The sequence below is a fragment of the Microchirus variegatus genome (assembly GCF_963457635.1).
Source record: "Microchirus variegatus genome assembly, chromosome: 13".
Lineage (NCBI taxonomy): Eukaryota > Metazoa > Chordata > Actinopteri > Pleuronectiformes > Soleidae > Microchirus > Microchirus variegatus.
In genome coordinates, this window is record NC_139814.1 from 20,800,884 (window position 1) to 20,859,405 (window position 58,522).

General features: G+C 41.5%; 2 protein-coding genes across 2 annotated transcripts; both read left to right on the forward strand.

Moving 5' to 3' along the window:
• Positions 1 to 1,674: 1,674 nt before the first annotated feature.
• On the forward strand, positions 1,675 to 43,426 carry pkhd1l1.1 (PKHD1 like 1, tandem duplicate 1; the record flags this gene model as incomplete). The annotated part of the gene is made up of 76 exons (XM_083899562.1): positions 1,675 to 1,729; positions 1,830 to 1,907; positions 2,537 to 2,681; positions 2,763 to 2,871; positions 3,770 to 3,827; positions 3,917 to 4,010; positions 4,293 to 4,346; positions 4,485 to 4,558; positions 4,822 to 4,864; positions 4,954 to 5,024; positions 5,183 to 5,293; positions 6,704 to 6,809; positions 7,292 to 7,550; positions 8,000 to 8,091; positions 8,193 to 8,352; positions 9,109 to 9,244; positions 9,395 to 9,538; positions 9,844 to 9,998; positions 10,270 to 10,384; positions 10,485 to 10,621; positions 10,797 to 10,921; positions 10,996 to 11,159; positions 11,291 to 11,451; positions 12,192 to 12,312; positions 13,377 to 13,531; positions 13,830 to 13,952; positions 14,254 to 14,359; positions 15,345 to 15,452; positions 15,545 to 15,709; positions 15,812 to 15,933; positions 16,898 to 17,030; positions 17,756 to 17,948; positions 18,498 to 18,640; positions 19,365 to 19,469; positions 19,910 to 20,095; positions 20,218 to 20,391; positions 20,657 to 20,853; positions 20,936 to 21,908; positions 22,066 to 22,317; positions 22,850 to 22,999; positions 23,595 to 23,769; positions 24,757 to 24,913; positions 25,015 to 25,171; positions 25,477 to 25,686; positions 26,819 to 26,948; positions 27,819 to 28,060; positions 28,357 to 28,493; positions 29,030 to 30,056; positions 31,131 to 31,322; positions 31,750 to 31,901; positions 31,982 to 32,141; positions 32,472 to 32,643; positions 32,981 to 33,069; positions 33,202 to 33,362; positions 33,975 to 34,104; positions 34,288 to 34,406; positions 34,918 to 35,047; positions 35,158 to 35,331; positions 35,788 to 35,891; positions 36,071 to 36,197; positions 36,704 to 36,825; positions 36,913 to 37,003; positions 37,109 to 37,257; positions 37,836 to 37,958; positions 38,061 to 38,172; positions 39,095 to 39,211; positions 39,313 to 39,478; positions 40,126 to 40,358; positions 40,442 to 40,606; positions 40,707 to 40,864; positions 41,386 to 41,521; positions 41,678 to 42,022; positions 42,103 to 42,254; positions 42,338 to 42,484; positions 42,756 to 42,909; positions 43,173 to 43,426. 76 exons carry the CDS (start codon positions 1,675 to 1,677, stop codon positions 43,424 to 43,426), a joined length of 12,621 nt encoding a protein of 4,206 aa, XP_083755688.1.
• Positions 43,427 to 45,134: 1,708 nt separating this feature from the next.
• On the forward strand, positions 45,135 to 47,658 carry gdf6b (growth differentiation factor 6b; the record flags this gene model as incomplete). Its single annotated transcript, XM_083899769.1, has 2 exons — positions 45,135 to 45,537; positions 46,763 to 47,658. 2 exons carry the CDS (start codon positions 45,135 to 45,137, stop codon positions 47,656 to 47,658), a joined length of 1,299 nt encoding a protein of 432 aa, XP_083755895.1.
• Positions 47,659 to 58,522: the final 10,864 nt, after the last annotated feature.

Genomic DNA, 58,522 nt, shown 5'->3' on the forward strand with positions numbered 1-58,522 from the left:
TGCTCTCCTGTCAGCGCACGCAATATCTGAGTGAATGTTACAAGTGACAGGCTGCAGTTAGAGACAATTACATTTCAGGGCAGAATGAGCGACCATCTTCCAAACAAAGGAAGTGGAATTCTGCCTTTTTTCTTCTTTTTCTTTCAAGGAAAAACAGCCAGAAGACACGTGTTACACAACACGTATGTACAAAAAGGGTGTGGGCAAACTGTGAATATATTACACAACACTGTTAACATGTATGTTGGCTGCATTTGAAAAATAGAGCCAGTGATGACGATTCATCTTCATGCAAGATGCTGCGTCAGGTATTCACAGCCAAAATCGCAAGAACAAGATTTTTTTTTTACTTTAATTGTTGTATTTTGATGCAACCAGTGCATTTAAAGTGAAAAAAAACCAACCAACTACTTAACAAGGGGCGTATTGTGTGTTCCTATTATTTTTGATCACCTTCGTTTTGTGCTGCGTGTGTTCTACACCCTGTAATTGTGTCACAGACTGCACACAATTTCCAGTATATTGTGAAATTACTCGTCGTTGTTGTTCATTACTCGGCAATAATTGTGTAATAGGAACGTAAGATTTGGGTAATATTGCAATTAAAAATAAATAAAAATTATTAACTGTATATAAAAACTTGTCCCTTAACTTTAAACATAACAAGTTAAGCCTAAACCCTAAACTTCCCCAGTAGACTAGTGGTGAGGAGAGTAGACACAATATACAAGACACCAGTTTAATACCATATTTATACTTATATTTATGTTTAACAAACACACCTTTTTAAACCCAGTTTTTCTTTTCAGGAATACAAGTAAATGACTATAATTTGACATTTTAATCAAGAAATAACTTCCCCATTTTTTTTCTTTTTATATAACATGGGATAATGAATCTACTGTAAGCTCTGCGTCAGAGGTCACGCTGTTTCATATCGACTCATCACTTGAGTTAAAAATGTATTTTTCCTTAAACGACACTTCCTCCTCTTTGTCCACGAGGCTGTTTCATTACAGTTGTTGTTTTTGTGTCTCTTATCTGTGTGTTTTGATCTGATTTCACACTTTGCTGGTGGTGATTTGGTCCCTGCTGACTCCTCCCACTCGCAGGTGAGGGGTGGAGCAATGAGTGGCACTATAAAGATGAGTCAGTGCACTTTACTGCCAGTGTGTGTCTCTCTCTCCCTGAGTGTGTGTGAGTGTCTCAGTCTCACTGCATACCTGAAACCCCTGACCACTAAACAACACTTTTTAAACTGACAGGAGGTAGGTTTTTATTCTATATTCTCGATAGTTTTCATGTTGTTCTGCACCTGTGCGTAAGGTCAAATGTACCAAACACATTTGATTTGATTGATATTCTGAAGAAGTTGTCATTATTTTAAATATTTCTTGTGATTGCAGCAACATAAACATCTAACCTACCTAATAATGAGTTATTTTTTACATTTTTAATTGCATTTTTTGGACAATCATATTGTAGGGTGTTGGAGTGTGTCATTAATTTATTCCAACTACAGTAAGCACATTTTAGGTTGCATAAAGTAGATTCTTTTAAAGGGATAACTTAATGTAGTCATCTCTTCTTTTAACTTTACAAACCATTTTCTTTTCCAGCGTACAAATCCTGGAAATCGAATAAAAAAAACGTTGCATGCTGGGAGTCTCCAGCATGGAGTCCACATTGAAATCAGCAGCTTTGCTGCTCGCACTTGGTTGCTGCTGCAGTGAGTAACTCCACCGTTGTAGTTTTAACTTTCTTTCATTCATATATTAATTTTTGCAGGTTTTAAAACAATACCCAATGTATATTTATTTTTTTCTCAGATGCTCAGTCCATACAATCGATTTCACCAAAATATGCAAGCAAAGCTGGAGCAACAAGACTCACCATTAAAGGAAATGGTAAGAGATTGAATCCACAGTTTCAATGGTTTTAATGGTCCAACATTGTACTTTTATTATGTGTTAGTTTCTAGTTTTTAGAGGTGGATCATGGTCAATATGCAGTATACTTTACATTTAATATTAAAATGAAAGCCTCAATCAGAAGATTTATAGGCAATATTCTGGCATATAGGTATCAGATACTCTTCCAATTATGAGACATCAATAAAAAATATATTGTCTTAAAATGGTCTAAAAGTCTCTTGGTGGAAACCCAAATTAAGTTAAATCCAGATCCAAGTTTCATAGAAAATGACAGCCTATTTCAACATTCTGGCATCTTATTTGTACATTTGCTGTGAATTAAATATGATTTATTTAACTACTACAATATTTTTTGGGACAATCTTTATATAGAAATGTACATTTGCTGTGTGCATCTGAAGCTCAAGTGCATCTTTTGCTTGGTGGAAAACACTGTCAAATTTACTGATACTTGTAAGGGCATTTTCTGGATCCAGATCTGGACCATGATCCACCTTTTAGTGACCCCTGCTTTAGGTTATCATTCACAAACTGCAATATAACTTTTTTTAATAGTAATTACCTACTATAAGGAGAATAATAATTATTATTATTATTTTCAGATTTTGCACAGGAACGACAGTTCCAGCTGAATCCACAGGACGGCGCATTTGGAAACACTGTGACCCTGGTGTCGGACACCCTGTCTGTGCCCTGTGACGTGGAGAAAGACTCGACACACAGCGAACAGATCATGTGCTACACCAGGTGAGAACAGCGCTACACCCATTTGTACAGAACACGCCGCGCGTTCACGGCTGCGTATAACCGAGTCTTCTACTTTTGCAGGCCGATGCCGTATGGTCGATACTATGCCTATGTCAGTGTGGACGGAGTTCCCATTCCTAACAGCAGGAGGTGTCCTGGCAGATGGTACTCACACCACTGCAGCCTCAGAGTACGTTTGGAGCAACACAGACACGGATGGATGATGGATGGATGATCAGTTTATCAATCAGTGGGTGGATAGGTAGCTATGTAGGTAAATAGATAGCTTATCGGTTAGTTTAGTAGGTAGGTGGATAGGTCGGTAGACAGGTAGGTATATACATGCATAGATAGATCGGTAGGTAAATTGATCAATTGGTACATTGATGGGTAGATAAATACATCAATAAGTAGGTACGCTCTTAGAAATAAAAGTGCTAAGTAGAACCATATAAGGTTCTTCGGCTTGTCCTCATAGGAGAACCCTTTTTGGCTCCAGAGAGAACCGTTTTATAAAGATTCAACCTGGAACCCTTCTGGAGGGTTCCACCAAGAACCCTTTTAAATTCTCTGGATCAAAATAGTTCTTACTGGAACCATTAGTGTTACTAAGAACCCTTGAAAAACTCTTTCTTCGGGAAAGGGTTTTTCAGATGCAAATGGTTCCAGGTAGAACCTCAGCCCTTGTAGAAGAACCCTTTTGGAACCCTTATTTCTAAGAGTGTAGGTAGGTACATACATACATACATCGATGGGTAGATAAGTAGATAGATTAATAAGTAGGTAGGTAGGTGATTTGGTAGGCAAATAGTTTGATAGGTAGGTATATCGATGGATAGATGGGTAAACCAATGGGTATATAGGTATGTAGGTAAGTATATTGTTGGATTGATATGCTAATCAATGGGTAGGTAGATAGGTAAGTGGATGAGTTGTAGGTAGGTAGGTAGATTAATGGGTAGAGAAGTTAGATTGGTAGATGGATTGGTGAAAACAAATCAAATAATCATTACTAACAAAAATTCATTAATACATACTGTACATTTGGATTTCCCTCACCCGTTTTCTTTCTTATTTTTTACCCTCAGACTGCATGGTTTCGCACCCCAACTATCAGATCAATGACACCAAAAACTGGTTTCCCAGGTACGGTGCTTAGTCCGATAGCATGTTGTACTGAAATCTGCTTGAATTTAAAATGAATGCCTCTAAATAAAAAAACAACAACACTGCAGGCTCACTGATCAGCATGGGGGGACTGACCTACACGGACGTGTATGGAAACAACGAAGAGGCGAGCACAAATGGCCTTCTAGTCAGATTTGTCAGGTATGAAATGTGAATAAAACTTAAAGAGTTCAGATTAGTACAAGCACTTTATTTTGAGGTCCTCGTAATAAGCTGCAATTATGCATTATTAAAGATTAGATGCTCTTAGTAGACACTTCATATAATGGGGTAAACATTAACAAGGAGGATTAACTGTACATTAATATATAATAAAATATTCAAGTAAAATAATTCAGATGTTTAAAATGAAAAGAAAGCTGTAAAAGGAAAGGTGTGTTTTAATATAGACATTTAACTCCAGTCACATTCTCCATCTTGCAGAGCCTACATGGGCAGTATGCTCTGTGACCTGCTTAAACCTGACTCAGATGAACGGTAAGTGAAATGAAATCACATGACAACACATTATGGAAAATTAAATTTAAATACATATATATATACATATGTGTGTATGTGTGTATGTGTGTGTGGTCATTGTGTCCAGCAGTAAAAGTCTTTCAAATGTTTCTAAAGATATAACCTCCGCCTGGATGCAGAAAACTCATGGTGGGGAAAGATGAGCTGCAAAATGACGGGAACATATATTGGTGAGGTTTTCTTTTTCCACACTTGAAGATGCTTAAATATACATTATATATGTGCACATACCACTGTATGGACAAAATAGCTGCAACTCCATATTAAAGCATCTGCATATGTATTTGAGTATGTCACTACAGTCCCTGTTGGTGTAATGGTCAGGCGTCCCTGTACTTTTGTCCGTAGACTGTATGTTTACATCCATATGTCTTGTTTTGTAGAAAAGAAAAATTGAGACTAATGGCTGTAAATTCTGTTTTGTTTCCACCAGGGCATCACAACCTGTCTTACATTCTGGATGCGGACTATGGAAGGTACAAGCTTCACATTTTAACTGCACTTCCACAAATGACCACTGGGCTGTATTAATGTTGTGTTATTTTTTTTTATTCACAATACACAGGTCTGCTACTGAAAAGCATCTGTACAGGGTTTCATCACTGAACAAGCTTTCCATGTTCGAGACTTATGCAGGTAACTCAGACTGCAAGATTTTTAAACACATTAACACATCCTAGAGAAGAAGAAGACAAAAGATAAATTCATTTTCCACAAGAAACTTCTCTGCATGGTGTTTCTTCTTCTTACTGTGGAAAAAAAAACTTCTTGCTTTTTGTTTGTTTTTAAATCAGAGGTGAAAGGAGTCTCTCCATCCTGGGGCAGCGTCCTGGGCGGAACCCTGCTGTCCATCCCAGGCCGATATTTCGACGAAACTGACCTCCCAGCACGTGTTCTCGTCGGAGGTAATCGCCGCCTTCAGAGTGGAAACAACAACAACAAAAACTCCAGCTTTAGCCAGTTACGAATCTAAATGCCCTGATACTGTTCTCCCACCGTGCAGATTGTTCAGCAAGAACAAATGAATGTGGCGTGTCTCCAGCAAACAAAACCCAACACACTGTCCGGGCTTAAAGTCACGCATTGATAACAATCCCTTTCAACACAACAGGATGTGCACATACTTCACAACAAAAGAAAACTGTGAAGAGTGAGAAACTTCAGAGAGCATAGAGCAGCCAGCAGACCATGACAGCGTCTTTCATAATATTTTCACTTGTCATTTTAACAGCCTGTTGACTCTGAACTACAGTTCAGTTTTGACGCTTTTGTTTTGGAAGCCATTGTTCCTCATTCAGCGCCCTTTGATGAGCGCGCTACAATCTGACATGCGAGCACGGAAATGTACGGATGATGAACACCGTTCAAAAACCGAGCATTCGAAATTCCTTCGTTATCACCGTTTTCAGATAACAAATTAAACTGATCAAAGTTAAACAGCCATTACTGTATATGTGGCCCTGGCTACTGTATTACCTGAGCTTTAGCGCAGCCCATGGTCAAGGGGAAGGGAATTGGGCTTGTGACCGAAGGGTTACTGGTTTGAATCCCCGCCAAGTTGAGGGCTGGGTTACTCCTGAGAGTCCTTAATTGCTCGTTTTTGATTGAACACACAAACATGACCCCATCCATTGGGTTGGCCACCTCCAGTGGGAGTGTTGTGTCAGGAAAAATGCACACCTTTTGCCTGCATGCATCATATTAGATAAGTAGATCTATAAGATGGTACGTAGGTATCCATAGATCGATCTGTAGGTACAACGATCAACTGGTAGATTGATGGGTAAATGGGCAGATCAATAATTAGGTGGATGGGTAGATGGGTAAATTGATGGGTAGATAAGTAGATAGATTAATGAGGAGGTAGGTAGGTGGTTTGGTAGGCAAATTGTTTGGTAGGTCGGTAGGTAGGTAGGTATATTGATGGATAGATGGGTAAATCAATGGGTAGATAGGTAGGTAAGTAGATGAGTGGTAAGCAGGTAGGTATATTGCACAACTTTTGCCTGCATGCATCATATTGCATTTTACATTTTACTAAGTGCTTCTAATACCATCCCAAAATGTACATGATGATTGTAAATGTATGATAATTACATCTAAAACTATCAAATAGCTGTTATATCACTCTGATGAAGTTCAAATATTGATATATCCCATGTATTTCTCTCCTCTTGTCAATATAAAGTAGCATTAAATGTCAATTCAGTGCCTCAATTATCATATTTTAGGGTTAAGGTTATATTATTGTTTTGTGAGGTTGTGGAACGTTATCGTGAACCTCCGTTCACTCTGTTTTTTTTTTTCTTCTCCAGGCCTGCCGTGTGAAATCGAGAGTTTGTCTGACGACTTGATTACGTGCAGGACTGCCGAGAATCACATGAACAACAACACGAGCATCTACCCAGGTGAGAGCATGCCGTCTCCAGACGACAATTGTCTCGGACAGTCGCTGCCGCGTGAATTTTGTTGCTGTGTCATTCTCTGAACAATGCGTGAATATCACCTGTCAACGTGATTAGGGGAAGAATGCGAAGTATCTGTCAACAAAACCTTTTTCCACACATCGCAGTTCACCGACTCTCAGGCGACTTTGATGTGCCTTCTTCTGTAACCAGATAATCTGTTATCACACTGCGACAAAGGAAGGTCTTTTAACACACATTATATCAAATGTCAACGTACCTGATGTCATCAGATAGAGCCATTTCGTCTTTGAAATGAATAGATTTAGATCAGCACATTTTAATACCGTTTTCCTGGACCAAAAGAACAAAACCATGGTGATGATTAAACTGAATTTTACAATAGAGAAAACCCTACGGTTCACAGAATGAGCAAACACAAGGCATCAGTGGCTATTTTTGGTTCACCATGTCACTCACTGTGTTTCCAGGTAGCAGAGGTTTGAAGATGGATGTGTGGAATAACACAAGACCCCGTTACTTGACCGACCTCTGGAACTACAATGAGAACTCAACAGGATATTGGTCGCAGTGGATTGATTCCATGCGCCACACGTTTCCTTTAGAACTCGACACTTTCGGCACCCGAACCAGAGGCTTCTTGGTCCCACCGTCCACTGGCAACTTCAGGATCTACCTCCACTGCGATGATCGATGTGAACTCTACCTCAGCAACTCCACTCAGCCAGAGCACAAAGTATGAAAGGAGACTTATTAATATAATGCTGTTAAAGGTGCATTATGTAATAAATCTAAAGCAGCTGGCCGTAAAATCCTCCTAATATGTCACAGAGACTCAGGAATAATGTTCATATAACAAACTGAACTCACCAACAACAACAGTACAGACAAAATATTCGCATTAAAATTTTTTTTTTGCAGACTGCAAATCATGTTTATGTTTTGAAATCATGTTTTGGCATGTGGCGCCACCTACCGCCGTCTACCAATCACTGCAGTTAGTAGAGTCTCAGCTGCCGAGCAACCACAGGCTGCCAGTTACATCAGAAAACGAACTTAAAAGACCTCGGTATTTTGAATTTGAATGTAGTAACCATTTTTGGCCACATTCTTACATATGGCACCTTTAAATATTTTTTTTTTTTTCCATATCACATTTGTTTTTTTTTATGTCCCCTTCTTCAGGTTAAAATAGCATACCAGCCGTATTATGTCCGGGATTACAACCATATGAGTTCACAGAAATCTGAAGTCCTGGCTCTAGAGAAAGGAAAACCGTGAGTATGGTTCACCACACCAAAGATCATTAGACCATATTGCATCTTTTTATTCACCATTACTTAAAAAAAAAAATAATAATAATAATGTATTTCTTAAGGTACTACATCGAAATTCTACATCTAGAGGGTGGCGGGGCTGCAAGTATCAACATTGGCTTGTTCAGCGAAGTCGGTACTTTCACAGAAGACCAGACGGATGATGCTGTGAACGAGGTTCAGAATATCGAGGCTGACTATGACGTGTTTGATGAGGAGCAGGTATGTGGTGGTTGACTTGATGCTAACCTGTTTATTTCCTCCAGCAAGGACGTTAAGTGTTTAGCTGCGTTTGTATGTGAGCAGCATAACTTAAAATGAAATGCATTCATTTGGCTATACTGGCCTGAGAATAAAGGGAACTTGGCTTGTAACCAGAGGGTTGCTGGTTCGAATCCCAAAAGGTCAAGGGCTGGGGAACTCTGAGTGAGGTATTGGACACCTTAAACGAGACCTCAGCTACTGGGGGCCACATCCGGGGTAACAAAAATCTCTACAAAATCAAATAATGAGTGACAAAAAAGGGGGTTTATTGGCCTGATTAAAAAAACAAACAAACCTGTTTTAATTGATTTATAGTAACATTTAGTATTTTAACTGTATATTATACATTGAATGAGAAATGCATTTTTTTGAAGATGTATGACTACCTAAAGTTATGGTCCTTTGCTAACATGCTAAAAGATGGAAAAAACTAGCCTGCATGTGTCCAACATAAAACTCCAATATTTCAACTGGTAGATTAAGATTAACACAAAAACATTTTGTGAAATAATGAGCTTTAAAGAGTATTATTGGGCAGTTTCTCTTTTTCTCTTTTTTGACAGGTATTGTAGGTTGTTTTAGCCATGTTTGCTACATTTATGCTAGCACCACAAGTAAACGTAACAGGCTAAAGAAAGTCGTCAGAAAATTCAAATAATTCTGAAAAGCGTTAAATGACACACATTGATATATATTTTTTTTGATGATTCTCAGAATGTGACTTTTGGCTCGTGGCCCACTGGTGTCTCCAGTGTCAAAGAGGTTCAAAAAGTGACTGTTAGCAGCAGCTGCGCTAGCCACCTGTGTGGGAGCACCTTCTTCAGGCTGGGCTACGGACAGGCCATGACAGGTAATGTAAAAAACAATAGTTGAAAAAGAAAAAAATCAGTTGAGATATTGTTCAGCTTCTTTACCTTTTTGTGTGTTCTATACTTTTTCATTTTTAATTGATGGAAATATTATAGATGGAACCAGTGAGCTTTGTTTTTGTCTTCTTTAGCACCACTCCAAGTCAGTGTCTCAGCACTTTTAGTGGAATTCGCATTGAACAACCTCTGGTCCATCAAACCTGACACAGTTGAAGTCTCTAAACAGGACGACAGCGACGGATCTCACTTCACAGTCACATTCAATTCTGACAGAGGTAAGAAAAGGCAGAGAAACGAGCAAACTCCAACGTTGCACCAAGCACTTGCTTACTTCTTGCTCTTGTTTGTACCCAAATGTTTAAATGCACTTATTGTAAGTCACTTTTGCTAAAAGCTTCTGCTAAATTACATGTAATGCAATGTAATGCTTTGTTTGCTTGTATGCTTGTATGCTTATGCTTGTATGTGCTAATAGTGTAAAGAATGTTGTTCATTAGTTATCATTAGTCATCGTATATTTGGTTTCTGGAACAAAACACAACAAATAGAGGCTTGATTATGTCTCTTTTTTTGCATGCAGGTGATTTCAGTCCTCTTCGCTCTGAGGTGTTTGGATCTGACACTAACGTCACTGTTGTTGAAGTTACCAAGGGGGTAAGCAACATGGAGTCCTTCACTCTGATGTGGGGGGGTATCCCGACAAAGCCCATCGCCTTCAACGCAACTGAGGCCGAGGTTTGACATTCCTCTTTACTCACATATTTAGAATTTTCACTTATTCCCCTTGGGAATTAACAGGTGTGTTAAGAAGGATAATACTTCTACAATGACTTGTGTTTAATGGATGTTCAATAGCATTTTTACCAGAATTCCAGACTCCAACCAAACCAATTCTTATGAGCTGTAAAATCTTAAAATAAGGACTCATAAAGTGAACGTACCTTTAAATACAATGTGGAAAACGGCACAAACAATATTGACTCACTCTCTTGTGACTGTGAAACAGGTGAAGTCAGCTCTGGACGACATGATGTCAGCCGAGTGTCCTCCTGAGATCCAGATCACCGAAGGCACCACTGTGAAATATTTCAAAGACTTTGAAGACGGCGACTCTGACGTCAGTGAATGTTAATATTGTCCCGTATCACGCTTTTTGACTTGTTTATAAGACCAGTGTGTGATAAGGATTGTCATTGTGTCCTCACTAGTTTGACAAGGAAGCGGAAGGGACTCCTGTCAAATACACTGCCTTCTGTGGTCAGTGGTCAGTGAAGAACGCTCAGATCCTTTTCAAGGACACGTACACAAAAGCATCCGGAGGCAGATATGGATCGGTTTCACTGGACCAACACAGCATGGTAAAACACACGATTACTTCATGTTATTGTATTTGGAAACATTTCATATCAAGGTCCTCAAATTGAGCATTTGCTCTCACAGTCTCCACATTGTTATCGACATGTGCTTGTATAACTTGTATAAAGTTTTTCCACAGTATTAAAAACCAATGTCTCTGTTTCTTTTGTCTTTCAGCTTTGTTTTGCCTACAAGGGGAAGTTAAAAAATGAAGTTGGAATGAAATTCACTTACACTGACGTAGGTGGCACGGGCCGCACGGAAACTGCAAAGATCATCACAGTCTTCAATCAGGGAGAAAAGTCAGTGAACAAACAAAAGACACACGTCGATATCATTCAAATGCGATTGCAGCCTCATTATTACTCCTTCACAGGTGGAGTTACAAATGCATGGACATGAAGAGCTCTGTGCAGACACTGTACGCTGGAAGCAAGTACAAGCTGCTGGAATTTTACCTCTACAAAGACGACTCTGGAGAAGACTTCTTCGCCGATGCCGTTCACATTGGAGATACGGCCACCACATATGATGAAAATGGTAAATGCATCGATAGTTTGATTGCTTATGCAAAGAGTAGAACAGAATTGACCACACGTCTTTCATTAATACCGAGACTAAAGTGTTTCAATAATTGACTTGATTGATAACATTGTGTGGTTCTCTCTCAGCCCTTGTCCTCAGGAGGAGGCCCCCGCCTTTTGAGTTTGATGGTAAGGCCTTTGAGGAGATCTCTGTTGAAAAAGGCCTTTCGGACATAAGCTACAAGATTAAAGCCATGCCAGTAGATTGCGCCGTCGGTTTCCCCATGTTCGAAGTTGGCTTCATGCAGGTAACTAGAGATTTCTGCGTATGAGTAACTGTTTCATATTGAAGGTTCATCTTGTGATTTTTAGCACTTGGAAACCCAAATATGGACATATTTGAATCTGAAATTAAAGTAAGCAGTGGACTATATACACTTGGAAGGGAAACTTAAATGTTTTAAAGCAGTGCTATGCAGGATTTTTACCCTAATTTAACAGCTTCCAAGTCATTGTTGCACACACACACACGGGAGAGGAAGTGTCTGTTGAAATGTGAAACGCTTGAAAGAAAGATGTCTTGAGGTTGAGACAGAGTCTGTGGGAGGAGCACACTCAGAGAAACGTGAAGCAACAATGTGGATTCCCTAATCTGCTTGGCTCCTGTTCTGTGTCTTGAGAAATAAGATCCAGACAAAGCCAAAGCCCGAGGCCAGAAATCAAACCCACAGCACCACCCAGATTACGTAGTATAGTTCTATTTAAAGTAGCACATACGGCAATTTACCTTGATAATGATTCCTAGCAGAGAGGGCATGGTGACTCATACGAGCTGCTGTGATTGATTTCAATTAAATCTCCATTCCTATCTCATTCTACGAGTGTTTGCATTCATTTACAAGTTAAAAAGTCATTTTGTCTCTGTGGAGGTTTTCATGAGGGAAAAGCTTGTTAAAGATTACAGAAGTCAGGATTGACATACAACTTAAGAGTACTTTAAGACTTTAAGTACATGTTGTAACTGTTTCCTCTTTGCCTGACATTAAAGATGACAAACAGCGGTGAGGAGATGGTCGAGTACACAAACGTCACCGTCACTCGCCCTCACAGAGCCTCGCCCGCTCTGACCGGAACCTTTGACGTGGAGTTTAACGGAGGCCGAGCTGAAGGTTACACGCACACTAAACATGTGTACTGTGCTGTATTTGAATTGTAAAAAAAAACATAATATATCAGTGCTGGTGGAGCAATGACGGCAACACCTGTGTTTGTCTGGGGAGTATCCCGAGTTTTCATCATACTCTTACTTACAAACCTCCAGCCTCCTCCTGACTGTCACTGACTTACAATCACTTACTTCATTCAAGCATTATTATTATTTACCTTTTTTACTTTATTTCTCTTTTTTAACTTTCTTTCTTACTTTCTTATTTGCTTATTTTCCTACTAACTTACTTCTGTATTTATTCACTTATTTGATTTCTTACTTATTAACTTAATCAATTACATTCTTACATAGTTTTTTGTAGTACTTTATTTATTTTACTTTATTTTACTTACTTAACTACTTTCTTATTTACTTAATAACCTTCTTACGTACGTATTTCTATTCCTATTTAATTAATCTATTTCTTAATTTCTTATTTACTCACTTAATTTCTTTTTTTACGTACTTACTTTCTTACCTGCTTACTTACACATGTACATGCTTATTTACTTAATTTCTTACTTAGGCGTACATATTTATTTACTTACTTACACATGAACATACTTATTTACTTACTTTCTTACTTACACATGTACATGCATATTTACTAACTTACACATGTACATACGTATTTACTTACTTACACATGTACTTACGTATTTACTTACTTACACATGTACATACTTATTTACTTACTTACACATGTACATACTTATTTACTTACTTACACATGTACATACTTATTTACTTTCACATTGTACATACCTATTTACTTACACATGTACATACTTATTTACTTTTCCTATTCTCTGTACATAATCTGCTGCTTCAACAACAGTGAAACACATTGTGGGCCATCGTGCCTCATATATAATCCAGAGAAACAGTGAAAACACGTAATAAAGTAAATCAATCGCAATTAACTCACACAAAACTCGTTTTTACAGACTGTCGTAGAATAAATCCACATTTATTTGAGATATTTGAGCAGACAGGTGTTTAAACACGACTGGTTTTCGTCCCCAGGTCTGTCAGTGGACATTGGCGAGGCAGACCTGAAATACGCTCTGGAGGGAATCGAAGGGATGGGACAACTTAAAGTCCAGTGGCAGGGAACCTGCAGAGAACCCAAGTGGAGGGTTGAGTGGCTCACAAATCCTGGAGACAAGCCTCTGTTGCAGGTCTGACAAAATTCACTTCATCATATGCATTCAGTGAATAAATGTGTGTTTATATACAATATTTATTACTTTTATTTACTTAATATGATGCAAGGACTATCCTTGTCAGTTTCATGATGTCATTCTTTTATATGAATGAACAGTTTGCAGCACTACTGCCAATGTTTGTATATTATCGTGTTTTAAAACTTAATTTTGGAGAAAAGTCCTGTGTTTAAGTCTGTGTATTCTCTTACTCATACTGTAGCTACTGTAACAGCACCACGTTTGGCCACATTATTGCTTATTGTCATTACAGATTGACAGCACGTCCATTGTTGGCAGCAATGGAGTTGTTTTTGCCAAAGAGAAGAAACAGGGTGGAACGTTCATACACAGCCTGACAGGCGATTTCTTTCGTGTCTGGGAAACTAATCCACAGGTACAAGAGTGATTTAAAATGGCTGCAGGGCTTCTTTTTTTTTTTCGGGTTTTTGGTGTCGCTATTATTTTACCTGTCAAGCTTGAAGTTTGTATTGTGTCTGCTCATGGAAAAATCCTGCTGAGCTAGTTTTATTTCTGTCTGTTGGTTTTTCATCAGTGCCTCAGGGGGAGGAATTAGTCTGACTTAATAGCTGCTTTGTTTTGACAAGACTGACATGTACAAGCTCTTTGTTATTCCATGATAATGTTTATTGTCGAGGCTTCACACGCTGTCTTGTGTCGTCTTATGTTCCTCGCAGGTAGAGGTTATCATCAATGGCTTTCCCTCCAAGTGCACGGGCGACTGCAGCTATACGTGGTCTTTTGAGAAGACACCGGTTATGGCTGGAATCAGCCCGTCTCAAGGTGACCTTCTTAAGTATTACTCGGCATAAGGCAACACTGGCGGATTTATTGATTTTTACAGTCACTTAGTGCGGGATTTTGGTACCAAATAGTTATTAAAAAGACAAAACAATGATTGCGTTTATAAAAACAACTTTTTTTCTACTCCATTTACTCCTAAATTGTGGTACATCTGTTCCCACAAGCTGGCAGAGGCAGCAAGAACGTAGTGTTTGGAGAAGTGATGACATTTACCAGGTTCTTTGAATGCATCTTGTTAGCTAATGTGCTGAATTTAAGAATATTCAAGTATTTAAATATTTGACAAATAACACCACCAGTTATTCAAATGTCCATCCCTAGTGCCAAACACAATCATTTAAAGCACTTTACATTTCAGTATTAAATAATCCTAAAACAAATAATCTTGGTTAACTTTTTCCTCAATTGTCTGCTTTAACTGGTTAAATAAAATTTTATATTAAAATTAAAATATAAAATCCAATTTATTCATAAAGCACAAAAACAACAGCAGTTGACCAACATGCTGTACAAAACAATTTCCCCCGGGATTCTAAAAGTATTCTGATTCTGATTAAACAGATGTAAAAGCAACAAATAAATGAATAAAGAAAAACATAAAAGTTTATGTCAGTGTCTCAAATGGAAAGGAGAACAGGTGAGTCCTTTATAGATATAAAAATACATAATATGGAATTAGATTTGCACAAGGCAAAATTCCTTCATTGTCAAACAAAACCTATGAATTTGAGAGAAAATAAAGCCAATTTGCAATTCTGTCACATTTGAGGAAAGTTGGTGGTCACTTAAAAACCCTTCACCCAACTGGGCGGCGACGTTGATGACCCCGCCCCCCCAACAAGAGGATCGTGACAGACTTGCAAACAAATCTAAAAGTTATTTTTACTCTCGTGTTGACATTGAAGCAGTTCTGGATCATATCATCATCTCATATCTAATTACGTAACATTGCTGTTATGTTTAGGATCGAATGGCCTCGAGACGCTGCTCACTGTCACTGGAACTGACTTCGGCAGTGAAAATGCCACCATCATGGTGGGAAAGGCCCCGTGCCAGGTCGAATCATTCACAGGTAAAAGGAAAGAGATTGTTTGTTAAAAGTGAAGAAGATATAAAAAAAAAAATGAAATGGAAGGAAGTGACCGTTGTGACTGTTTTTTTCAGCGACCACTCAGGTGTGCAGGCTGGGCCCAGCCAGTGCCGGCACCTTCCCTGTGTCCGTGAACTTCCCCTCTCTGGGTAACGCACGCTACGCGGACGACGACGTCCTCCACTTCACCTACCAGCTCATCGTTTCCTCGTTCTCGCCGCTGTCTGGAAGCTTGGCGGGTACGTCACTGTTCAATCTGTCCAAAATAAACAAACATAAAGCTGTCTTTAAAATGTTGTTGTAAACAAACGGCGACTGTAACCGTCACCTTCTGACCTCAGGCGGAACGCTGATGATGCTGGAAGGGTTCGGCTTTGACCAGTACGTCATGGTTAACGTCGGCGATGAGGAGTGCACAGTGGTCAGCGCCAGTGACACGTGGATAAAATGCAGAACGCCAGCAGTAAGTGATCATGACGCCTGTTTTATCTATCAACACCAATCTATGAGCGGCGGACATGAGGGGAGAGGGGGGCGGGGCTTGAGCGGACATGTGGCTAATTTACCTATTTTCCAAATATTTAGTTTTAACATTTAATATTTTTGATTTAACCTGTAGGTGTAACATTTAGATTTAACAATTAACATTGACGTTTATCCTTAACATTTCACACTTTGACTTATATATCCTTTAATATTTAGTTTGAACCGGTGTAACATTATGATTCAAATATTTCGATTTAATATTGAAAGGATTAGATTTAACATTTTTGATTGAACATTTAAAATTTTCGACCCAAACATTTACATTTAAAGGTGCATTATGTAATAATTCTAAAGCAACTGGCCATAAAATCCTTCTAATATGTCACAGAGCCTCAGGAATAATGTTCATATAACAAACTGAACTCACCAACAACAGTACAGACAAAATATTTGCATTAAAAAAAATCTATTGCAGACTGCAAATCATGTTTATGTTTTGAAATCATGTTTTGGCATGTGGCTCCACCTACCACCATCTACCAATCATTGCATTCAGTAGAGTCTCAGCTGCAGAGCAACCACGGGTTGCCAGTTACGTCAGAAAACGAAACCTAAAAGACATCGGTATTTTGAATTTGAATGTAGTAACCGTTTTTGGCCACATTCTTACATATGGCGCCTTTAAAATTTTAAGTTAAACATTTGACAAAGAAACTCCCTTAAATGATGTAAAAAATGTTGCTGTTTAAATTCAGCACAATACAAGGTGTGCGGTTTATTCGTGTTTTTGTTGTTTGCCTTCACTTGAGCACAAGTTGTCAAGAACTACATCTTCAAATAAGCTTCTATAATCACTGATTTAAATATTTTCTTTTCTTTTTTTAAAATCAGTGATATATACTGTGTATATAATGATGAAATTCTTGTTTGACTTCTGTCAGAGTGCTGCCGGATCCAAGACGGTGACAGTGATGATGGGAAACATGACTCAAACAGCCAGTGCCCGCTTCACCTACGACGCGGCGCTCACGTCCCAGGTCTCAAACCTGAGTCCTAAAACCACCACAGTGTTCGGTGAGTCCAGTCTTTATTTGATGACTTAACTTAACTAAAACTTAATTTATTTAAACCAAAGCTTGAGTTCAATGAGGAAGATGTGATCATGTGGTTTTTGGGTTGTTGTTTTTTTTTTGCTCCATATAACAAAGAAATTATAAAAACATTTGAGAACATCATCATTTCAAGGTTTTGGTAAAATAAAATTCAACAGTTTCTGACATTTTATGGCTCAAACAAGTACTCGATTAATCAGAGAGATTAATAAATTATCAGAATAATCGTTAGTTGTAGCTGTAATCGGTAGAAATCTCATCTGTCCACTGAAAACTGGTGACACACAAGCTATTTTTCATCACATAATGTGAAATCTATGAAAATAATATTTAATAATAGAATATTTGTTGTTTTTTTAAATCCATGGCTAATGTTAAATGTTTTTTCCGACAACAAAACACCATTTTGTTGAAAAATAATATCTATATCTCCACTTATATACATGTCACAGAGAGCAGAAAAAGTGTCAGAACCTTTGTTTTTCGCTGTTTTACCTCCTTAACATTTTTCCCCTCAGGACTGAAGATAATTAACGTGCGTCTCGTGTCCACGCAAGCTGCTAATCTCACATTCTTTTAAAGAATAAAGCGAGAGATTCAGTCAAGTGACAGCTGCCAATTATCTTCCACTTGAGAATAATCTGATCTTTTGATGTATTTCTTTGTCTTTGGTCTTTTTTCGCGCAGGTGAACGCGCTCTGACCGTGCAGGGATCAAACCTGGGAGTCGACGCCAATGACACCATGGTATTTGTCGGCGGGGAAGAGTGCGAGATTGTGCAGTGGACGTCGACAGACGTCACCTGTCACCTGCCCATGCTGCCACCGGGTCTGCACAAGGTGGAAGTACAGGTTGGAAATAATGGCTACACCAAAATGAGGTAACGTTCCCACACTTTGGAAATACTAAAGAACACACACACACACCCACACAAAAATTCACATCAAATTAAAATCAGTTTAAAGAGTTGGGTTTTGTTCAAATGAACATTGAACATTTATTTATTCAGCTTGAACTCATTTACACATTTATTTAAGTATATATTCAATATTTGATTCTTATATATTTATATTGACACTTTTTTCACAACATTTAAAACCATTTCTGCAGTTCCCAGTGGTTGATATATTAATAAATATCTATGTTACATTATCAGATTGTTGAAATATTAGTGTGATGTCTTAAATACAATATTTACTTCTACAAAGAGGGTTGTGTTTTGATTTAAGTTTGTCCAACTTCCAGTCTACAGTTTTCGTAAATCTTAATTTTTGAAAGACTTAAACACTGAGACAAAAATCCTCTGTTATTTATATTGAAATGTAGCACAGGATTAATTCACAAAAGTCCATTTGTAACATGAATTCGTTCTCATGACTCATGATTTGCAACTGAATTTTTGTTTCTCTTTCTGTTATTTGTTGCATAGAGACGGCCTGAATGCCAGTATTGAATACGTCTTGGAGATCCACAGCATGTCTCCACTGGTTGGCTCTTTAATGGGAGGAACCAGAATGACTGTTTCTGGCTCTGGTTTCAGCAACGACACAATGGACATCAAAGTCTCTGTTGGTGAGCAACACACACACACACACATAAACACACAAGGACGACACAACACGTGTTAGTACCACATAAGTGGGAAAACAATGGAACACGATACCATTCACCTGTCCTCACTATTCACCTGTCTTCATCATTCACCTGTCCTCATTATTCGCCTGTCTTCATGATTCACCTGTCTTCATGATTCACCTGTCCTTATCACTCACCTGTCCTCACTATTCACCTGTCTTTATCATTCACCTGTCCTCATTATTCACCTGTCTTTATCATTCACCTGTCCTCATTATTCACCTGTCTTTATCATTCACCTGTCCTCATTATTCACCTGTCTTTATCACTCACCTGTCCTCACTATTCACCTGTCTTTATCATTCACCTGTCCTCATTATTCACCTGTCTTTATCATTCACCTGTCCTCATTATTCACCTGTCCTCACCATTCACCTGTCTTCATGATTCACCTGTCCTCCTAATTCACCTGCCCCCACTATTCACCTGTCCTCATCATTCCATTAAAACCACTAAATCATTCCATTAAAAAAATGAAGAAGTACACAAACAACCTACTCAATTACAGTAACGCAAGTAAATGTAATGCATTACTTTCCATCTCTATTGATTACTAATATAGAATCAACACTGGACTATCAAAATAAAAGCATTAGTCACGTTTAAAATAAATAGTCTGGGAAACATTGTGACGTTGTGATCTGTGTTGCTTTGTTGACAGGAAGCACCATGTGTGACGTGGACACGGCCTCGGCCACCGAGCTGCAGTGTGTGCTTCAGTCAGAGGAGAAGAGCCACTTCGTCACCAACCAGGGGACGCACAACAGTACGTCTAACATTTCACCTCCTTTTATTTGGGTGTCGCAGCTAAATCCGAGAAGCAAAAATGCTGATCATAACAGAGCGAGGATATACGTTTTCAAGAAACTGCTGTGGGGAAGAAAACTCTCACCTGTGACAGAACCTTGAAACTGATCCAGAAATGTTCTCAAAGCCATGTTAAATTACCCTGGTCTTAAACCATGGATGATTAAAATAAACCACACAGCCCTTTGAGACAGTAATCCACACCTTAATGGTTTTGTGGTTTCAGTTAATGTTGTGTTTTCACTTAGTTTGTGGTGGTGATTTGCACTTCAGGGCCACCGTAATTAGGTCTTATGTTTCTGTATTGTATTTGTTTTATTTAACAATAATTGTAATTGTAATAAATGTAACAATTGTACATGTACAGATAAGTTTTAATTTTACATGTGTGTGTTCCAGCTTATGGACTGGGGTATGCATGGAGTCCTGTCTCGCTCACAGCGTTTGTTGGAGACACGGTGATGTGGAAGTGGGAGGCTCCGCCTTTCCAGGACCTCAATTACGGAGTCTTCTCTGTTTCCACCCCAAGTGGCGTCACATATGAAGGAGGACCATTCACCAGTGGAACCATGAGAACAAGTGAAGGTAAAATAAAAAAATAAAAAAATAAAAACTGACACACTAACCATGGACAGAACAATATAACACATAGAGAGCCAAAACTGAGATTATTCCATCCCTCAGATGTTCTACACTTATTTTCTCAGGGTTCTTCAGCTACCGCTTCACTGCCCCTGGGGTCTACCACTACAGCAGCGGCTACGTAGATAATAACAACGTCAAGTCGCTGCAGGGAGTCGTGAAGGTGAAATCGCGGGAAGCGACGAGCGGCGCTCTGTCCGTCAGCGTGGGAGGAGTAGAAGCCATACAACGCAAGAGAGGTAAACGTACAGATGTGGACAGATTTAATCCCACACTCAATCTAAAACTCTGAAAATAACGTTTGTTTTAGACACCACGTGAGAAAACAAGAAAAGATCACATTAAAGCTCCAGTATGTAATTCCTGTCGCCAAAGTTCTATTGCAACATATCACTCATGTTTCAGAAAACTGGGGTTTGACTAGCATAGCTGTTTTAGATCATAAAGAGTCCATTTGTGGTCCATATCAAAATAAAGTCCACTCATCAAATGTCTCGTCTTCAGGTTCACCTCGTACTGTCAGAGAAGCTCCAGGGTGTGTTGTGACCCCAGATTGCAACATAACTTCAAGTGGTCTTTCTTTCACCACCTCCTCCTGCGCCACCCCGACAGTTCACTCCATCTCTCCCAACCAGGGATCATATCACCAGGTCATCCACATCCAGGGCAGCGGCCTCAGTGACACTGCCTGTGCTGTGGAGGTCAGTGGTGGTTTGTTAAATACTCATAACTCTGCTGTAGTGTGTGTTACTGTCTTACGCGGTTCCTCTGTGTGTCCCGCAGGTGACCGTTGGTGATCAGACCTGCCAGGTGATCAACAGTTCTATGACCGAGATCTACTGCCGCCTCGGCGCCGACAGTGAGCTTCCCGTGGGCGTCGCTCACCCCGTAACCGTCAAAATCAACAACCTGGGCAGCGCCGTTATCGCCGTGGCGAACGAGCTTGAGCGCCGCTTTGTCGTTCTGCCCGTCGTCGACTCGGTCTCGCCCCAGATTGGCAGCACCACGGGCCACACCAGGCTCTCCATCCATGGCTCCGGCTTCTCTGAAACACAGGTGACGGTAGCGAGCGTGTCCTGTGCCCTCCTGTCCGTCAGTTACACCAGCATCGTCTGCGACACTGCTCCGTCTCATCCGCACAGCGGCAACGTCATCTTCCACAAGGGCCAGATCCAAAGCTCCTGTAGCTCCAGCTGCTCCTTCGAGTACTCGTCCTCCGTCACTCCCACCGTCACCAACATTTCCCCAGACAGCATCAGCGACATCACGACTGTGACCATCTCCGGCACAGGCTTCAGCAGCAGCGCGGAAGACACGGCAGTGTTTGCCAGCAGCACCGAGCTGGACGTGACCGCCTCCACCAACGACACCATCTCAGTCCAGGTAACCGCTCTGCCTGCAGGCGACCACCCGGTCACGGTGATCGTGAGGAGCAAAGGCCTCGCGTCCGGTTCCCTCACCCTGACCAGCACTCCCCAAGCCGCCCTGACCCCCAGCGTGGGCAGCCTGGCAGGAGGAACCCCGCTCGTCATCACAGGAAACGGCTTCGCTCCAGGAAACACCAGCGTGATGGTCGGCGGCAAAGAATGCGAGATTCAGAATATGACGGCGGCTCGTCTTCACTGTCACACGCCGCCGAACAGTGAGGGACAGGCGGCGGTCAACATCCAGGTTTTCTCTGTGGCGTATCCTGCTCTCTACTTCAACTACTCTGCAGAGCACACTCCCATCATCAGCTCCGTCAGCCCCACCACTGGTAAACATCATCCTCCCATTCATGTGTTCATACTATTTAAATCACTTTCGTTGTACCACATTCACACCCATTTCCCGTTTTTTGGGGGTCATTTATTTTTGAAGTAAAACTGCTTTTTTTTCAATTGGTGCTCACACTCTGCTCTAATTACCCACAGGCCCCAGCGGTTCAGTGATCACACTCACGGGTTCAGGATTCGGCACCGACCCGCAGCTCGTCTCCGTCTCCATAAACGACGTGCCCTGCCTGCTGTCGCCCACAGTCTCTGACACACAGGTCACATGCACGGTGGGAGAAAATCCGGGCGGGACCTACGGCGTCATGCTGCATCACCACGTCAAAGGTTACGCCCAGTCCAGCGCCACGTACACGTACGAGCTGACGCTCAGCAGCGTGCTTCCCAACGAGGGTAAGCAGAGATGCACTTTGATTTTACACTCCCACATATCATCCAGGAAGAAAAGTTAATTTCTTCCACCAAATGCCGTGGACTACTTATAAATTGAGGGCCGAGGAGCGACGTACAAGGCTACAAGCCTTATAAAGGGAGGGGAAAAGGGATTTTACTCTGTTAGGTAGCTTTATTAGAAATCTACAAGGGCCACATGTTTTAAAACCTACAAAGGGAAATTTCACAACTTCACAAGTATCAACAAAAGATATTGTAGTATATAAGTAGAATAAAGAAGTATACAAACTGTTTTGATGCAGTGCAGTAAAGTAAAACATTAGTGTAAGTAAGTGCAATATAAAAGGCACAATAAAAACAGTTATAGAGAGGTAATAGAAAGGAAAATAAAAGAGTCTAAAACTGCACTTTTCCGGGAGTTTGTTCCAGATATTTGGGGCATCAAATATATATACTGTCTGCCATTGTTGCTTATCTTAGAAAAACATTCCCTGGATTTAATCTATAATCTCCCCTCTAATCTGCTTCTCAGGCAGTTTCGGCGGCGGAGCTCGACTCGCCGTCCAGGGCTCAGGCTTCGACCCACAGACGTCCACCGTGACCGTGTGCGACGAGGAGTGTGACGTGGACAGAGAGGCGTCGACGACGACGCACCTCTACTGCATGTCTCCACGCAACAACAGTGAGTGCAGTCGATTTTATTTCACACGGATGCTCCAGGAAAGATGTGAGAGCTTGAGATATGAGCCTACAAAATCTTCTACATTTGTTTATTTTAGTATCTCACTGCCTTCCCACCCCATGTTTCAGAGAACTAAAGTTATTTTTGAACATTCGTTTCACCTGGCATGTTTCTGAGAACCCCGAAGGGTTAAAGTTCACATGCTTTAATGAGCTCTGTGTGACATCTGACGATGTTAATTAACAGACAATCGTTCTCTTTAAACGTCACGTATGACAGCTTTAAGGTTGAAGGGCCCATTAAGAAAGAATGTGTTCCTACAGGTTTGTGATATATATATATATATATATATATATACATATATTTTCTTTGGTTCCCAGACCTAAATATGAACTTTAACATGTTCAATGACAGACTTTAACTTGTAGGAATGTCATCATCAGCCGCAGCCGATGACAGACGAGCTCATCACATCCAGTACGACAATAACCTGTCACAAACAAACAAAAAAGCTCAGACTGGTTATTATCTCTATTCATGCATTGTAATTCCTCCCTCTTTTGTTTTGTGTGTGTGTGGTCGTGTCTCCCGTCAGACACCCAGGCGCAGCTGAGCTGCACAGTCGCCGTTATCAACCAGCTGAATGCCGTCAACATATCGAGTGGCTTCACCTACAAATCCCTGCTGACTCCGGTCATCACCGAGGTGTCTCCTCGCAGAGGAGGCACCGCCGGAGGCACACGACTCACCATCAGCGGCTCGGGTTTCAGGTACTGTACAGAAAAGGGAAACGGTGCCCACGGTGGACAAACGACACAATACGGAGACACACCCAGATTATCGTTCTCCACTTACAACACAACACAATCACTCTTATTGCAGAAGACATTTGTTTTTAACATGAGAACATGTTTCTTTTGGCACGAACGTAAACAATAATGAAAGAATCACAATCCCGTTCTTTGCCAAGTTTATATTAATATACAAGGAGTGAGTGTGCTTTGGTGTTTTAATGCAGAACAAACACAATGACAAGAGCACAAATATTCACACTTTTATAAATACATGAAATAACATTATATATAACCTTGAGTCTTAATATTAATCAATCAATTGACATTAAATATGTCTTAAATTATTAAATATAATATTTTTTTATATATCACAGGACTATTATTGTTATTATCATGCATTATTTTATATGAAATGACCATAAATTACTTATATTCAATGTAAAAAGGATAAGAACTGATTTTTTTACTCTTACGTCAGGCAGCTGTCAACAGCTAATGTATTTGTCACAACAATGACTTTGTTATATATATATACATATATATGTGTGTGTGTATATATATATATATATATATATATATATATATGTATATATATTTATGCAATATTTCATATTCTATATGCAATTTGCATTATTTGTGCATAATGTAGCGACTAATTTAGAGCTATATCTGTCACGCCCAGTGTAATTTCCAAGGGACGTTTGGTTAATGAATTCAAACGTCACTTTTTATGTGTTATTTAAAATATATACACAGAAATCTTGAATAAAAGTTTTGCTAATTTCTTTGGGCGCCCAAAAAAAAAATCTCCCATGACCTATGTGTATGTGTTTTGGGATTTCACTTTATACAAGTATACTGTAGTTGAAACTACGTTGATATGTTATCACAGTAGATAAATAAGTCTTGAATCTGGCGACATTGACTCATTACTTGTGTTTTTTTCCCCACGTCTTCTTCCAGCACAAACGTGAATGACGTGAGCGTGACCATCGCGGGCTCCGTGTGTGACGTGGAGTCCTCCAACAACACACACGTCGTCTGCGTGACCAACGCTCACAGGCCGTCAGAGGAAGCTAAAGTCAGGGTCAGCATCGGAGACAAAGGCATCGCCAAGATGGTGAGAGACAGAGACCCCCCCGTGACCTTCTGGACAAATCAGGTACGTCACTGCTTTGTGTTTCTCACATGATTTTTTTTTGTTTTTTTGTTTTTTTTTAGGAAGACGCCGATTTCTTCTACATTGACGTGTGGTCGTCCTGGTTCACGTGGGGCGGCCTGTCTCCGCCTGAGAAGGGCTCGTTCGCTGTCATCACCACAGGCCAGACCATCCTCCTGGACACAAACACGCCTGTGCTGAAAATGCTCCTCATTCAAGGTACTTTATTAGTGCTCGTGAGGCACAGATCTGTGCCGCAGGTGCATCCATGGTAAATTGCTGTGGGAATAATGCACAACTCCTTATATGGACATCCTGGTAGTGTGTGTTTATAGGTCACATATTCAGCTTTAAAAATCTTCTTATGTGTTTTTGAAAAAGTTATGATTGTTTAATTTTATATTGCAAGTTTGTCCATTTGTTGGCAGCAAATCAATCAGAATTTTTTTGGTGATGGATATGTGATCACCAGACGATGTTCCCGTTCAAATCCCATCTTTTTTAAATGATTTCTTTCTGTTCAGGAGGGACGCTGATTTTTGACGAAGCCGACATCGAGCTTCAGGCAGAAAACATCCTGATCACAGACGGTGGGCGGCTCCAGATCGGCCAGGAGGGGGCACCTTTCCAACACAAGGCCATCATCACGCTCCACGGACACCTGCGCTCACCTGAAATTCCCGTGTACGGAGCCAAGACGCTGGGCGTAAGAGAGGGAGTGCTGGACCTCCATGGTACGAACACACACAAAAAAAGAGTATTCATACAATTTAATAATCATTGTTTTCCGGAAACATAATGTTAGATTAACAAATGAGATTTGATCTTATTAAAGTGAGCTGTTTCCTTTAGTTTTAAGTCTTTATGCTAAGTTATGCTGCTGGATCTTGCTTCTGAAAATAGAAATACAAGAGTAGGATCACGTTGTACTGAGAAGTAAATTAAATTAAGTACATTTACATTTCAAGTACTGCATATATGTAATCATTTAAATGTCCTTCAATGGAGTATTTTACATTTCAGTGTTGGGTTCATGAATTCATTTCATTTTCTATTCTACAATAAAAATATGTAGAGAGATCAAGTTTATGCACCAAGGAGATTAAGTTTGTTAGTTTTTGCAGCCAACTCTGGAATTCTTAATGTCAGTGATGTAGTTCAGCACATTTATTTTTCTTTTATGGATTCTTTGATAAGCATGACATGTGAGACGTGTGATGGGTTGTTTGTCCTTGTGTCGTTGACGTTCAAGCCCCATGGTGTTTTTCTCTCTTTTGTCAAGATAAAGTCAACACAGACTTGAGCTATTTGTTGAGCTAAAAAAATCAGCTCTACCTCAGCCAACAATAACAAAACATCAACTGCTGCTCCCACATTAACGCATAGTTGATCATATAACCTTGACATGAGATCCCGCGACTCAAATAATTGCTATTCACAACATGACAACACAACAATAATTGTTAAAGACACATTTTGGTGAACATTTTTGAAGAGGAACAAGAAGTTTTTAAATTATAAATCACAGTTTCAAGCATTTCTGCGTATGAAATATTACAGATTTTTATCCCAGAAATGTACCACCATCAGCGTATTATAGGTTGCTTTATTGCGATAAAATCAATTATTATCAGTAATGTCTCCTTTAACTCTAAACACTTTGACATATGAATGTAGTCATGACCCACATGTGTTTGGTTTTTTTTGTTGTTTTTTTTACAAAACCTAAGATTACATGTCCTTATGTCACAGAACAATGAGCTGTCAGAGTAATTTGAGGCATGTGTCCTTCAAGCGAGGCGTAATTAGTGACACTTCACCTGCCCTCCTCAGGCGCAAGTCATTGTTTACAACCTGTTTCTCCAGGTATTCCTATTCCCGTCACTTGGACCCACCTGGCCCAGACTGCGGCCGAAGGCTCCAGCTCAATCACACTGATGAAGGGGGTGACCTGGAAAACCGGAGATGAGATTGTCATCGCGTCAACGGGCGACAGGTACGGTCAGAATCTGGAATTCAGACTTTTTATAAATACATTTCTTATTATGCGATGCAAAAATGCAGTAAGCGCATTTGGGATCCAACTCCATCGTATCCAGATGTTTTCATCCAGTAGATGAAATATATATATGTGTGTGTGTGTGTGTGTGTGTGTATATATTAAATAGATAGAAGTTCATTCAATTAAAGTTGAATTTAAAAGTCTTGTATACCAGGATTATACCTGCTATGAACCAGTACATAAGACATTATTTACTTAAAGGCGCCAGGGCTGCCAACTTCTGAGAAAACCTTAGAGTGAAACCAAAGCATGTCCTATATAGACCCTCGCTTTGCCGCAAACTTTATCTTGCCGTTTTTGACATTCAAACCGAGGTCTTTTAGGTTTCCTTTCGTAACCCATGGCTGCTCAACCACTGAGACTCTACTGACTGCTATGATTGGTAGACGGCGGTAGATGGCCCGTCATGCCAAAACATAATTTCAAAACATAAACAAACTTTGCGGTGCGAAATATATATTTTTTAATGCAAATATTTTTGTTGTACTATTTTTGTTGGTGAGTTCAGTTTGTTATATGCACATTATTCGTGGTCCTCTGTGACATATTAGGAGGATTTTATGGCCAGTTGCTTTAGATTTATTACATAATGCACCTTTAAACTGCAGATTAAAAAAATCGGCAAATCTCACATCAGTAATGGGCAATAGTTCCGGTTTACACTTTCTAATGCTAGAAAGGGGCCGTCAAAGCTTCTCACAGCAATTATTCACATCAAATTCACAGATTCACTTTCAACCGAAATAAAAACGAGATTTTGGGCTTCTTCAGCGATACGTAATCCCTCGTTTCTTGATTCTTCAGGCACAGTCAGAGAGAGAATGAGAAGAGGAGGATCGTCTCTGTGTCCTCTGACGGGACGACTCTTACGCTGGACGAGCCGCTCGAGTACGACCATCTCGGGGTGACGGTCACTCTGCCGGACGGGACGCAGTTTGAGGGCCGAGCTGAGGTCGGCGTCCTGACCAGGAACATCTTGTTTCGCGGTTCCCAGCACATGGAGTGGAACGACGTGATCGAAGCATGCCCTGATGGTTTCAACACAGGTAATACGTTGCTAAAATGACTATTTTCTCTTTTTTCTCATTTCATTTTGGATTGTTATCATTAATCTAGCAACGTAGCAAATGTTGTATTGGCATTTTACTTAGTTGAATGCTTATTACTCTTTATTTTCAATGTCAAATAAACCAAATGAAGAGGGACAGAACATTACAGAGGGAATGCTGTACTGTACAAAGAAGTATACATGTACTGTGGGCTTATACCAGTGATTTGACACTAGAATATTATACTAGAAAAAAGTACACAGCAATGAGATCCTTCTCTCTTTGTGCTTTAGGTGAATTTGCCACCCAAACCTGTTTCCAAGGACGGTTTGGAGAGGAGCTGGGCAGTGATCAGTTCGGAGCTGCCATCATGATGCACGCTCCCAGGCCTAGTGAGAATCTGGCGATTGCCAGACTGGAATTTGTCGAGGTGAAATGTTCAAAACTTTCATACACTACCATTCAAAAGTTTGGGGTCACTTAGAGATGTCCTTATTTTTGAAGGAAAAGCATTTTATTTTCAATGAAAATAACATTAAATGAATCAGAAATACACTCTATACATTGTTAATGTGGTAAACGACTATTCTAGCTGCAAACGTCTGGTTTTCAATGGAATATATACATAGGTGTATCGAGGCCCATTTCCAGTGTTCTAATGGTACATTGTGTTTGCTAATCACGTTAGAAAGCTATTGGATGATTAGAAATCGAAAGCAAAAAATCATTATTTCTAATCTTGTCAATAACTTGACTATATTTTCTATTCATTTTGCAACTCTTTTGATGAATAAAAGTGTGACTTTTAATGGAAAACACAAAAAAATTGTATAGGTGACCGCAAACTTTTAAACGGTAGTATACACTGATATTCAAAGAGGATTGTATTGCTCTGAATCTTTCTATATCCTGTTCATTTTCCTACTACATCATAACCTTTTATGTCTTGTTGCTGTTGTGCCCCAGGTCTTCCATGCAGGACAGGCCTTCAGGCTGGGACGTTACCCCATCCACTGGCACTTGATGGGAGACATAGACTACAAGTCGTACGTGAGGGGTTGTGGAATCCATCAGACGTTCAACAGGGCTGTTACCATCCACAACACTCACAACCTACTGGTGGAGCACAACGTCATCTACGACATCATGGGAGGGGCCTTCTTCATCGAGGACGGCATTGAGACCGGGAACATCCTGCAGTATAACCTGGCCGTGTTTGTCAAGCAAAGCACCAGCTTGCTGAACGACGACGTTACTCCCGCCGCCTACTGGGTCACCAATCCCAACAACATCATTCGCCACAACGCCGCCGCAGGAGGCACCCACTTTGGTTTCTGGTACCGCATGCACGAGCATCCTGACGGCCCATCCTACGACCCAGACATCTGTCAAAAGAGGGTTCCCCTCGGAGAGTTTGCCAACAACACTGTGCACTCTCAGGGTTGGTTTGGCCTCTGGATCTTCGTCCACTACACTCCAATGCAGGGTGGAGGCTGCCGCTCCTCAACACCTCAACCTGCTGTCTTTAACACCCTCACCACCTGGAACTGTGAGAAGGGTGCAGAGTGGGTGGATGTTGGCGCCGTGCAGTTTCACGGATTTATCATGGCCAACAATGAGAAAGCTGGTGTTGAAGGCAAGCGCATCTTGCCATGGGCTGTGGCTGGGTTTGGAGAGGACGGAGGGGCGACACTGTCCAACAGCATCATTGTGGGCAATGTGGATGAGCTTCAGCTGGGAAGCTCCTTCTGCACAAATAAAGGTGTCATCCTGCCATTAGACGACGGCATGAGCGTCATCAACACCACGTTCGTCAACTTCGATCGCTCCTGTGCAACCATTGGGGTCGCGTCAATCGACGGAACCTGTGTGGAACGCTGTGGTGGCTGGGCTGCAGAGTTTAGTGGCATCCAGTATTTCAACTCACCAAACAAGGCCGGGTTCAGGTGGGAGCACGAGGTGCAGTTGGTGGACTTGGATGGCTCCCTCACAGGTATGTTCTGTATACACGCAGCACATGAACCCATGAGGGTGCACGTCCGTTCTACACCTGCAGATGACATTATCTCAACTTTTTTGAATGCGATGAGCATTTTCAGTACATTTTTTAATACTCTGGGCCAAAGAACAAGGTCAAACTGATCTTTGTTTACTCTGACATTAACCAAATCCATGTTTAATTTAGGATTAACCCATCCATGAATATATCAGCAAAGCATGGGTAAGGGGAAAGTGGCACTGGTAATACACGACCGTTCAAAAGTTTGGGGTCATGTATACAATTTTTTTTGTGTTTTCCATTAAAAGTCACACTTTTATTCATCAAAAGAGTTGCAAAATGAATAGAAAATATGGTCAAGACATTGACAAGATGTTTTCAGCTGTGCTAACATAATTGTACAGGGGTTTTCAAGGGTTTTCTAATCATCCAATAGCCTTCTAACGCGATTAGCAAACACAATGTACCATTAGAACACTGGAAATGGGCCTCTATACACCTATGTACATATTCCATTAAAAACCAGACGTTTGCAGCTAGAATAGTCGTTTACCACATTAACAATGTATAGTGTTTCTGATTCATTTAATGTTATATTCATTGAAAAAAAGTGCTTTTCCTTCAAAAAATAAGGACATTTCTAAGTGACCCCAAACTTTTGAACGGTAGTGTATGTTGTTGGTGTTTTGACAATTTACTTTTTTTTTAGTTTAATCTATTAATTCATCGAGAATGATGCAACTTTAGTCACCTCAGCGTCTCAGTTCACCCAGGCTACATAACAGCTGCTAAAGACGTGCTGCATGCAAAAGGCCCACAACAATGTCCATTTTCACTTCTCATGTGACCTAGGACCTCTCTATAAATGCAAGAAACATCTGTCTGTCTGTTAATTGCATAACTGTCCAACGGGACGCTTGACAGGCTTCAAACAGGGGCGTCATTGTGTGCCAGTGTTTGGATTAGAAATGTGAATGTGTGCTGCACTCGTTGAAATGAAAACAATAAAGTAGAAAGAGTGAAGCATGCATCACTTTATTTACCTGCTTTTTGTCTAATCGTTTTCAGGAAATGCCAACTACAGAGTTGTGCCCTGGAGCGACCTGATGGACCCGGCTCACTGCACCCAGAGTCCTGAGTGGAGTGTTGGTTTCCCTGGCGCCGTGTGTGATCAAACAGTCGAATTCCATCGCTTGTCTTTCAATCAGCCCACTCCCGTCTCTGTGGCGGGCAAGGACGCCATGTTTAAAAACCAACACGGTATGAGAGCACCTCTGTTTGTGGTTGAAGAAACTGTGATAAATGTCTAAATGTCTAAATTGTCTATTTTCCTCTAAATAAGGAACATAAATTATAAAATGGGCTATTGAAGATCTGTCACTGAGACAATAACTCCTCAAGAAATTGTTAAAAGACGTTATATCAAACCTTATTTCCTATAAACTTCCAGGGATTGAACGCAATCAAGGAACTATATAGACAAAGTTGCAAAGAAAAGGGGGTTGTATTCAGTATATTCAATAAGGGTGGGGTTAACAATCAGGCCACAAGAAGTAGGTTATCTGGAATGAGAACACAAAGTCAATACCAAAATAAAACTACAGGAACAGTACATATCTGCTTTTTGTGTGTGTGTTTGTTTTTCATAGTTGAAACTGATGTTTTGTTTTTCTTCACTCATTTACAGGGATCAGTGCCGTGCCATACTTGAAGAAGAGAATGACCCACAAGCTTGGCTGGATGGCTCTGTTGCCCTCCAAGCATACGTACACCTTGTACTTTGAGGACATGGACCACCTCACCAACATCACATACAAAGCGAAATTCTACGGCTTCAAGGTAAAGGAACATCCCCTCCCATGATAGCACAGTAACCGACCACGACAGCTCTCTGACGTCACGTGTGTTTCCCCCCGCAGAGCGATCAATACATCATCATCAACCACAATTTCACCCAGAGTCCAGACAGTTTCTATATAACCGATAGAAGGAACGGTTCAACGACACCGCTGACCTACAGCGGGAACAATAACGGAGACTGGTACTTCGACGAAAGCTCCAACAACCTCTACTACCTCAGTTAGTCACGCTGTTTTAATGTTTTGATGTTCTCATATGCCAGTTTCTGCTTCTTTCTTTTTTTATTATTTTGTTGTATGCCTTAGTAAAGATACGTTAACTAGATTTGTTCATGACATTGACTAGGCAGCTTGGATTTTGGCTCCATTTGAGGGAAAAAAATATGAGCAGATACAGTTACAAGATATTCTACATCCAAACTGGCATTAACTTGAGTTGAAGCCTTAAATGAGCAGTAAAAGTGTTTTAGAATTTTCCACGATTCTGCAGTACCTTTGAAGGTGAATTTTCTTCATTCTCTTGACGTTTTTTCCCCACTTGTTCCTCCAGTATCTGGGAAGACGAGCATGCGGAGACGCCGTGACAGCGTTGACCGCTCCAGAAGTGACACCAAGGTGGACTTTGCCGTCTACCGTTGCTTCTACCTGGACTGCATTGCACCGACTGAGCCCCCTCCAGTCACACTGCCCCCCTTACCAAACACACGGCCAGACGACTACATGTACGTTTAACCCTTTAGAGAGGAGTTTCCTCTTTTCTTAAATGTGATACAGTTAGGTGGAACATCGGCATATACAACATATTTCTTTTTGAAATAATAAAGCTACTAGCCAGTTACGAAATCACCAAAAGCAACTGGAAGAACTGTATCAGAAGGAGAGTATGCAACGTTTACATATAAACAAGTATCCGTTTTTTGTGTCTGCGAAGAAGCACACAGTGCGAGTAAAGCTTCAAACAGCAGCATTATGGCTGTAAGCAGGCTGTTTTGATCATTATTAAAAAATATATTAAAAACCTGAAATTCCTAAATATTTTCACTTTGTGTTTCTCACCAGTGTTTGGTCTGATGCATCTTTCTGGGAAAATTCAGCTGACAATAATTTCACAGCACCAACAGATGGCGCCAATGTGGTCATCCCTGCAGGTAAATGCTCACACATCTGAGTTTGTTTGTTTGTTTGTTTTTTTGTACTTCATGAGTTTCTTCCCTGAGATTCATCATCATCATCCTCTCAACGTAACTGTAACACGTACGTGTGTTTCCGTCAAACCACAGGGACGTGGGTGGTTTTGGAGGGAAGCACTCCGATGCTCAACAAGCTGACGGTCAACGGAGTTCTGGAGATCCCCGACACCAACATCTCGTCCAGCAGAGTGGCTCGCTCTGTGTCCGGCTACAACTCTGTGGTGATCAACGCTGTCTACATCTCCATCCAGGTCAGTGTGTAAGCTTTTGTGCTAAAAAGAAAAGAAAAATCTTATATATATGTATCTTATATGCACATATATATATGTGTATATATATATATGTATATATGTACATATATATATGTGTGTGTGTATATATATATGTATATATGTACATACATACACACATATATATATATATATATATATATATATATATATATATATATATATATATATATATATATATATATATATATATATGTATGTATGTGTATGTATGTATATATTTTTTTTACATATATACATAGTATGAAATTCATGATTTGTTGTTACTATGACATGGAGACAACAAAAAATAAGTTTATAATGTGTTTCAATGATGACACTTTTATGTACCTAAGGTGACGAACGTAATCATTTGTTTCATACAGTGTATGTCATAGACATGTATTTTAGATATGACACATTTAATGTCATATGCGTTAGAAGGGACAAAAAAAAAGAAGGCTTTGTTTTTAAAAACTGTTTCAGTAAACTGTTACAAAAGAGGCAAAACCAGTGTGTGGCTGTGCTGTGTGTGTCACGGCCCGATACAGCGTGTACATCAAAATGGTGTGTGTGTGTGTGTGCTGTTTTCAGGGTGGACGGCTGATTGCTGGTGAGGCCGATGCTCCGTTCAGAGGTCAGCTTGAAATCAGACTGAGCGGAAACCACTCCACTCCAGACTGGCCTCTGCCAAACGGACCCAACCAGGGATCCAAAGTCCTGGGTAAGAAAACAGCATTTTAATGTGACATACACACAATGTTAACTCAATGACTATGATCTCTCATGCTTATTTTTTTATTCCACTTATGTAATATAAACTAAACTGTCAATAATAAAAATGTGTGATTTTTTTTTTCTCAGCTGACTCTGTTGTGATGTTGTTGTTTCTCTTGTCGTGCGACAGGTGTGTTCGGTACACTGGAGCTGTACGGACAACCACACAGCGTTTACCACACCAAACTCGGCGCCACCGCCGCCGCTGAATCCAGCACGCTGACGATGTCGCGATCCGTCAACTGGCAGGTCTGAGTTCTTCATTACGTAATAAATCTAAAGCAACTGGCCATAAAATACTCCTAATATGTGACAGAGGACCAGAAATAATGTTCATATAACAAACTGAACTCACCAACAACAATAGTACAGCCAAAATATTTGCATTAAAAAAAAAATTTGAAATCATGTTTTGGCATGTGGCGCCACCTACCACCGTCTACCAATGATTGCAGTCAGTAGAGTCTCAGCTGCCGAGCAACCACGGGTTGCCAGTTATGTCAGAAAACAAAAACCTAAAAGACTTCTGTATTTTGAATTTGAATGTATTAACCGTTTTGGCCACATTCTTACATATGGCGCCTTTAACTTTAAAAATCAGATAATAGTCACATGAATGTTTTTGTTGACTTGTGTGATTGTGTGTGTGTGTGTGTGTGTGTGTGTGTGTGTGTGTGTGTGTGTGTGTGTGTGTGTGTGTGTGTGTGTGTGTGTGTGTGTGTGTGTGTGTGTGTGTGTGTGTGTGTGTGTGTGAGAACAGGCCGGAGATGAGATCGCCATCTCCACGACCAGCTACAACACGTATGAGACAGAAAAACGTCAGATCAGCGCCGTCTCCGACGACGGCCTCACGCTGACCCTGGACTCACCTCTGACCCACACTCACATCGGTCAGCTTAACATCTCTTTTACTTCTAGGTTTCTTCACATGCGTCCGTACTCTACAATCAGTGAGTGAGATACTAAAAATTCTGACTTTTCTTCACGCGCCTCTGCTCAGGTGACACTCACAGCGTCTCAGGAACGTCGCGCTCTTACACTCTGGCCGCTGACGTCGCTCTCCTGACCAGAAACATCAAGATCATTGGTGAGGGATACACGGGAATGACAGCGGAGTCGTTTGGAGCCAGGCTCTTGGTTGGCACCTTCTCCTGGCAGGGAGTGGATTACACAGGTGTGGAGCTGTTTTCTGTTTTTGTTTTTTTGAGAAATTTGCATTCAAATTAAAAGTGTATAAAAATGAAGCAGTACAAAGGTAAAACAGTACAACACAGGACAATGAAAGCAGTAGAGAAGCAGAATTATAATTCAAAATAAATACTTAAAACAAGAATCAACATATATATGTAAATTAAAGAAGGCCTTTTTAAATATATGTGAGATTTGCCCAGCAGAAAGAGCACACTTGTTAGGAAGCTAAATGGAACGCACCCTTTATTCATTTGAAGGTTTCCACCTGTGATTTTCATTGCTAGTTATTCACTTACTGCTCAGTTTCAATCTTTTATCATGCTGAGTATTGTCTAGCAGTTGCATAATTATTTGTATAAACACTTCACTCAGTGTTTAAACATTTTCCACCCATGCTCTTAAACACATCACTGATGATTTTCTTTGTTTTTACTTGAAGGCAAAGCTCAGATCAGGAATGTGGAGTTCTTCCAAACTGGTCAGGAAGGCTGGACTGACTCGTATGATCCCCGCTACTCTGTGGCTTTCCTTAACCTGGGCAAGGTAGAGTAACACACACACGGGTTTGTCATTCATTTGTAAACACTAAGTAAACCCTTATCCCTAACCTTAACCATAACCACAACCACAATTCAACAGTGCAGTGTCAAGGTGTTATTCCTTAGCGTTGATTTTAAAGAGTCAGAGAAAACCAAACAAACTGTTTCCTTGTGTGTGCACAGGTTTCCTCCGACGAAACATACATCCAGGGCTGCGCTTTCCACGACGGCTACGCTTCAGCCATCGGAGTCTTTGGGACAGACGAGATGAACGTTGACGACAACGTGATCCACCGCACTGTGGGAGAAGGTCATTACCGTCTGTTTTTAAAAAAAAATAAAAACAACACTTTTGTTTGCGGGGTTCCCCCGGGTCCTTTGTGTTTGTGAATTTGATTAAAAAAAACAATTGCAAGGCCCTTGAAGGTTTTTGAAAATCGCCCCTTCTTTCTACAAGAAAGAAGTTGATATTTTGGCAAATGATGACATGATGTCTAGGAAATGGAAATTCCAAGATCTCTGTCTCCCCAAAGAAAATGACAAAGGCTGACTTTAACCAAGAGCCCAAGGACAATCACATGTCCAGATGCAGAGCGTACTGCAAATCAATAAAAGTGGACGCCCACGGAGCAGCCCTCCCGTCTTAAGCTGTGTCACCACGTTCTGTGCTTGAATTTGAGGGACATGGTCAGGGACATGGTCAGGGAAAGTCCTTGAAAAGTCTTGAATTTGTTGTCAACCAAGGTGTCAACCCTGTGTTTGGATAGTTCCATTTTTGAGGACTTAAACAATGTGTGTGTGTGTGTGTGTTTGCAGGAATCAGAATCTGGAGTGACAAGAACAAAGTGAGGAGGAACCTGGTGGTGTCGTCACTGTGGCCAGGATCATACCAAGGCAGAGAGGAGGCTTTTAACTATGAGTGGACCGCTGCAATCGAGGTCCGTCTCTCCTCAAATAATCTGGATTAAACTCTTTTGCTCTTCAACGTTGGCCTGCATTTATGACTGTTTTTTTTATTCTATCAGGTCAACCACGGCACAAACGTTGTGCTGCAGTACAACATCGTTGCAGGTTATGAGAGAGTGGCGTATCGCATCAACGGTGAACCCTGCCCAGGTACGAGCACAAGCTGATTTTTGTTATTGCTGCTACTGCAGGACTTAGGTTCCATGTTAGCAGGAGAAGACGTCCACACAGACACGAATGTGTTCTCTTGTTCAGGTTCCATGAACGACAATGAGAACTGGATGGAAAACGAGGCTCACTCTGGTCTGTATGGCATTTTTATGAATAAGGACGGTTTGCCCGGCTGCAGCCTCATCAGAGGCTTCTCGATCTGGAGGAGCTTTGACTTCGGCGTCTACATCCAGGTTTCAAATATCAACTTCTTGAGAGTCTCGACTATTGCACTACATTATCCACTGCACATCAAGCACCTGAAGCATCTTCTTCTTCTTTCCCTTTCGGCTGCTCCATTCAGGGGTCGCCACAGCGAATCAACCTCCTCCATCTAACCCTGTTCTCTGTATCCTCCTCTCTCTCACCAGCTAGCTTCATGTCCTCTTTCACTACATCCGTAAATCTTCTCTTTGGTTTTCCTCTAGACCTACTGCCTGGCAGTTCCAACCCCAGCATCCTTCAACCAATATATTCAGTATCCCTCCTCTGTACATGACCAAACCATCCAATTCTGGCCTCTCTGACCTTACCTCCAAAACATATAACATGTGCTGTTCCTCTGATGAACTCATTCCTGATCCTATCCATCCTCAACATCCTCAACCTCAACATCTTCACCTCCGCTGGTCTCACCACTGTCTTATATACTCTTTCCCTTCATTCTGATAGTCTTTTATCACTGCACATCAAGCACCTGAAGCCTCTGCTGTTTAGAGTTCTGCTTTTATTTTGAAAATACACTGTAAAACCTCCCTCTTCACCCTCGCAGAGCCCCTCCAGCATCATTATCGATAACATGACCCTGGTGGAAAACGGGATGGGCATCTTCCCGATCGTCTACGGTCCTGCTTCTCTCGCACACGCGTTCGCCGATAAAACAGTAGAAGTCAAGGTGAGAGGGTTTTTTTTATCATTGAATTCCTTCCTCTCTGTTTTCATCCTTGTGCGTCACTTCAACGCAGTTTAATTTTCCTTGCGTTGCTCTTTTCCCCAGAATTCCTTGGTGGTCGGCAGCAGCCCGAGCTTCGACTGTTCAGACACTTTGTCCACCAGTGACTACAATGTTTTCATCAGTGGTGAACACCGCGCTCCCAGACCACTCAATGGTACGGTGGTAACTCCCTGACGCTGCCTAATCACACACACTTTAAACACAAATATATGCAGTTCTCTGCAATATTTCCCCAGGGACACTAGTCAGTCTTTTGTGACTTGAACTTGTGTTGCTTTGTAAACCTTACACTCCCCCTGCACCAAAGTCCATTGAGAAAATCAGCGATTTTACATCACGGCACGCAGGAGTTGATGATCCACTACTGACTCCATCAGTGAGTTCAAATGTCGTCCTTGAATCACTCGTTTTTGAATTTACTCAAGTGACTCAAACTTACCAAATGAGGCAGAAGATCAAAAGCAGCTCTTGTATTCCTTTTCTCTATGGACTTTGGTGCAGAGAGTGAGCAGATTGACAAACTTCAGGTTCTCAGTGCAGGCAGCACCAAGTGGTGACTCGTCAGAACGTCACCACTAAGAATCTGAACCCACATTTTAAAGCTTCAACGTTTACCATTTGACCACGTTGAGGTTTTGTAAATTAAATTGTCCTGGTCTCGAATCGGATCTTCTTGGGGGCAAAGGCAAGAGTGCTAATTAACTACACCAATAACGTGGGGCCCTAAATGTGAACATTATTTATAAAATCATCATGTCCTGTTGAAGAAGAGCTCAAAGCCATGAGTGAGATGATTAACTCCTCAGGAAGATGATTACCAAAGTTCCATTTGCAGCCATTGGAGGCGCCCCTGGTGGCTATTCATGATATTCTTACTCCCCGGTTGGCCTCAGCGAGCAAACAAAAAGACCACTTTTATTCCCATCTTGATTATTCCCTTACTTTGTCTCTTGAACTCCACTTAGAATTGTACTTATCAATTAAACATATAAACAGTATATTTGTTATTATATGGAGGTTGTTCATGTTGAAAACTCTTTTCTGACTCTGTTTTTGTTTGTTGTTGTTCTGGTCAGGAGGCAGAACTGGATTCTGTTGGACAACATATGAATCTGGACACAACGCTGGTCCACTTATGTCTTTAGCCGGCTTGACTTCTTACAACGCCATTAAAGGACTAATGACAGTCGTGGGTGAGTTCAGGTTCACTGTAATCCTGCTGCTGCTGCTGCTGCTGCTGCTGCTGCTGCTGCTGCTGCTGCTGCAACTACCAAATTGTTCATTCTCCTTGCAGACACAATGTTCGTCGGTTTCAAGAACGTCTGCTCCGGTGAGACGAACTTCATGTTCATGACCAACCCGCTGAACGAGGACCTGCAGCACCCAGTGCAGGTGTCAGGCATACAGATGATTGACAGCACAGAGGATGCTCAGATCTTTATCCACAGGCCTGATGTCGGGTAAGGAAAACTAAACCTGGCCTGACATTATATATTATTTTAAATTATATTATGTTTTTCTTAGTTTTGACAACTTTATCAAATTCTTAAATTAGTGTTTAAATGTGTCAATAATCGGGTCCCAGAATCCACGTCCAGATTTAGCCAAAGATGAGACAATAAGAGAGTAACTTGGTGAATGGTAACATCTTTAATCTTTTACTTTAAACGGTTAAAATCAAAGTTGGCGCAAATCAAATCAGAGTTGTACTAATTTTAGCTAAGTTTATTTGTATGATTGTACGTGTATTTGAAGGTTTTTATAATGTTTTACATACAAAAGCCCAACTCAGGACTCTTTATGCAGCTCATTCTAAACTAAGTATCTGCTTTTGACTAAATCTAAAAACTCCAACTTCTCCATGTTAGTGGAAGTGCTGAAAATGAATGATATTAAACCTTTGTTGATCCTTTATTAACTCGTCAGACAGCCTTTTCCTCCCCACACTAAACTCCATCGAGAAAATCAGCACTTATGTCAGTTAAGCTAGCAGCTGCTGTGTTCCTGTTGGCTAAAAACAGTGATTTTTCTCTGTGGACTTTGGTGCCAGAGAGTGAGCATCTACAGACGTCACTGTATGAGACTCAATGCTCTGTCTGTGCCTCAGCAAAGCCAACCCGTCTGACTGCGTGGACATGGACTGCGATGCAAAGAAGAAGGCCCTGCTGAAGGACTTGGACGGCTCGTTCCTGGGCGCGGTGGGATCCGTGGTGCCGCAGTCTGAGTTTGAGTGGGGCGGCGATCCCAGAAGGGGACTGGGCGACTACCGCATCCCCAGTGTCGCGCTCACTTTCCCCAACGGCAGCCGCATACCTGTGGAGCAGTTCGCTCAGCACAGAGGTAACGGAGAGGTCTTTTTGTTTTTGGTAAAAGGAAATCACCGAGAAAATGTCAGCTGATCACCTTGTTTTATTTTTCCTCAGGTGTCATCAGAGACGACTGCACATACATGAACACCTGGCAGAGCTACAAGTGCTTTGGGCTGAATTACAGGCTGCTGGCCATTGAGAGTCTTGACGCTGACACAGAGCTCCGGCGTCTTTCTCCCGTTGCCGTGCTTGGAAATGGCTATTTGGATCTCATCAACGGTGCGGCGACTCCTAAATCTCATCAGAACACTAACACAGTGAACTGTCTTCATATCTGTGTCTTCATTCTGTGTGTATGTGTGTGTGTGTTTGTCCACAGGCCCTCAGGATCACGGGTGGTGCAATGGCTACACCTGCCAGAAGAGACTGTCCCTCTTCCACGCCCTCATCGCCACCGATGAATCTTTCGATGTTTACTTCTCCAGCGTCAGCCCTCAGAAACTTCGCCTCATGATGCTCAACGCCGACGTGTCTGAGGTCAGCACAGAGACCACTGCCTTAAATTTAAGCTGCCTTGACTTACTTTCTTTGGATTAAAAATACAAGAGATATTGGAAGAATTGTGACAGATGATATGACCCAAGTTAAGTGACTAAGTTGCTCTAGCGGTAGGTTTTGGTCAGCCAGCTATTCATTACACCACGACTGTATTACCAACCAATCAGATGGTTCGAGATTAAAGTGAGAATTTTGATTTTGATGGTTTTGATCTCAGAGTTCTGTTGGGAAAACGTCAGATTAAAGTAAATATTCTGAGATTAAAGTCAGAATTTGGTCTCAGAATTTTGTTGGGAAAACGTCAGATTGAAGTAAATATTCTGAGATTAAAGTCTGAAGTCATCTCAATTTTGTGGGAAATTACAGTGAGAATTCTGAAATTTAAGTCAGATTCTGATCTCAGAATTCAGTGGAAAACACCAGATCAAAGTCTCTGTAATCTCTGATGACACATTATGGTCATTTTATGTCTTAATATCAAATGTATTGGTTTATTTCAGAGTGTCTTGGTGTCAGTCTTCTACTCCAAACCTCAGCGCTTGGACGTGTACGTCAACAACATGCTGGTGGCGCCGACAAACGCCGATTGGAACGCTGCTAACACTGACTACATCTTAAAGGAGCCCACCACTGCAGGTACTGATGGTTTCCACACACATGGATCCATTAAGTCAATAACAGAGATTATGGGATCATAAAATCTTCTTCACATCACATGGGTAGAAAAATAGTTGTATTTAGAATTTTTCATCGCAATCATGTAATCTGTTCTTCCTCATTCGATGTCTTCAGATCAGTACATCCCTACGCTGGACGCCCCTCAGGGCACAAACTACTTTGACTCAGTCTACAAGATGCTCAGAGTCTTAGTCAGGGGCTCTGAACCAGTCGAGATCCGCACCTCGCCGCTCCTCTTCCTCTCCTTTGATTTGCCCGCCATGACCGAGGCCGAGTTCTTCGGAGACAGCTTGGTCGAGAACCTCGCTGCGTTCCTCCAAATTCCACCGGAGTTGATTCGTATCACAAACATCATCCGGGAGGACGGCGGCGCTCGGCGCAGGAAGAGGTCGACAGGCCTGAAGGTGGAGGTGGTGATCCAGACACCCCCAGTCCAGCAAACCACCAACACCACCAACAGTGAGTGGGCGTTCATGTCGTCCATATCTCTGTGTGAGATTAAGATCTTTAACATCTGTGTCTGCTCCTCCTCTTCTCAGATAACGAAGACTTCAGTCTGCTTCAGAATCTCGCTGATAATATTGGTCAAGCTGCAGTTACTGGTAACCTGAGTCAGGCCATCGGCTTTAACGTCTCCTCAGTGGGCGTCGTCGCACCCCCTCCTACTCCGGATGACCCAGAGTGGAATGAGGTGAAGCTCGAGGATGATTCATGAACAGCAGCAGCTCTGCAGACACTGGACTAATTAGCATTTTTCCCGTTTTAAAACGTCAGGTGGCCACGGAAGAAGTGACGAGGGAGGATCCGGAGCCGAGTCGCGTGGCCTCTGTGAACGACCTGCTGCTGATCCGGCAGCCTGTCACCGGGATGTATGTGGGTCTTCTGGAGCAGCAGCCCATTCTGATGGCTGTGGATGAGGAGGTGAGGAACTGAACTGGTTGTTTTTTGACTCTTTTTCCTTTAGGTACAACACTTCTACCCTTTATTAATTGATTGTTTGCAACTTGCAATTTCTTGATTGAATTATTTCGTGGCTTGCTCTCCCGTGTCTCTTCCATTCTAAAAATCAAATCCCCAAACATTCACATTTAAGAAACTAAAAAATCTGTCGACTTATTAATCAGTCAATCAAAATAGTTGAAGATTACTTTCGTCAACGATTGAGTTGCTCACTGACCTGAGTCGTCTGCAGGGAAACTGTATCTCTGTGGGAGTGACCACTCTGACCGTCACAGCCAGCCTGAAGGACACAGCCGGAAACCCTGTGGACGCTCTCGAAGGAAACACCACTATCCGGTTCAGCAACTGCTGGGCCAACTTCACCGACCTGTCCATCAACAACAGCGGTACGTTTGCACACAATCACACAGGTGATCCTGTGAAGTTTAACTGCCCGGGTTTTCACATGGATCTCACTGAATTTGATATTAAATGTGAGAAAGGACAGAATGATTCATGATGACTTGACCATGAGCAGCTGTGTCGTACAATACATTTCTAGTGTTTAATATTTCGGAGGGTTTATTGGCGGAAATTGATTCTAATACCCAACTTTGCTGGTCACTGAAACACCATTTTAATTTCCTTCACCACCTGTCTCCCCCTGTAGGCGAGAACATGACAATGGTCTTCACTCTGAAGACGTGGGGCGCTCAGTCGCGCAGCTTTAGCGTCATGAACACTCCGACCACGATGGCCCCGACGACCAGCGGCAACTTCACTCAGCCTCCGGAGACGACATCGTCCGACGACATCTTCAGCTCCAGTACGACGACGACCGCCAGCAGACTGTGTCTGGTCAGCGTCATCTACGCCGTGGCCTGCTGCTCTGACGGAGACTTCACGTGTAATGTGATGCCGTGACGACCGTGGCCGCTCCACCAGGGTTCTAATGAAGTATAACTTAACACGTTCTCACTTTAACGAAAAGAAGTTTACAAAAACATAAACAATTAAACGTTTTTTAAAAGTTATTTACGTTATTTTAAGGTTTAGATATAATTATTGGGATCAGGCTTCTTGTGCCAAACAAATAAGTGACCTCTCACAAATCATGCACATGAAAATAACCGTTTTCTTCCTTTTCTGTATTTATTTTATGGAAAAATGAAGGCATCATTTGTACTTTATCTTAAAATCCTTTTTTTCTTTTTTAGGGGTGGTTCATTCATATATTTTTTTAATCTGTGAATGTTTGTGAAATGCGTCTCTGTATCAGGTGTGTGAAAAGATGTTCTACTTTAAAACAGGTGCAATAGTGAAGGAAGAAATTAAGTGTGTGATTATTTTTTTTCCCTCTATTCAATAAATTCTGTTTTGCGTTAACAAATTCTCTGCTGTGTCATGTGTTTATTAGACACTAGAAAGACTCCTAGAAGGGTAGATACAAAGCTAACAAGGTAGATGGATGCAAAGGGAAGTGGCTATGGCTAGATGCATAGCAAGCTAGCTAGATACCTAGCATAGTAAGCTAGCTACCTAACAAGGTTGCTAGATAGATCACAAGGTTGCAAGATATCTAGCAAGGGAAGTAGCTAGTAGCCTAGAAAGCTAGCTAGATACCAAACAAGGTAGCTAGATATCTACCTCAGGAAACAATGTCTTATTTGTATCACTAAATTTGTAATTTTAAGTACCTTGCTACTTTAGTTATTTTTCAAATTTTAAAAATGCCATCATGATTTTAAAATGTCAACTATAAATCATACCTTTATTTGACTACATTTTAATGTTTTGTTTCTGATATATCGTTGAAATGTTAAAGCCGATATAAAAAATATTTAATCAATTGGACAGATTGTGCCTAAAACTAATTGTACGGATTTACTCATCAATAAATGTATAAACATGTTGTCTAGCCCAGCTTTAGTCACTAAATTACAAAATGACACTAAAGCTGTGATTTTAAGGTTAATTATAATTTTTTTTTTAATTGCATATTGTTGCTTTAAATTAATTGCCCTCAAATGCAGAGTGTTGACTCTGTCCATGGTGCTGAATGCAGCTGACTGGCTGCATGTTCCATCCTTCTGAACTGTGCTTCACTTCCACCAGAGGGCGTAAGACACCGCGATAAGAACTTGACCATGCGGGGTCTTCACATTTAAACTCCTGCTGGAGCAGAGAGAACAGTCAGCGTGAAGAACATGTCTGGATTCTGTTTGTGGAGCAGGAGTGAAATCAGCGGCAGAAGTCGAGGCGCATCTTTTGTGCGCACATCTGCTTTTCCAGGAGGAGGAGGAGGAGGAGGAGGAGGGTGACAGAGGGACAATTAGTTTTACAACCTTAATTTGCGCCTTCCATTTATCCTGAATGATAACAGCACAATGTGGGCGTGGTCTCATCTCCTTTCTTTAAAATACTTTGCACCGCCTGTCCTCCTCCTCCTCCTCCTCCTCCTCCTCTTCCTCCTCCTGAGCGGTGCACGCTTTGCGCAACAGTTCTCTCTCTCTCTCTCAGCTCCTGCACACACACATACAGAGGGAGAGTGTTTGTGGATGTAGATGCAGAGCTGAGCTTGGTCCCTGCATGGTCTCTCCTGCAGGCCACAGCTCAGGACACAGTGCGGAGGATGGATTTCTCCCACTTCACTTCACTCTGCGTGGCTCTGCTGTTCGCGTGGGAAACTCCTGCTTTTCACTCTCTCGTTATATCTCCCCCTGCTTCTCCTCCTGCTGCTGCTGCTGCAAAGAGCAACAAGCTGGTGAAGATCTTTGATGGACAAGAGGCGTCCAAACATTTCAAGGAGTTTTACGCACCACCACCATCATCATCATCATCATCATCATCATCATCAGGGTCCATGATGAGCAGAATCATGAAAGCGACGTCCAAAGACGCCGTGGAGCCTCACGACTACATGGTCTCCATTTACAAGACTTTCTCCACGGCAGAGAAACTGGGACTCAACGCCAGTTTCTTCAGATCCTCAAAGGCTGCAAACACGATAGTGAGTTTTGTGGACAGTGGAGAAGGTACGTGCTGCTCGTCCACCAAAAGTGTCTCCGCTGAGACAAACAACGTCAAGTTGGTTCCGGTCAGGAGCTTAAGTCCTAAGAGAAGTCATGTTGTTCCAACACAGTAGGTTAAGCTGTTGTGCCAAAACTTCTTCTGAGATGTTTCCCTGACCAGTACTAGTGCAAGTTTCCTTAATATCACACAGAATCAACGCAAATGATGATATTAGACTAGATGAAATTCGATTAGATTAGGGTGTTTACAGGAACTCGTAAAGTAAAATCGCTGATTTTCTCTATGGGGTTTGGTGCAGGAGGAGCCAACAGCAGTGACACAAACTTCAGCCATTTAAGTGACATATTCTTAAGATACCGTAGACTTAAAAATATGGATACAGAATATTGGACGTTTTTGCAGATGCCATGTAATCTCCTCTTTAGTCTAATTAACATAATATTCTTTATACTTGTGTAATTTGTTCTTTCTTTTTTCTTCATTCATTCTTTGTGCAAAATAAATCAACATAAAAAGAAACAACAGCGAGGAGGTAGTAGCGTATTTTGCTGATGATACAATAATTTAATTCAAATTCAATGGAAATCTGTGACAGAACCAGACTCAGAGATGGGACGTGAAGCATCTGCCTAGGCCGGTTGTGGTGAAAGGAAAAAGGAAGGTCAGGAGCAATGAAGAGGTTTTTTCGACGTGAATAAATATGAGGGTTAAATAAGAGTTCCAAAGTGTTGGAGGAGACTCAATCGCCTCTTTTACAGATTGAGATTTTGGGATGTCAAAGGTCGGACGGGAATATTAAAAGTTTGGTGCTAAAGATAAGAGCGAGACCGTTTAACGCTTTGAAAGTGAGTGAAAACAATGGGGAGAAGTTTGTCCTTGACAGAAGAATCAAACAAGACATTTACGTCACAGATCATGTTTGTATTTATACCAAACCTTTGAGCGCTTTGTAGAGTGCGTGCGCGTGTGTGTGTGTGTGTGTGTGTGTGTGTGTGTGTGTGTGTGTGTGTGTGTGTGTGTGTGTGTGTGTGTGTGTGTGTGTGTGTGTGTGTGTGTGTGTGTGTGTGTGTGTGTGTGTGTGTGTGTGTGTGTGCGGGCAGGAACTGTCTGAAAACCCATGACTCGTATTAATTCAGTGCAGACAATAGTCAGATTCCACATCTCTGTGGTACACACATCATCTCCGTGAGAATGCGACTGACGCTGCCGCTTTAATGCTTTCCACAGATGACCTCCCACTCTCCCCTCTGAGGAGACAGCGGTATCTGTTCGATGTCTCAACCCTCTCCGAAAAAGCAGAGGTGCTGGGAGCCGAGCTGAGGATATACACCAAAGTGTCTGGGAATTTCAGGATATCTGAGACGGACCCTGTCGACGTCCAGCTCCTCTCCTGCCACGAGCAGCAGCTGCTCCACTCCAAGACGCTGGACCTGCAGGATTCCCACAGGCCGAGGTGGGAGGTTCTGGACGTGTGGGAGATTTTCAAAGAGCAGCATCAGCACCTGAGACGTGGCGAGCCCTTCTGCCTGGAGCTCAGGGCCATGCTGGACAACCCCGAGAGGGAGCTGGACCTGCACCTGCTGGGTCTGCACCGCCAAGGCCGTCCTCAGCAGAAGAAAGCCATCCTAGTGGTCTTCACCAGGTCCAAGAAGAGGCAGACGCTCTTCAGCGAGAGGAGGGAGGGCAGGGCGTTGCTGGGCTTCCAGAAGAAGAGCAAAGAGAGAGGCCCCGGCGTCAAAGTCGGCAGGAGGAGGAGGACGGCTGCATCCAGGACCCGCCACGGGAAGAGGCACGGCAAGAGGTCCAAGTCCAGGTGCAGCAAGAAGCCGCTGCACGTCAACTTCAGAGACCTGGGCTGGGACGACTGGATCATCGCCCCGCTGGATTACGAGGCGTACCACTGCGAGGGGGTGTGCGACTTCCCACTGCGCTCCCACCTGGAGCCCACCAACCACGCCATCATCCAGACTCTGATGAACTCCATGAACCCCAGCAACATGCCGCCCAGCTGCTGCGCGCCGTCCAAACTCAGCCCCATCAGCATCCTCTACATCGACTCAGGAAACAACGTGGTCTACAAACAGTACGAGGACATGGTGGTGGAGTCGTGCGGCTGCAGGTAGTGGACGGAATTTAACTTCAACACCTCGTTCCTCGTCTGGTCCAGGTTTAGTGGACTCTGTGTGGTGGGGAAGGCGCTGCACCGGAAGGAAGCAGAACTTTGTTGGTTTGTGTTGCAAGATGGAGACTGAGGAGGTCATGCACCTGACGCAGTAATACCTCAAACATTCGTGTGCTCTTGCTTTCTCTGTACGTTCCTGTTGTACAGAAGCTCATTCAGTTGCCTTAAATCCCTCAGTGCCTAAAAATGACAACTCAGTACCACGAGAAACAGTAAAACTACCCTTATAAAGTATGTGGGAATGGTCTGTGATCAGGTTGTAAAAGTGATATTTTAACACCTGAGTCACGGTCACTCACTGTCTTTGAAAAGTGTTGTTTCTGGCCTTAAACTGCTCACTCTCCTGCACCAAAGTCCCTTTAAAAAATCAAGGTTTTTATCTCACAGGGAAACTGAAGCTGCTGGTGTCTGCTGCTTCGTTTGGTAACTTTGTGTCACTGAGGTCAATCCAAACAGTGGATTTTTTTAATGCCGAAGTCACAAAATAACATGATTTAAAGGTGCATTATGTAATAAATCTAAAGCAACTGGCCATAAAATCCTCCTAATATGTCACAGAGACTCAGGAATAATGTTCATATAACAAACTGAACTCACCAAAAACCACAGAACAGACAAAATATTTGCATTAAAAAAAAAATTGAAATCATGTTTTGGCATGTGGCGCCACCTACCGCCGTCTACCAATCATTGCAGTCAGTAGAGTCTCAGCTGCCAAGCAACCACGGGTTGCCAGTTGCGTCAGAAAACGAAACCTAAAAGACGTCGGTATTTTGAATTTGAATGTAGTAACCGTTTTTGGCCACATTCTTACATATGGCACCTTTAAGCAGCAGTGGGTCAACCACTGTGTGCTGTGATGTAAAATTAGTGATTTTCTCTATGGACTTTGGTGTGGGGGAAAAATCTGCAGATTAAAGCAGGTAAAAATGCTATTTTAGTATCATAAACTTAAACAGGTGTGAATTTAAACGAGGTGAGCCTTTTCATACACCTGAACTATCCCTTTAATATCTTATAAATAGTGTTATAACACATTCTATAACATGAGCGTGAGTGACACAACAGTTTGTTGTGTGTGTTGCTCTATTAATAGTCATTAATACTCCTTTTTTTTCATTATTATTTACCCTTTAATTTATGAATAGACTAATTGATTAGATTAATGGTAGGATAAACAACTGTTCGCACATCATTTAATAATTTAATAGAAATATTATTGTTGATTAGCACCATCAAGACATAAAGTAATTTTCATATCCTACCGTCACAACCTCTTGCCAAATACTGAGACTCTTTAATTTGTCTATAATTTACTTACATAAATCATTATTCTAAGTGTTCACGACCAAACTAATAGACAAATGATGTATTTTTAATTCCTTATGAGGGCTAACTTACTGTTAAGTGAAATGAAATTAAGATTACGGTTTCCCCGCAATTCCCTATCACTATTCTGCACGTTAGCGCCGTGCTAAACCTTCAAGGACGTCCTGTGTACGATGAAAAAGAATTAATATGAGGCAGAAAATACTTTATTCGGTAAATATGAAGCAAAAACCTTTTCGGAAAAATATGGAATCTCCTCATCTTCAAAGCAGCTCGGGAAACCCTTGGAATAAATAAGTCCAGATTCATCACAATAAAAGCTCGAAGGCTTTAATGTTTAACATCCAATGACTCTGCGAATTTACGCATTTCTTACGTAGAACGGAATAATGAAGTTCAGATAAACAGCCGTTTCCCCTCAGCGGACGTTTCAAACACACTTTTGTTTTTTGTTTTTTTAAAAAAAAGGTTTTTATTTTCTCTTAAAGGCACCTGACGTCGTCTGGTGACTCGTGCAAAAACACTGTGGATGAAACATTTCCACGGCGACCCACAGCGGGGGGTTTCTCAGCCGCTGGCCCTGTCAGCTCTCGTTGAGGAGATGCATAATTTTGTCTGTAATGCACTGATGTTCAAAGGTACCATGTGTAAATATTTGATATGGGAAAGAAAAGAAAAGAGAGAGAGAGAGAGAGAGAAAAAAAAGTCTAATTTATGATCTATGAGTAAGTTATTGCTTTTTTACTGTCCGCTTTGTTCCGTTACGGCTTCCAGATGCCATGAGTCACACATCTGGATGTTCAGGTTCAGATAAACACATATGGGTAATGTTTTTGTAACCAAACGTGACAGCTACAGTGCGTTCTGCTCACAGACTGTGAAATATTACAGAGTTATCAGTGTTATTGATGTATATAATGACAGTAAATAATCACAATTGTTTTGGGGGGGGGGGGGGAGTTTTGGCGGGGGGGGCTTTTGAGGCTGTGGCACATTTTTTAGCCCCCTTGTTTTTTTTTTGTTGCTTTATTTACTGTAATCTGAAAAAACAAAATGATAATATATTACACGGATCGTAACGGAAAAAAAAAGATGGATGAATAATAACACAGATGTGTGTTTCAGATTTTATTTGCTAACCAGTGTCGTCAACGACAACGTGACGCCGTGATTCCAGCAGTTATACATGTACAGAGTAAATTAATCATTTTAAAATTGTTTAACCCGAAATAATCTATTCTCATAAACTGTATAAATTGTAAAGATATATATATAGAATATGTGACAAATTAAAAATGTCTTGAGCTATGTTTGCTGATGCCACGTTTGTTTTTATTCAAATCTGTCTTATTTTGGTGAATTGTACCTTTGCAACGCACACACACACACACACACACACACAAACTGTAAATTTAACTGTTGAAAATGTAATAACATAACTAAAAATTTCATCGTACATGGTGGTACCAGGCGCCACCAGGGGGCGACTCTACTTGTTGCAGAAAAATAGCTCAATTTGAATGGGAGTCTATGGGAAAATGAACTTCTCCTTCAATTCAAACATTTCCCTGAAGAGTTAATAGTCTCAATCTCTAGATTCAGCTCTTCTTTAATGAAACGTGACGTTCATTTTGTGAAAGACGTCCGCCATTTTGACGAAAATATACGATAAATTATGATTGACAGCTGGTTTGTTTCCAATAGGAGCCTGGTTTGAGGCGACGTCCGCGAAATTTTTCAACACTTTTGTTTGCTCTGACTCTTTTGCTTAGGAAGCCGCCTGCTGATTGGCCAGTCGCTGTCCATCGGCGCAAGCAAAATTCCGATCATTACAAACAGAAAGTGTATTTATAAACAAATAAAATACTATATTTTTGAGTGATTTAGTTTGTGTATTTTGATGTTGTGGTTCATTTATGTTTGCTCAGTTCATACAATGTCGTTCGCTTGGCGCAATCTGCGCTCTCACCATTAGATGGCACTGCTGCTTACACACTGGACCCCCTCAGGTGAAGTAGGCGCCGGTGCGTTACGATGACATCCTTGTTCATATGTAAAGCGGCTAATCTGTGAGAGAAAATGATAAATTATTGGGATTATTTAGGCCACACGGTTGGTGTAGTGGTTAGCACTCTTGCCTTTGCAGCAGGAAAACCCCGGTTTGAGCCCCGGTTGGAACAAGGGTCTTTTCTGCATGGAGTTTGCATGTTCTCCCCGTGTGTGGGTAGGTTTTCTTCGGGTTCTCCTGCTTCCTCCCACAGTCCAAAAACATGCGATATGGGGATTAGGTGAATTGGTCACTCTAAATTGACCGTAGGTGTGAGAGTGTGAGTGAATGGCAAACTGTCCAGGGTGTACCCCACCTATCGCCCTATGTCAGCTGAGATAGACGACCCTATGGTGGAAGATAATGGATGGACTATGGATGGATGGATGGATTATTTAAAGGTATAGTGCACTCAAACATCAACATAGTGGAGAGGAAGTTATTGTGTCATTTGACAGAGAGCAGGGTGAAAACGGGGTCAGCAGACGTGACGAGAGTGCCATCTTTTCCTGGGTGGCCTCCTCCGTGTGTGTGTGTGTGTGTGTGTGTGTGTGTGTGTGTGTGTGTGTGTGTGTGTGTGTGTGTGTGTGTGTGTGTGCGTGTGCGTGTGTGTGTGTGTGTGTGTGTGTGTTGCACTATGTGACAAACAAATTGGTGGGCAGATGCACTGACCCCCCCCGTCCTCCTCCCTCTCCAGTCTCGAGCCACAGTGGTTCTCCTGTCTGTGACACAAAGGCAGTGAAGGATCCAAACATCAGATTAAACCTGTGTTTTCCTCACTGGGGTCAAAGATCAAGTGGCCTATTGTCTCCACAGACATGTGGACATTAAACAACGTGCATGAAAAGGTGGGGGGGGGGGGGCACAATCAGGAGAGTAGATGGGGAAGGGGGGAGTGGAATGTGTGTGATGTCCTCTCACTCCGCTTAAACAACAAGGTGAGATATAAAAAAGGGGCGTCCCGGTTTGAAGCAGCTGCTCCGAGCAGCCAACTGAGGACAAAAGCCTGGAATGTAGCGTCTCTATAGCGGCGCGCGGAGGCGTTTCTGTGCCGCGTCCCACTGTGGCAGATTTGCAGCGAGATGGAGGAAAAAAATATTTGCCGGGGGGAAACAAAGACGGGTGTAAATCTAGTGCAGGATTCAGCTGTTGTTATCAGGCCGGGGACGAGTGGAGGGCGTTTACTGGGAGCTCGGGGTTTTTTTCCAGTGTTGTCTTGCTGTGATGTTAAATGTTTCACACATGTCCAACATGCAGTCAAAGAGTGAAAACAACACAGATCTAGAATTATTTCAATTCAGTACAGGCCCCTTTTTTTTCTTTTTTTAATGGCTCCCAAAAAATGTGGGAAAACAGAACAAAAAAGAGCCAAAAATCACAAAAATATGTGTGTGGTTATTTTTTTTTGTGACATTATATTACATTACAATATTATATTAATGCATCTCCTGTGAGAGTCAGCAGTGAGTGAATGTCACTTGGTAAACACAAAGCTGGTCTTGGTTTACGACTTCTGACAATAACAGACATTGTTTGTGTTGTTGTTTTCATTAGTAACAGCATTAATTTGGTTGTTTGTTCGCTCGGTTCACGTTTGTTCCGACAGGAAGTCCAGAATGTGGGATCTCTTTGTAAACGGAGATGCTGGAAAATCTTGTTAAGCGCTTGAAAAATCTCCAGCGAGAATGTTTTTTCCTCCAGGAAAACGTCTCCGCAGCTGCTCGAAAAAACCTGCATCAGCTGTGAGGAGTTTCCCTGTTTCTGTTTGCCAGTGTGTTCCTGCGATAATGACGTCCATCAACACCACATTAAAAATGGTCTTTTTACTCCGTGTGCTGCCATGATGCTCAGTCAGAGAGGGAGGGAGTGTAGGCTGTATGTCCTCATCACCAGGATGACTGACACCTGTTTAGATAGATAGATAGATAGATAGATAGATAGATAGATAGATAGATAGATAGATAGATAGATAGATAGATAGATAGATAGATAGATAGATAGATAGATAGATAGATAGATAGATAGATAGATAGATAGATAGATAGATAGATAGATAGATAGATAGATAGATAGATACTTAGCAAAGTAGGTAGATAGCTGGAAAGCTAGCTAGACACTTAGCAAGGTACAATCTTAGAAATAAAAGTGTAGAACCATATAAGGTTCTTCGGCTTGTCCTCATAGGAGAACCCCTTTTGGCTCCCTTTTGCAGGGTTCCACCAAGAACCATTTTAAAACCCTTTATTCGGGAAAGGGGTTTTAAAGGGTTCTCTGGATCAAAATGGTTCTTACTGGAACCATTAGTGTTACCAAGAACCCTTGAAAAACACCCTCTCTTCAGGAAAGGGGTTTTTTCACAAGCAAATGGTTCCTGGTAGAACCTCAGCCCTTGTAGAAGAACCATTTTGGAACCCTTATTTGTAAGAGTGTAGGTAGATACCTAGCAGGCTAGCTGGATATCCAGCAAGGTATGTAACTAGGTAGGTAGGTAGGTAGGTAGGTACACTCTTAGAAATAAGGGTTCCAAAAGGGTCCTTCTACAAATGTTCTATCTGGAACCCATTCCCAAAGAAAGGGTTTTTCAAGGGTTCTTGGTGACACTAATAGTTCCAGTAAGAACCATTTTGATCCAGACAACCCTTTAAAACCACTTTCCTGAATAAAGGATTTAAAAAGGGTTCTTGGTGCAACCTTTATAAAAAGGTTCTACCTGGAGCCAAAAAGGGTTCTCCTATGAGGACAAGCCGAAGAACCTTATATGGTTCTACTTAGCACTTTTATTTCTAAGAGTGTACAAACAATATTGCCTCAAAATGACTCTTTGCAGTTGCAGTATATGCCAGACCTGTATGTGGCGCTGCAGCGTTGCAACACAAATACAACACCTGAGAAGAAGATGTGGAACATGTGCTTAAAGCTGTGTACAAACACATGAAGACGGTGATAACGAAAATGGCGACAGCAGACGCGAAAGCAAGAGAGAGGTGGGTCTATGACATCATCGCTCTCCCAAAGCAGCGTAGTGGTTGTACACATAAAAATGGACGGGTGATGTTTTTAAGATATTTTCACTCTGGGACCCTTTTTCCAAAAATAGCGATCTAGGGCTCCCAAGATGCCGGTTCGGCGTATGATAGAAAAGCCGAAACGATAAAAAAAACGTATTTGCACGGACCCTGAAAATCTGTGGGTTCTGGAGCATCTGTACACGGAGAGCAGGTCACAGATCACAGATCTTCAGATCGTGTGTGTGTGTGTGTGTGTGTGTGTGTGTGTGTGTGTGTGTGTGTGTGTGTGTGTGTGTGTGTGTGTGTGTCTCAGCTCCCTGTTCCTGTTGCAGTGCCCCATGTGTCCGGCCTTTTTGGCAGCAGAACAAACCGGCACAGTTACTTTTTTAGCGGGTGTTCCCCTCTCCTCCTCTCCACAGCCTTTTACTGTCATACAGGGATCTAAATGATGAGGACACGCAGAACACACAGATGTTTGCAATATCTCCTTAATATGAACTCTCTCATCCGGACACACCTGGCTCTGATTTGCCTGAGATAGAGCATGTAGCGTGTGCACTTGACATCAGTTTTTATGTGTGCAGAAAGATACTTAAAGGGAGGAGGAGGAGGAGGAGGAGGAGGAGGAAGAGAAGGGACTGTAAGTAAAAACAGAGAAACTGTCGCTCACATTCCTGACACAGAATGATAATCAGGGCCCGGGCCGCTTTTGTACAAGAGCCGCTTTGGTTTTGGGTGACAGCGCTGGTAGTGTTGTTTTACAGTCAGTCTGCAGTCGGAAAATAAAAACCAGACGCGGTGAGCTCCACGGCCAAAATCTGTCCCCCCGGTAATTAAAAGTGCCTGCTGAGGGCTCTTTACTACACGCAGCCAGATCACTGATCATCACTGTCCGATCACATCAAAAGGAAATGACACAGGACACAAGGTGAGCCATTAGTGAGTCGATTTCCCAAAAAAGATCACAGGCAGTCATTGGGCGCTTTATTACCGACAGATTCCTCCTCTGTCTCTGCGCCCGCGGGGATTAAAACACTGAAATAAAATCTCATTTCTTAAATTTCTTGCCCTGTTATAAAACTTTTGTAGAGGTGAACGATTTAATGGCCCAGCAGTTTTTCATCTGGGGCATCAACAAACCTCACATTCTGAACCATATGTCATATTTGTTTCAAATTGCAGTCAGACCTTGGCTGAACGGCGCCCCCTGCGGTCACAAACGGCAATTACACAATTCAGTTTATAAATGCAATTTCCTGAGATTATCTTAAAGCAAGGTGTTTGTCCGTTTAAAGGTCTATTAGGAAGATTTATTAGCAAAACCTTAACAAACATCCCATCAATGTATAATCACTCAGTTAAAAATAAATCATTTTTTGTAGCCTATAATAAGTCTTTTACATGTTTGTCTTCCTTGTGTGTGTTAGCGCTTTAAAGCAGAAGCTTATTATACAAAAATGATTTTGCCATTTATTACAATCTACAGTCTCACCATTAGAAGTCACTGTTTCCCAAACAACTGGGCCTTTAAATGTTAAGCTACATCCAGTTAGCTTAGCTTAGCAGAAATACTACAAACTAGCTTGCCTGCCTCTGTGGACAGGCAACAAAAGCCAACTGTTAGCATGATTAACAGTCACTAATCTAGCCATTAAATCTAATTTATTCAACCCATTTATTTGTTGAATACAAAACCTTATTTAATTAACTTATATTGAGCAATTTATCAGATACGGACATTATAAGATGAAAAAACATAGCTGTATCTATAGCTAAAGTTTGCTAACATTAGCTGGTAAAAGCTACTGCTAGTAATAACAGAGAAACTTGTTGTGTATTGACGTAAATAAATGTGTTTTATAACTCTGGCATTTAGTGCTATTGTGGTAAAAAAAAGTGAAGTAAAGTACAAGAAAATAATAGAAAATGTGGCTTTTTTTGAATGTGCACTAAAAATGTTAATGAGATTAATTTTACATGTTTACAACTGAAATGTGTATCAATTCAAAGTGATTCAGAAATGGTGTTTTACATGCAGCGTATGTCAAGAGAGGCAAGATAATTCAAACAAAATTGTATATATATACACAGTAAAAGGTTGGAAAAATTCTGTAAATTTGTTAGGGGACCAAATAAGAATCTCCTGTGTCTCCACTGTGTTTCCCGACCCAGTCTTTGAGAGTCATCATTTGAGCAGAATAAAATCAGAAAATAAACTTTATAGTTCATTCAAAAAGCAGCACATGATTAAAATGACACAGTAAATAATAATGATATTAATAATAATGTGGATCCTCTGAGCTGCCGCTCAACTAAAGAGGCTGAACGTTGTTGAACACCTTGTTAAATGAGTTGCAGGTGTAATCACAGCAAGACAACACCACTTTCAAAACTCCTTACTGTAATTTATTCCCCTTTAAGAAACGTAGGGGGAGAGGGAATTTGGGCAGAGAGGAGGAGGAGGAGGAGGGTGGAGGCCGAGTCTTTGGGTCAATAAAAATCAAAAAAGCACTTATTGACTTTGAAGCCCTTTGCCGTTTGAGGGAAACCCAAAACCGGGCCGATTGTGGCGAGCCGGTCTGGTTGAGGCCGGAGAGGAAATGCAGTGTGACACTAACAGGCTAAAGAAGGAAGTGTTGATGGACTGAATTAAACAAGGGGGGGGGGGGGGGCGAGGAGGGGGGGGGGCTGGTGTGTGGGGGCATGACACTAATGTTTTCCATTGACAAGACGGAAAAGCCCTGCTGCTGCTATGCCACACACTCACACACACACACACACAAATTCTTGCCCTGCATCCTTACTGAGGACACTCGTAGACATAATGCATTCCCTAACCCACAACTAAGTGTGTAACCCTAACACTTTATCTAACCCTAACACAATGTCCTATAGTTAAGGTGCTTTTTTGTCTGCACATTGACATACATGAGAACACACACACACACAGTCTGGTTTCCATGACTTCAGAGGACATTTCCTGGAGACAGTCTAACCTTAACGTTAACTACCACTGTCCTAACCCTAACATTAACCTTACCCAAACTATCCCCATAAGAAGACAAGTACCCATCATGTGATTTAGGTCCCCACAACATAAGGAATACACACACACAAAATGTCCTCACCTATGGTTGATATGTTTATGGTCTGCACAAAGATACATAAACAAGATCGCACACACAGAAACTTGTGTTTATATCTTAGTGAGGACACATCATTGACATAACACGTTCCCTAGCCCCTTACCTTAACCATCACCGACAACTAAGTAACTCTAACCTAAACCCAATTATAACCCAAGTCTTAACCCTTAAAAAGCCCTTTAAAGTTGTTGAGGACCAGACAAAGATAAGTTTTTTTTTGGACCTCACAAAGACATAAATACAAGAACACACACACAGAGTCATATAGTCATGAGTGAATTGACAGTGAACACTGAGTGAGAGACGTCTGCGGGGCCACTTTCCCAGGCATACTTTACGAAATACATACACAAACATTTTGGTTTTTAAACTGCACACTGAGGGTCTGACTGAAGAGTGACAGATGCCTCCAATCAACATTCACCATCCACCGCGTTTCCCACAGCCGATTGATTCAAGTCTAAAAAAGAACAAAATGCCCATCACTCGCTCCCGGACTGAAAGAAAACAATAAAGATTTTAACATATTTCAGGCTACTGTGACTCGTGAGACGCACAAAAGACGCCTGTTTCCAATTATGGCCTCGGTGCAGTTTGAGGAAACGGCGTGGAAATATTTTAACATGTCATTGACGTGATAGAGGAGCGTTGTGCTTTTTGTATAAACGCTCGGATCTGGGTTTTATCTGCGGATGGAGAAGAAGAAGGGGGGGAAAAATGCAGCAGAAGCAAAACAAAGAGTGTTGACGGGGAAATAAGCAGAGGATGAATGAAACAAAACAGAAACACAGATATGGGCCAGGGTTTTTTTTTTGAACATGCACTTTTATTTTCACTTATTTATTTGTTTTGAATCCGACAATGAGACGCAAATCCGGCAGTGAAACGGCACATGGGTCAAAGGTCATGGTTTGACGTAAAGATGTACATTTGTCAATCTTATACATATATATATATACATATATATGTATATATATATTAGTGCTGTCAAACTTTAACGCATTAACAGCGTTTAACGGCGTCAATGTTAACGCACAACACGTTTCCATGACAACTGACCGGGAAAAAGACGCGCGTGACGTCATGTTTACCTGACTCCCGGTTGTTAAAATGAGTCTGTAAAGTAACGCTAAACTTTAAAAACAGAGGCACACATACGCAGTACACAGGTACGCTGGTTATTTGTATCGCTGTAGGCACGCTAACGGCGCTAAAAGGAGCTAATGCAGCTAACGGTGCCTGGACTCCGGTGTCGCGGCACGTAAACATGACGTT